Raw genomic sequence first — 72089 nt, forward strand, 5'->3', positions numbered from 1 at the left:
ACATGCGCCACCGGATACCTAGCCCACGGCACCAGTTGTGATCACTTGGATCGTCGGATACCTAGGTAAGCCGCCACATCAAATAACGGAGCCGTCGTGCACACAACCAATGACAACCGACGCTAGGTTAACCCTACAAAGAAGAAACCCACTTTAGCCCGCGTGATCACTTTGTATCACAACGAGCAGCACTCCCAGAACAAGATCTGCGATGGCCTGGACCACCGGAAAGCAAGGTTACCCGCCCCGCTAGGTTAACCACTACGACGAAAACGGCGGCAGTTTGTTTGATGCTGCCGCGAGCGAGACAGATGTGGGGAAACATGATGCGGTACCTGCGAGCGCTGGAGGTTCACGATGGTGCCGCGCGCGCTCTTGGACGAGATCGCCACCATCGATATTCCTACAGAACCTCAACAGAATGATGGAGGAGTTGCGTGAATGATGGAGTTGCGTGATTGATGGATCTGCCGTCGGCAGGTCGTACCTGGTCATGGGGTCGTGTCATCTTTTTTTGGAAGGACACCGTATACATACGTATGGGTTATACGGATTATACGGGGCTTGGATATGGGCAGCGGAGGGTCGGAGAAAAAATATATGGCGGGGGTCAAGGGGGAGCACTCAAGCAAGGCTCCAGTACTGATGGTTTGGTTAACTCTGATGCTTCGAAGGGGGCAGCAGGTGGTGTCGCCCGGTCTCACCTAGCTTCCATTTGCTTGGAGCAAACCACTACCTAGAGTTTCTGATCCTTTTAGTGCAGAGTTGGCAGCTCTTCGAGAAGGTGTTGTTTTTTCCCAGCTTCGAAGCTATTCACATATGATCATGGAGGTCGACTGCATGGAGTTAGTCAACTTACAGAACTCGCGCAGCAATTCGCTTAGTTGCTGCACCTATCTTGAAGGTTAGATGAGCTTGTCCCTAGTTTTGCTTCCTTTTAGGTTACACATGTTGGACGTACTTTAAATGTTCTCGCTCACAAGTGTGCTAAGCTTGATAGTACATTAGATGGGACAGAAAGTAGTCCTGGTCGAAGCCCTGATTTTCTTATCAGTAGCCTTTGGGCGGATTGTTACCTATTTTTGATTAATATATTAGGGTTCCTCTGTCTCGCATGAGTGTCACCTTCAGTCCGCCTCGTCTTCAGTGGCCTTAGGGCCATGGCAGCGTGATGGATCCCGGCCCTTGCTGATGGGAAGGCTTCTCTTTTAGATGTTTCTTTGAGTTTTATTAGAGTTTGTGTCCTACTCAGAAAGAGGAGACGGTGGGGGCTCTTTAAAGATGGAACAAGGTTGATGCGGAGCATCCCTCGACTACCCGCACCGACACTCCATCACCGCCGCAAGCACCAAGAGGACCAATGACAAGAGCACGTGCGCGCAACATCGAGAACGAGGTCACTTCTTTCCTCTCCGAGTTTCGTTCGGTTTCACTTGAGGATGGGATTCTACCTCAAAGAGATACACTATGCGTTCTTAGGTACAAAGAAGATGATCGTGAGGAGGAGAATACGGAGATCCAAGCATACACGGAGGAGGAGAACGAAGAAGGAAGCAAGGAGGAGAAACCCCCCTAGACACCCCGGGTGCCCGGGCTCACCACCTGGGAGCTGCCACGGCCTACCCCGGGTGCCCGGCCCCTTGGCTCCCGGGTGCCCGGGCCCTCCTCTCCCAGCCGTTGGCTGCCCCACCGGGTGCCCGGGCCTGGGACCCCCGGGTGCCCGGCCCCTCCCAGTCGCCCGCCTGGCGCCACCCCGGGTGCCCGGGCTTGGAACCCCGGGTGCCCAGGCCACCTCCAGTCGCGCCCCTGTACGGGCCGGGTACCCGGTCCCCTCGCCTCTGGGTGCCCGGCCGAACCTGTGGATGGCCCCTGGCCGGTCCGGGTGCCCGGGCCCCATGACCCCGGGTGCCCGGACAACTCCGAGAGCCTGCGTGCCTCCTTGGGGCTTTGCCCTTGTATCCCCCCTCCACGCTTATTTCGCCTCAAAACTATAAGTACCCCCCACCTAGCTCATTGGAGAGGTTAGCAAAGTATTAGATAAAACATTGTGAGCTTTGCTCCTTGTATCCCCTCCTCTTTGGAGATCAAGCCCCCACCTAGGGAAGAATCCTTTGGATTGTCAAGGCCTCCTCTTGGAGATGATCATCATCAAGACCTCACCTAGTGGGAAGAACTTACCTAGTGCTATTTTCCTTGAATTGTTCATGTAATCTTGTGGATCTCATGTATGCTACTCTAGTGGATGTGATATTTGGGTTTGTATGAGTGTTTTGTTCCTTGTGTTCTTGAGTGTTCTTCCTCCTTTTCCCCCTCCAAGTGTGAAAAGATCCCCTCTAGGGTTTGACCCTACAACATCTTGTTATCATGAGCAAGGTTGATTCACATCTTGGGGTCCCATCCCCCCATTTGCTAGCTTGATTTTGTTGTTTTTTCGTCCAAATTCAAAAATCCCCACAAAAATAGCCCCAAAAAATTTTCTTGCAATTTGTTGGATCTTGTGAGATTTGGTTGTTTTGGTCCATGGATTTGATGTTTGGCAAGTGGATCTAGCCCCTCCCCAACAATGCCCACCCTTCCCACCACGAAATCCACGGAATCTTGCATTTTCCCCAAAATTTCCGCCCAAATCGACGACCACCGGGTGCCCGCACCTCGAACCACCGGGCACCCGCACCCCCGGGTCATTTCTCCCCTGACCAGCCCGGGCACCCGCACCCCCGGGTCATTTCTCCCCTGACCAGCCCGGGCACCCGCACCCCCCCCCCCCCGAATCAGCCCACTTCCAACACCGTTTTGGCCATAACTTCCACCTCCCAAGTCCGTTTTTCGTGTTCTTTGGCTCGTTTGGAAGCTCTTGACATCCCCCTTCCACACATATCATTACCACCACCATTAACCTCCATCCAAAAAATCATCAAAAATACCCACCTTCCGCATTTGACCGATTTTGAGTTGCGATTTGCGTTTCCTAAGGTGTTTCGGCTACTTAGGAGCGTATGACATCGACATCATCGCCTCGGAGTCATCTTCACCGCTAACCGTAAGAAAGGACGGTAACCTTGATGACACTTACCTTTGCTTTTGCATTGATAGCCCGAGCCTTTTGCATTGCTTAACCATTGAGACTAGCGATTTGAGTATTGTCGGGCCACGCTATTGTGCACCGTAGTGATCTTGTTATCATCTTAGTGCCATAAGTCTCTCCCGTGCATATCTTACATACTTGTCTCATATCATACTTGGCTCAAGCATCAAGCATAGAAAAAAGAGAAAGAAATAAAAGCTTTTAAGCAAAAGAGGAGACACAAAGAGCTTATAAGCAATAGCATTGAGCCATTTTGCATATCATCTTGGTCACCGCATACATAGCATAGTCGGGATTGAAGACGGCACGTTTCTCTTATAGGTTGGTGCACATGCGTATCTCGCCCATTTGAGCAATCGAGCTAGTGTCTCTCTAGCATTCGCACAACCAGAGCATTTTCCGTGGTCACTCCCATTTTGAGCTCACCCCTTGGTTGTGCGGATCCCATCTATCTTCCGTGTGTGTGTTCCTAGTGATACTCTTGGCTTTGATCTATTTGCTTTACTTGCATTTTTGTGAACCTTCTCAACCTTTTCGATATCTTGACTAACATTTGCTTGAAATTTTTGCCACCATCCTAACCAAGCTACTCCATAAGCCTTTTACTTGTAGGTGTGAGAAACAAACCCGGTTCCAATTCTACTATTGTGGCATTACATTGAGTGACACTTGTTACATCCTCAATCCACGGAAAAGGTAACTTTGGTATAGTTCTCTCATTTTCCTACTCACCCCACTTGGTTATGATGGATAGGCCAAGTTCGTCGGCGAACCCGCTTTTCGAGGAGCAAGGTGATGATTCTGGCTACGTCACAAAGAACGACTTCTTCATCGCACAACGACCGCTACATCAAGAGGGTGAAGCATTGGGTGAACGCATGGAGCAACTCGCCTCCGACCTTCATCAATCGATCGACGACAAGTTCACTACACAAATGGAAGAACTACGCATCATGATCGTGCGACGCCCGTCTTCCTCATCCTCTTCATCAAGACGGCGCCACTCAAACCGCCGCTCAAGTAGCCAATCTTTGGAACGCCATCGAGCTCAAGCACTAAAACACCACCAAAACGGCGCTACGGCTACAACAACCACTTCGACATCTTCGCCAAGTGCTATCAAGGCATCTTCGCTTTCGGACGTACGGCATCTTCGCCTACTTCCCACGAGTACGCCTACAACAACTTCCTCAAGTCCAAGGCGACCACCTACGAGCGAGGGTGCCACTTCATCTTAGGAAGCCCCTCAAGGAAGATGCCCGAGCATGGGAAATTCCCTTCGGTCATGGAGACGAGCTACGACGTGCCACATCATAGGGGCCTCCAACAACAAGACGGCGACAAGAAGGTTGAGCATGGGACCATCCCTTCAACCAAGGCGACGATAGGAGTTGAGCATGGAGACATTTGCACCAACATCTCTCCGCCACCCACATATGACGAGACACCCCAATTACCATGTGAGGAGAGCCACCCCACCATGAGTGATATGAGTGACTCCACCATACACGACATTGAGTGCATTTCCTATGAGAGGATGAGTGTGACCACCACTAGCCCCACACATGAGAGAATGCCACACACCCTATGTGAGGTTGAGAGCCATTTGAGTGACTCCATCAACCATACGAGTGAGAGCATCCACGAGGGATTGAGTGAGCCACAACACTTAGTGAGTGAGGTAGTTGAGAGGGCACGTGAGGCCACTATGATTTCTAACAACTTAACCTCTACTCCGAGTGTGTTTTTTTCTTTGGTGCTAGGTCTCCTACATGACGACATGCCTATCCTCGACGAGTCCATACCTCCAATGGAGACAACGATAGCCATGGTGGAAGATGATGCACCCCCCACATGGTTCCATCAAGATGAAGATGACAACGAGTGAATCTTCGACACCTCACCTACAACACATGAGCGACGCTTCAAAGGTAACATAGGTGATGGTGCTTCTCTTGTCCCACTAGTGGACTCTCTTAACATTGATTGCTCCCATGATGATGATCACCTTATGGATTCACCACATACTATGTCTTCTACATGCTTAGATATGCCACCTATTTATGATGAATATGATGATGAGCATGTTCATTTGCCTAGTTGTGATACTATGCTCCATAGGATATCTTGTGAAAATTCTAGCGGTCATGTCATGTTTGACAATCCATTAAACTTGTCATATGCTATGGGTGATATTTCCCATAATTGCTGGCATCATATGCATATCATTCATAACAATGCTCTAGATATCACTAGTGATGCATTCCACAATTTGAGTCTCCATTATGCTATACATAATAACAAACCTCTCATGATGGATGACATGTTTCTATATCACGCATCTCATTTATTTGAGCATTGGCTATTTTGTGCTAACCGACACATGCACGTGTGCATCATAAGGGATGATGTGTACATATACCACGCACACACAATTTTTCCTTTGTCTTTGTTTTGTGTAGGTACTCACGTATACTCGTCAACCTCTCAATCCCAAGAGTTGACAAAACGAGCTCTTGAGAGCAACGATGATTTGGGATCCCGTGGACTATCCTTACCAACGTTAATTTCTCGCAAGGACTACGCTCATCTCTTTTACTTGGCTCTCACACGGCTTTGGGATATATATCACTTGTTACGTTATGCCCATTTTCTCGTGTTCACTTTGCATGCTATGCCTTTGCCATGCAATTATGACCCTTGCTTGCACTTACATATGATTCACCATTATGCTACTTCTATGATTATTTGCATGCTTGGTGGAGATACTTGTTGCTATTTCCATGTTTACCATGTGCTTCATGCTATTGTTGATTCTTGTGTTGGGAGAGTCATGATGTCTCATTGCTATTCACATATGGCCTCTCACCAATCCATTGATGTTATTTTGCTCATATGTTGCTTTCATGCTTGTGCTATGTCATGTGAATTATTCATGCACACTATTTGCACCCATGACATGCTTGCCAAGATTCCTCCTAGTATGTTGCATCTTCGCACTACTAGCTTGCTTGACTTAATCGCTATGATTGCTTGCTATGTTGCATCACCCATGTTCCACTATTACTCACTTTCTTGGGTTGATGACATATATGCCCATGCCTCTCACATGATATATATTGCTCATTGTCACTTGCCTCCATTAGTTGCCTCTCTCATATCCACTTGTATTGAGTGCAATCATACTATGCTTCTTGATCTTGGAGACTTTGACAATTTACTTGTGATGCATGCTTGTTTGTTTGAACCTATTGTATTTGGTTGTTATCGCATCATATTCTTACATACCATGCCAAATTCCCTTGTTCTTTCTTATGATGAGCATGATACATACACTTGTAGGGTATCTTACCACACGAATGATAGGTTTTGCATTTCCGCTAACCTCATTTGTTTTTCCGAGTGTTTGTCATGTTCTTTCGTTTTGAAGGATTCAGAAGGCGGTACCATGGCAAGACAACTTGGTCACGTGAAGGCGTACACGATGTGCGACACCAACATTTTTGACATCCTCATAAAGGTAAACTCCTTCCCTTTGAGCCATCCTCAAATACGCACATTGGACGGGTCACTCTTTTATTGTTGTTTCCTTCTTGTTGTCTACATGATAAATCTCGCAAATGGAGGAGCGACATTGGAGATGGACCCTTTGGACCTTCAAGTTGAGGAGCGCTTGCACTTATTGGATGCACCTTCGGAACTCCACTCATGCGACGACATCGAGCTTTGGTACATCAACACTCCTTTGACTTTTTGTACCACCACCTTCATATTGGTTGATTATGCTTCCACATGTCATGCTCGATGGACATCTCATAATCATCACAAGTTTGCACCCCATGCATGGATCGACTCACATTATGCTTGCCTTGTTGCATCTATTCCCATGTCCTTCATGATATTTCAGCTTGTGCATTTCCTTAGCAAATTTGTTGTGATCTTTCTCGATGGCATATTCATACATCATGATCTTATTGCTTACCATCAATTACATGATAACTTATTCATATCGAGCATCCATTGCCATATTCATGCTATTGATAAACCGTCTCACTATGACATCATTTTGCACCGTGGTTGCATTGATCATATTTACAACACATTTGTGTGCACAATGAATGCTTTTGATCCCATGAACGCTTTGCATCTCATTCTATATAATATTGATAAGCTTCATGCGCTTTGCCACGAACAATCTTGCCGCACGGACTCATTCTTACTTAATGGACACTTTGTATGCGCTAACCATTGTATTTTTGAGTGTCGTTTGTGTTTGCTCTTTTTGCACGTATACTCCTCCGGCGACACCTTGGAGTACTTGGATTCGCCATGACTTCCACCTCGTCCAACTACAAGTCCATCCACGACAACTGTTTCCGTGGTGATGAGGATCACGATCCGAGGTCGGATCTCTCCCAAGGGGGGAGATGATGCGGAGCATCCCTCGACTACCCGCACCGGCACTCCATCACCACCGCAAGCACCAAGAGGACCAATGACAAGAGCATGTGCGCGCAACATCGAGAACGAGGTCACTTCTTTCTTCTCTGAGTTTCGTTCGGTTTCACTTGGGGATGGGATTCTACCTCAAAGAGATACACTATGCGTTCTTAGGTACAAAGAAGATGATCGTGAGGAGGAGAAGACGGAGATCCAAGCATACACGGAGGAGAAGAACGTAGAAGGAAGCAAGGAGGAGAAACCCCCCGGGACACCCCGGGTGCCCGGCATCCCCAACCCCGGGTGCCCGGGCTCACCACCTGGGAGCTGCCACGGCCTACCCCGGGTGCCCGGCCCCTTGGCTCCCGGGTGCCCGGGCCCTCCTCTCCCAGCCGCTGGCCGCCCCACCGGGTGCCCGGGCCTGGGACCCCCGGGTGCCCGGCCCCTCCCAACCGCCCGCCTGGCGCCACCCCGGGTGCCCGGGCCACCTCCAGTCACGCCCCAGTATGGGCCGGGTGCCCGGTCCCCTCGCCTCCAGGTGCCCGGCCGAACCTGTGGATGGCCCCTGGCCGGTCTGGGTGCCCGGCCCCCATGACCCCAGGTGCCCGGACAACTCCGAGAGCCTGTGTGCCTCTTTGGGGCTTTGCCCTTGTATCCCCCCTCCTCTCTTATTTCGCCTCAAAACTATAAGTACCCCCCACCTAGCTCATTGGAGAGGTTAGCAAAGTATTAGATAAAACATTGTGAGCTTTGCTCCTTGTATCCCCTCTTCTTTGGAGATCAAGCCCCCACCTAGGGAAGAATCCTTTGGATTGTCAAGGCCTCCTCTTGGAGAAGATCATCATCAAGACCTCACCTAGTAGGAAGAACTTACCTAGTGCTATTTTCCTTGAATTGTTCATGTAATCTTGTAGATCTCATGTATGCTACTCTAGTGGATGTGATATTTGGGTTTGTTTGAGTGTTTTGTTCCTTGTGTTCTTGAGTGTTCTTCCTCCTTTTCCCCCTCCAAGTGTGAAAAGATCCCCTTTAGGGTTTGACCCTACAACAAAGGTTCTCCTCGCCTAGCCCTCATCCCGGTGGTGCGTCTAGCATCGTCGGTGGGCGTGTATATGTGTGTCTCCGACGGATCTGTCCTTAGTGAATTTGCTCGGATCTGGTCCTTGTTCGTCTACGTTCGTGTGTGTCTTAGGTTGGATCCTTCCAATCTACGCTGCTATTCAACGGCATCGGTTGTTGTTCTGGTGTGCTGGTTCTATGGGGCCTTAGCACGACGACTTCCCAACTGCCTGCTACAACAAGTTTTGCGTTACTCCGACAAGAGAGGGGCGTTAACGACGGCGTGCCTTCGGCTCGTTTCAGTGCTTGTAGTCGTTCCTAGGTGGTATACGGACCTGGATGTAATTTTTATTGTTTTTTGTGTTCGCTATACTGCCATGATTAAAGATGAATAGATTGAAAGTTTTCCTGAAAAAAAAATGGTTGATTAATAAATAAAGCTCTTTGATTCGTTGCAAAAGAAAGTTTAGAGTAGAATTAGGAATTATACTCCCTTGTTTAAATTAGATAGAGATATATTCTTGACACGCAAGTCAATCTCGTTGGAACGTGCAACATGTAATCTCTGCACCTATCATATATATACTAGAAGAAACCACGCGGCCTTCCCAGGGCGTGGTACAATCGCTTACCAAATTCATACAATTATAAGGTCACCGAACCAACCCGGAATCAGCCAAAGCACTGCAATTGCAGATTTGCAATGCCTCGGAGCGGTTCCATCAAGAAGCAGGCGATTGCCGGCGATGCCAACGATGCCCTCCCGCGAGACGTCCTGGCCAGCGTCCTGCTCCGCTTCCCGGCGAGCGACCTCCGGCGCTTCCGCCTCGTCTGCAAGGAGTGGTGCGAGGTCATCTCCGACCCTACCTTCATCGATGCGCACATGGTCCACGGACCACGGGCCCTGACCCACACCATTGTTTTTTTTCGTGGACGTCGGGGAGGCGGAGCTGACGGGGCCATAGAGCCGCGAAGCAGCGACGGCTACCTCTTCGACGAGCAGTGGCGACTGGTGGCCAGGTTCACGGCCGGCGAGTCAGAAGACATGGTGGGCACGTGCAACGGCCTGCTCTGCTTCCTCGACCTCCGCCAGGGGGGCATCAGGGTGGTAGAGCCCTTCACCGGCGAATCGCTTGTCCTGCCGTCGCCGCAGAGGCGGTTGTGGCACGCTCGTGGCGCCTACAGCTTTGGCTTCGACCCCAGCTCGAGGAGATACAAGATTTTGCACCACGAGAAAGATGCTTACATGTACACGATCGGAGGAGGCGAGAAGTGGAGGAGAGCGCATGGGGCCACCGTGTCTTACGGCTGCGTATTCGCTGACGGAGCAGTGTGGTCCGTTGCTACGAATCGGCGTCGGCTCAGAAAGGTCGTGCGCTTCGATCTGGCGACGGAGAAGATCACGTCGGAGCCCATGGAATCGGCTGGCTGGGGTACAGCTCTGTCAACGGTGTCGGACGCGCGGGTGTTCTTGATGGGCTTAGGGGTGGCCGGGGAGTTGGAGGTGTTCTCCATGGGAGACGGCGGCCGGTGGATGCGATATAGCATCGCCGTGAGGGCGCCTCACATGCGGTTTCCCGCGGTGCCGCATCCCCTGCAACGGGGGCACGTGCTGATGCGGGACCGTAACAGGGATTCGCGCGGTGGCGTGTACGCCCATCCGATTGCGCCGGCGAGCAATGATCTGGGCTCGGGGAAGCTGCTGCTTCAGATGCCAAAGGACTGGCCGGGAGCTGACGGGACACCTAGATGCGATAATAAGACGCGATGGCTGTTTGTACCGGTCCCGCGTGAGGAGGAGACGGCGGCCAGAGTAAGACGAGTCCCACAAGAACTGCACCCTCCAAGGGTGTTCTCCTATGCCCCACCAGTGTCTATTTTCAAGAAAGCAAAAAATGCCCCACCGGTGTCTCCTCCTCCCTTGGCACGCTACTTTGGAGGCCTGCGTGAATTATAAAGCCACAAATCGGTGGTTATTTGTATCGGCTTCTACAATTTGATTATCTAACGCTACTTTTATTTCTATATATATATATAGATCGACTAATCTCGCAACAATGTACTACCTTGTGTATTTCGCTGAAGAGCTGGCCACTTTTCGACTTTTCTTCCATTAGCCACATTCTTTCCACTTCATGACCGTGTTGAAAATAGTGTATCATTGTTGGAGTAGCGACTTCACATTGTAATTATGGATCACATTCAAATTATAACGCGCGAAGAACCCCAAGGAGACACATTGTAATTATGGATCACATTCAAATTATAACGCGCGAGAACCCCAAGGAGACTTTGAATACGCTCCTGACCTGCTCCCGCGAGCTGGGGGGGGGGGGGGGGGGGGGGGGGAGGGGAGGAGGGACGACGTACGCGGAGGCGCATGGCGCTTGGCGGGGCGCGGTGGCCGATGAAGGCGTCGTGGACGACTGGTGGGTCCTGCGGGGCCGCGGTTCTTGGCGGCGGGCGTGTGCATGCAGCGGGCGTCATTTTGCTCTAGATCTGGTGCAGATGGGCGGGCTTGGCGGTGCGCGCTCATGGTGTGGTGGTGCAGCGGCGGGGATGGACGGTGGCGCAGCGGCGGGGATGGACGGTGGCGTGGTGGCGGGGATGGCTGGTGGTGGCGCAGCGGCTGCATGTGCCTGTGCCGTGGATCTGGAGCAGGCGGCGGCCATGGTGGCGGGTGGCGCGGGTGCGTGCCCGACGGCTCCGACGCTTGGAGCTCACGGGGCAGCGCGGGTTGGGCAGTGACCTAGTGTGGCTGCTGCTCCGGCCGTGGGTGGCTCCACGGCAGCTTGGCAGGTCGGTTGCGGCGGCGGTTCGCATTTTCGGCGTCGGCTCGTCTGTAGGCGGCTTGTGTTGGCCTTCGTTTCCTTTCCTCGTCGTCCGGACGCTCCTTTTTTTGTAGGGTTGACCCTCTCTCAACTGCTGTCCATCGCTTGTCTCACGCTCGGTGCTACAGGACCAAGCTCGTCTCGCGCCCAGGGGTCTGAAAGGCGGGGCCTTTCCGCTCATCTCTTCGGTTGGGGCAGGGGCGGATCTCGGGTGAGGTGCCAAGGTCTTGGATGCCGGAGCGACGGCCCTGGTGATGTTAGCGCGTTGCTTATGGGCAGAACCCGTGGGTCGGTGCTGCCCAGTGGCCATGGCCGTGTGGGCGGCCATGACAGATGCTTATCACTTTTCGACAAAGCGGCTATTTAAACTGGTCGCCACGATCCTCGCACGGCGAGGTGGGACGCAGAGCCAACACGGATGTATCTACACTAGAAATCTAAGTAAGAACAACCCCGCGGGGCCAACACGGAAGTCATCTACACTAGAAATCTAAGTAACAGCAACCCCGCCGGCCCAACACGGACCATCAGTTGGGGTCATCTACACTAGAATTGACATCCAAATCCAAAATGATCGACGTGCATGTGTTTGTGTGTGTTTGATGTTTTTGAAAATAGGGTACGTTATTATAAAGGTCCGCATGATCACTATCCGCGGGCGCGTCGTTTTAGAGACCAGATTAGGTGTGTGTGCTTGTAGATGCTCTAAGAAAGAATTGACGAAATTAAAATACTCCTGACCAGTTCAGGGAAACAAACTATTCTTAACAATTTTCTTGACCATTTTAAGAAAATAAAAAGTAAACTACTTTCTCATTCCGGAACGGAGCAAAGAAAAGCTCGTGCCTGCTAGCCAGCCAGGTTCTTCGTACCGGCTAATCCCAACATGCATGACACCATGAACGAGCATGCATGCGGGAATGCCAGTAAGTAAAAGCTAGATAAAGAGACTAGACTAACACAAGTTGTTCCCACTAATCGAACTACCGAGAGATCCTCACATGAGGTTTCGTTGGCATTGGACGGTTTTACATAGTGTGTAGTGACAGTGACAGATGCATGCATGCACTCATTACCTAGCTTCCTCGTTTAACTCGTCATGCATGCACCAGAGTATGTTTCTTTAGCATCAACTTTGCCTTTTCCTTCACTTTTGGCAGATTCGCCGCCTCTAATGGATCATGTTTATGCAATGCCAAAACTCCAGTGAGCATTATATGAGTGCCCTACTGCGAAAGTGCTCCGACATTAGTGTAGTTGGGCTTTTAATAAAACAAACATTAGTTGTGGGGCTTATCTAGCATTTGGCGTGGATGTAGCACGTGAGGAAAAAGAGATCGAGGTAACTTCTTTTAATCAGATTCTTACGAGTTTAGACTTAAAGTAGGTTATAATCAGTGATGCGGTGAACAAGATTGAAGTACTTCCTCTGATTTAAATTAATTGTCGCTACTTTAGCACAACTTTGTACTCCCTCCGTAATTTCTTTACCGAGGGAGTACTTACTGGTTTGAATTGTGAAAGAATGAATTGATCGAACTGTTGCTATTCCATTAAGGACCACAGTATATATACAAGCAGAACAGACGCGATTGAAAGGACGTGTCCGTCGTGGGGGCGTGGGAGAACCGCCGCGTCGGTTGGCAGCAATCTGCACATGCGGTTTGAATCCTAACACCACCCCCCCCCCCCCCCCCCACCACCCCTAATCCTCGGTTGTCTTTGAGGCTGGTCACCCTTGAAATATTCTCTGATCATCCTTGAAACATTCATCTCTAAAACCCAATGGAAAAAATGAGAACAAAATATACAGCATGCCATGAAAAACTCCTTCCAAAAACCCAGTAGAAAATAAGGAGAAAAGGGCATACATCGTCCATGCTTGCATTGATATTGCCTCATTAAAAACCTTAAATGAGAAACCATTTGGAAAAACTCACAAAGGAAACGAGTGCAATATTAAAGATCCCATGATCTTAACAGGTTATATCTAGGAAATTTCTCCCCTTGAATTTTGCAAGTCTCGAAGTCGTTTCATACCAATTCCAGTTGCATGTTTATGAAACACAGAACTTGGTAAGGACTTAGTAAACAGATCAGCGAGATTGTCGCATGACTTCGTTTGCAAAATACTTATCTCCCCCTTTTCTTGCAGATCATGGGGATAAAATAATTTAGGAGAAATATGCTTTGTAATATTGCTCTTAATATAACCCGTTTGCATTTGTGCAATACAAGCAGCATTATCTTCATAGATAATAGTGGGTGATTTCAATGAACCAATCCCACTTGAACTTTGGACAAAGTTCATCATTCTGCGAAGCCATACACATTCACGTGTTGCTTCGAACAAAGCAATTATCTCAGAATGATTGGTGGACATTGCCACTAAGGTTTGCTTTGTTGACTTCCAAGAGAAGGCCGTACCTCCGTGTAAGAAGACAAAACCAGTCTGCGATCTGGCATCATGGGGATCTGACAAGTATCCGGCATCGCAATACCCTACCATGGTTCTCTCTTGATTTTTCTGATAGAATAAACCAAGATCTTTGGTGCCCTGAAGATATCTAAAAATATCCGTCACACCAACCCAATGCCTTTTCGTTGGTGATGCGCTGTATCTAGCTAGTAAATTAACTGCAAATGCTATGTCAGGCCTGGTGCAGTTTGCTAAATACAGTAGTGCTCCAATAGCACTGAGGTAAGGAAACTCAGGTCCTAATACCTCTTCATCATCACCCTTAGGTCTAAATGGGTCTTTATCTCTATCAAGAGATCTAACGACCATAGGTGTTTTTGACGGGTATGCTTTATCCATATTGAACTTTTCCAATATCTTTTGGATATAAGCAGACTGATGAACAAGTATTCCTGAAGAAAAATGTTCAAGTTGCAAACCAAGAAAATATTTGGTTTTACCCAAATCTTTCATCTCGTGTTCCGTCTTCAAATGATTACATGCCTCATGTATTTCCCGTGTAGTCCCAATGATGTTCAAGTCATCAACATACACGAAAATTATGCAAAATCCATCAGTGGATTTCTTGATGAACACACTGTTGGAAATATGCCCTAGAGGCAATAATAAATTGGTTATTATTATATTTCCTTGTTCATGATAATCGTTTATTATCCATGCTAGAATTGTATTGATAGGAAACTCAGATACATGTGTGGATACATAGACAACACCATGTCCCTAGTAAGCCTCTAGTTGACTAGCTCGTTGATCAATAGATGGTTACGGTTTCCTGACCATCGACATTGGATGTCGTTGATAACGGGATCACATCATTAGGAGAATGATGTGATGGACGAGACCCAATCCTAAGCCTAGCACAAGATCGTGTAGTTCGTTTGCTCAGAGCTTTTCTAATGTCAAGTATCAGTTCCTTAGACCATGAGATTGTGCAACTCCCGAATACCGTAGGAATGCTTTGGGTGTACCAAACGTCACAACGTAACTGGGTGGCTATAAAGGTGCACTACAGGTATCTCCGAAAGTGTCTGTTGGGTTGGCACGAATCGAGACTGGGATTTGTCACTCCGTGTAAACGGAGAGGTATCTCTGGGCCCACTCGGTAGGACATCATCATAATGTGCACAATGTGACCAAGGAGTTGATCACGGGATGATGTGAGTTACGGAACGAGTAAAGAGACTTGCCGGTAACGAGATTGAACAAGGTATCGGGATACCGACGATCGAATCTCGGGCAAGTACCATACCGGTTGACAAAGGGAATTGGGTACGGGATTGATTGAATCCTCAACATCGTGGTTCATCCGATGAGATCATCGAGGAGCATGTGGGAGCCAACATGGGTATCCAGATCCCGCTGTTGGTTATTGACCGGAGAGTCGTCTCGGTCATGTCTGCATGTCTCCCGAACCCGTAGGGTCTACACACTTAAGGTTCGGTGACGCTAGGGTTATAGAGATATTAGTATGCGGTAACCCGAAAGTTGTTCGGAGTCTCGGATGAGATCCCAGACGTCACGAGGAGTTCCGGAATGGTCCGGAGGTAAAGATTTATATATGGGAAGTCTTATTTTGGTCGCCGGAAAAGTTTCGCACTTTACCGGTATTGTACCGGGAGTGCCGAAAGGGGTCCGGGGGTCCACCAAGGGGGTCCACCAGCCCCGGGGGGCCACATGGGCTGTAGGGGGTGCGCCTTGTCCTGTATGGGCCAAGGGCACCAGCCCTAAGAGGCCCATGCGCCAAGAGATAAGGAAAAGGGAGAGTCCTAAAGGGGGAAGGCACCTCCGAGGTGCCTTGGGGGGGGAGGACTCCTCCCTGGCCGCACCCTTCCTTGGAGGAAGGGCCAAGGCTGCGCCCCCCCCTCTCCCTTGGCCCTATATATAGTGGGGGGAAGGGAGGGCAGCAATACCTAAGCCCTGGCGCCTCCCTCTCCCTCCCGTGACACACCTCCCTCCTCCCGCAGCGCTTGGCGAAGCCCTGTTGGAATCCCGCTACTTCCACCACCACGCCGTCATGCTGCTGGATCTCCATCAACCTCTCCTCCCCCCTTGCTGGATCAAGAAGGAGGAGACATCGCTGCTCCGTACGTGTGTTGAACGCGGAGGTGCCGTCCGTTCGGCGCTAGGATCATCGGTGATTTGGATCACGACGAGTACGACTCCATCAACCCCGTTCTCTTGAACGCTTCTGCTCGCGATCTACAAGGGTATGTAGATGCACTCCCCTTCCCCTCGTTGCTAGATTACTCCATAGATTGATCTTGGTGATGCGTAGAAAATTTTGAATTTCTGCTACGTTCCCCAACACACACATGGGCAATCATTGTTGTTTGAGTAACCCTTCTTTAGAAGGAACTCACTTAGTCGGCTATACCACATTCTACCCGACTGTCTCAAGCCGTATAACGACTTCTGTAGCTTTACGCAATACATGTTGCGGTTAGCTTTCGGATCTGGAATCTTCAGTCTCTCGGGAACTTTCATAGATATCCGTCTTAAGTGACCCATACAAATATGTTGTCACCACATCCATCAATTGGATATACAAATTCATTTCCACTGCCAGTGATATCAAGTATTGGTACGTGATTCCACTCATCACAGGAGAATATGTTTCATCATAATCGATGCCAGGTCTCTGTGTAAACCCTTATGCTACAAGCCTCGCTTCATATCTCGCCACCTCATTGTTTTCGTTCCTTTTATGAACAAAAACCCATTTTGCCCCCACGGGGAAAACATTAGGATGAGTAGGTATTACTGCAGTAAATACCCCTCTCTTGGTAAGCGAGCGCAATTCGTCCTCTATTGCAACCTTCCAGTTGGACCAGTCTGAGCGTTTCATACACCCTGCCATGGACTTAGGTTCACGATCCAATGACAGGTCATCTACAATCTTTGAGGCAAAAAATATGTCAACAATTGCAGTCTTTCTGTTGAATGATTCTCCTGATTCAACATAGTTGATGGAAATCTCATCAATACCTTCCGACTCATCATGATTTCCCACAACTATCAAGTCAAGGTGTACCGATGCCCCACCACCAATATTTGTGTGCCTAGTTGTGCTGGGTTCTGGATAGATATCATCCTTTAGGTGTCTTTCAACACTAGGTTGAATATCAACTTGTGGTTGACCTGCATTTACTATTTGAGGGATCCTCACTTCCCGCGGACGCTTCTGAGAAGCCTTGTCCTTTTTGGCCAGTTTTCTCCCCCTCTTGGGTGGTTGAGTGGTCTTATGAGATATCTCAACTCTCTCTGGAACATTCATAGCGGGAACATGGGATTTAGTGACACCTTTATAATCAGTAAATGCATCTGGCAGATTATTTGCAATATTTTGCAAATTAATAATCTTCTGAACTTCCAGTTCAGATTCATTCGTACGTGGATCTAAGGGCTGAATGCCTTTGACATTCCAATCTATTTCCCGGCATTCTTTGTGGTTCTTTTCTCCCCCTAATGCCGGAAAAATTGTCCTCATCGAAGATACAATCAGCGTACCGGGCTGTAAATAGATCCCCTGTTAGAGGTTCCAGGTACTTTATAATCGACGGAAAATTGTACCCCACATAGATCCCCATTTTTCTATGTGGACCCATCGATGTATGCTGAGGTGGTGAAATCGGTACGTACACAGCGCAACCGAATCTTCGAATATGGGAAATACTTGGTTGATTTCCATGTACTAACTGCAACGGGGAGGCCGTATGATATGCAGTTGGTCGAATTTGTGTCAACTCCGCGGCATGCAATACCGCATGTCCCCAATAAGATGTTGGAATATTACAGTTCTGTAGGAGTGGTCTTGCTATCAACTTGATCCTCTTGATAAGTGATTCCGCAAGAGCATTTTGTGTGGGTACATATGGTACAGAATGCTCCACGGTTATGCCCAAAGCTAGGCAGTAATCATTGAATGCTCGTGAACTAAATTTAGCAGCATTATCCATTCTGATGGATTTTATCCCGTGTTCAGGATGATTTGCCCTCAATTTAATGATTTGAGCGATCAGCTTTGCAAAAGTATGGTTCCTTGTTGATAATAGACACACATTGGACCATCTTGTTGATGCATCTATGAGCACCATAAAATATCTAAATGGTCCCGATAACGGTTGAATTGGACCACATATATCTCCTTGAATGCGTTCAAGAAAATTAAGTGGTTCTTTCTTGATCTTCAAGTATGAAGGTCTTGTGATTAATTTCCCAGTTGCACATGCAGTGCATACGAAATCCGAGGATTTGGGGAAATTAGCAACCGTTATGTTGTGTCGAATTGAACCATCAATAATTTTTCTCATCATCCCCACACCAGGATGACCCAGGCGATCATGCCATATCTTGAACTTGTCAAGATTCTGAAAAATTATTTTGTATGCCAAATGTTGCTCCGACTTGATGTATGTGTAATACAGTCCAGAAGATAGAGCAGGCAGTCTCTCAAGGGTTTCCTTGTCGGATCCCTTCTGCTGAGTTATGAGCAGGCTTTCAACCGCATTGTCTTCGTGAGTTTCAATGTGGTAGCCATTCATGCGGATATCCTTAAAACTCAACAGGGTACGAGTTGAATCCGGATACAATAAAGCCTCCTGGATTTCAAGTTTTATACCATTCGGGAGAGTAAATGTGGCTTGACCAGAACCAACAATTACCGTGTCATGACCACCAATTGTCATAACACTTCCCTTACACTTTTTGAGACTTCGGAAGTATTTAACTTCCCGTAGAATTGTGTTAGAGGCACCACTGTCCACTAAACAAATTTCCTCTCCATTGGATTGTTTCTCGAAGTTTTCTTCTCCTTTCTTCCCTTCTAGTTTGCTTTCTCCGGCAATTGTCGCCGGCGTGATTTGCCTACGTGTGCTCTGGGCAGAGTCGAAGTGCTAATAACGTGTGAAAGAATGAATTGATCGAACTATTGCTATTCCGTTAAGGATCATATTTTATATACAAGCAGAACAGACGTGATTGAAAGGACGCGTCCGCCGTGAGGGCGTGGGAGAACTGCCGCGTCGGTTGGCAGCAATCCGCACGAGCGGTTTGTACAAGGAAGGATTATCCTTAATTATAGAATTAAATTAATCCTAACATGAATGACACGATCCACCTCCATACCGGCTGATAGGTTGGCCCTCCATGTCACAAGAGTGGCATCCGTTGATTGATTAATGTTGAAGTTTCTCCATGCAGCTCTCACTTGCGCTTTTGAAATTTGTGTGGGTAACATATAAATTACGACCCAAAACAATTTCTACTTGCAATTTGACCAAAAATGTGTCAACCCAAAAGACATGAGATCGGTCTGTCAAACATGGTTTACTAGAGTAATTAGCACGCAGGATAATCCTAGCTTATGCACCCAAGAGACTTACGTACAGACGCGAAAGCGTGAAATGTCGCATAGGTTTGGTTGTTGCCATGTCGACTTTGGAGCCGGACGACTGCTGTCCTTTTCTCACGTAGAATGTATGACCGGCGGACTGGTTGTACGTGTCCCCACCTGTCGAGTTAAGAACATTATTATATGATGATTCGGGCAAATCGTCAAGTCAAGACGTCAAGTATGACACACAATGTCATGCCGGGCGCTGATCGAAAACGTTGAGGCTCTTATACTCTACCTAACGGCAACGAGCGGCGTGAGGAGAAGTTTTAGCGTGCTTTCGCTCCGAAAATGTGCAGATTCTTGTTTGAAGTCACGCTTTACCAAACATTGATCCCAACATTTATGCAACTTGCAAAGCCTTATGTATTCCTCCTGTTCTTTTTACTCTGTATATAAAAATTGTCTGAAGTCAAACTTCATAAAGTTTGATCATATTCATATGAAAAAATATTAACATCTACCACGCTAAAGTTATACAATATGGAAATTTAAGTCATGGCATATCTACTGATATTGATTTCATACTGTGAATGTCGATATTTTTTCTATAAAGTTGGTCAAACTTTACGAGGCTTGACTTTAGACAAATCTTATATGCGAACTAAAAAGGACCGGAAAGAGTACGCAGCAGCTAACCAACGTGCGCATGTATTAGCGAGAGGCAAGCCCCATCCTCATTTCCCGATGATACTACACCTACATAACTTTTACGAAGCTTTAAGTAATCCTTCCAACCAATTAATCTCCCCCCACCTCCTCCTCCGTCCGATTTTCAGGGGGGTGGGCCCATCCCTCTCCCGACACCCAATAATAATCCCCCACATTGGACAGCCCGTTAACTTACGTATCTTTTTAACGTATGTCTAGCATTACCCCTCGTTTCCTCGCTTCCTTGTTTAACTCACCATGCATGCACCAGCATATGCATGCTTGTATATTTCTTTAGCATAAACTTTTCTTTACGGCACTTTTGGCAGATTCGCCGCCTCTAATGGATCATGTTTATGCAAAGCCGAAACAGCAATGACCATTATACGAGTGCCCTACTGCGAAAGTACTCCAACATTAGTGTAGTGGGGCTTTTAATAAGCAAAAATTACTTGTGGGGGCTTATCTAGCATTTGGCGTCATGGACGTAGCACGTGACAAAAAAGAGACCGAGGTAACTTCGGCTTTTAACTTTTTTTTTCTTGCGCGTGTTTGGACTTGGTTAAGTAGGTTAATTAGTGATGCGGTGAACAAGCTTGAACTACCAAAATTCCAGTTTGAGCGACCCCTATACCAGCTGATATGTGTCAGCCCATAGACTCGCGAGGAGGGGCCTCCCACACCAAGCCCACTGCCCGTTTTGCGATCAGGGTGAGGAAACCATTAACCACCTTCTGGTCCGGTGTGTGTTCGATAGGGAGATCTGGGACAAGGTATGCCAGGCTCTGGGCACAATTGGTGCAGCTCCAGCGGCGGAGGAAGACCTACTGGCTTGGACTACGAGACTTGTGTTATCCGGGAGACATGCCAAATCTCTACGTGCACTACATCTCCTGATCATGTGGGAGTTGTGGAAGCACAGGAATTCCATTGTGTTTGAGGGGATGACACCGGACGTGCAAGTACTCTTACGGAAAATAGCCTCTGAATGTGCGGTGTGGGCGAAGGCCGGGATCTTTCATAGTGATTTCGAGCCCTGGGCGGCCGAGATAGGTGCGTGGGCAGCTAGGGAGTAGTCCATGTATGTTTTCTTTTCGGGTGGAGTGCGCTTACTTGTGTAACGCGCGTATGTAAACTGTGGATGGGGCTTCTCTTCCCTTTCTCTTCTTCAATAGATGATACGCACACTCGTGCGTATTCGAGAAAGAAAAAGTGATTAGCAAGATAATCCTAGCTTTCTTTTCTTACAGAAGCATGATAATCCTAGCTTATATGCATCCAAGAAACCTAGTAGAATACTTATGTACAGACCCGAAATGTGAACTGTCGCATAGCTAGGTTTGGTTGTTGGCATGTCGAATTTGGAATTGGACGACTGCTGTCTCCTTTTTCACGCAGAATGTGTGACCAACTAATTGTGCGTGTCCTCACGTGTCTAACTAAGTAGTAAGTACTACATTATTATATAATTATCCGCTCCGGCAAATTGTCAAGTCAAGACGTCAAATATGACACACGAACGCTGACCAAAAACGTTGAGGATCTTACTCTACCGAACGAGGAGCGTGTGACGTATATGGTAAGCAATTCAAACTAAATCGAAAGAGGAGTGTGTGAAAGTCACGCTTTCTAAACATTGACCCGAGCGTATGATATGCGAAGCTCAATATACTTTACTCCTTCAGAGTATCTACATCCGGTCACCCCAAACCGGCCTTAAAAGCCCGGGCAGCCCGCCCGGTCACTGACCGATCACGAAAATCTAACTCTAATAGAGGAGTGCTACTATTCGGACGACGTTGTCCAGACGATTCTTGCACGATGGCATGGATCCAACCATGTATGGACATGGGCAAGTGTAGCACATTCGCTGGATTAAGCGTCGGCTGCAAATCGGCCACTAAAGCGTCCGCTGCATGCAGAGTAGTTTCGAACCGACCAACTGGCAACTGACTGTACCTGTCCCCACCTGTCTAATTAAGTACAGTACATTATTACTCGTATGTGAATGTGATTATACGCTCGGGCAAATTGTCAAGTCAAGGCGTCCAAATAGTTTATGGACGACAGAGTCAGCTAAGCCTTTGATCAGATCTGATGCGTGAATTAGCACCTTTAGATCATCGGTCGCGCGAGGAGTGTCTTGCTTAAACTAGTTTGGCGCGCCTAAAACGTGCAGATTTTTCTTGTGTGAAAGTCACGCTGTCCAAAGCATATACAGCATGCAAAGCTCTATGTACTTACTGCTTTACCACGTACCGGACCGGCCACGGCCAGAGAGTTGAGACTTGAGAGCCGTGACATTCGATCGAACACCTTTGCGGCAGCCCAGTCAAACGTGCGCATGTATGAGCGAGGGGCGGCCGGGTCAAAACTCTCAGCTAAGCATTCTTGGAATAGTAATTCAGGCACATGAAACAAGTTGTTTAAATGGGATTTCACCAACCACTTTAATTTCCCGTGCTCCCCACTACGTACGTACGGCCCCTATATATGTCGCCACTGGGACCATCAAACGAGCAAACCGTACAGGCAGCACAAGCATTGCGGCAGCTACCTAGCTAGCAAACTCCTCGTCGCCGATCCGACTTCAGTGCACGGAGCTCGACTGACCTCGCTAGCTAGCAATGGAGGTGAAGGTGCTGAGCTCCAGGCTCGTCAAGCCCGCCTACAAGGCCGGCGCTCCAGCCACGGAGTACATCCCCCTGTCCGTCTTCGACACGGTCACGTACCAGATCCAGATGGCCATCATCTACGCCTTCGCGCCGCCCGCGCCGTCCACCGCCGCCATCGAGAAGGGCCTCGCGGCCGTCCTCGCGCAGTACCGCGCGTTCGCCGGGCAGGTCGGCGAGTCCCCCGACGGCGCGCCGGCCGTGGTCCTGAACGACCGCGGCGCGCGCCTCGTGGAGGCGTCCGTGGACGCCGACCTCGTCGACATGGCGCCGGCCAAGCCCACGCCGGCGCTGCTCAAGCTGCACCCGGACCTGGACGCGGAGCACCAGGAGGTGGTGGTGCTGCAGCTCACGCGGTTCCGCTGCGGCTCCCTCGCCGTCGGGTTCACGTCCAAGCACGTCGTCGCCGACGGCCACGCCACCAGCAACTTCCTCGTCGCGTGGGGCCGCGCCACCAGGGGGCTGCCCATGGGCCTCCCGCCAGTGCACCACCAGAAGGACCTCTTCAAGCCGCGGTCCTCGCCAGCTCGCCCGGAGCACGACCACCGCAGCAGGGAGTACCACCGGCCGTCGTCCGCCGCCGCCGCCGGCGGCCATCATCACGGAGACGACGGCGCCGAAAGCAACATCGTCATCCACAAGGCGCACTTCACCAAGGACTTCATCGCGGGGCTCCGCGCCAGGGCCTCGGAGGGGCGCCGGCGGCCGTTCAGCCGGTTCGAGACCATCCTCGCGCACCTCTGGCGCACCATGACGCGCGCGCGCGACCTGAGCCCCGGCGAGGCCACGTCGATCCGGATATCCGTGGACGGGCGGCACCGGGTGGGCAGGCCGGCGGAGTACTTCGGCAACCTGGTGCTGTGGGCGTTCCCGCGGGCCACGGCGGGCGACCTGCTGAGCCGGCCGCTGAAGCACGCGGCGCAGGCGATCCACGACGAGGTGGCGAGGGTGGACGGCGGCTACTTCCAGTCCTTCGTCGACTTCGCGTCCTCCGGCGCCGCCGAGAAGGAGGGGCTGGCCCCGAGCGCCGTGCTCAAGGACGTGGTGTGCCCGGACGTGGAGGTGGACAGCTGGCTGACGTTCCCGTTCTACGAGCTGGACTTCGGGACGGGGAGCCCCAGCTACTTCATGCCGTCCTACTTCCCCACGGAGGGGATGCTGTTCCTGGCGCCGTCCTACCTCGGCGACGGCAGCGTCGACGCCTTCGTCCCCGTGTTCCGGCACAACCTGCAGGCCTTCAAGGAATGCTGCTACTCCATGGAGTAGAGTCATGCATTAATGGTGCAATGAACAAGAAAGAATGTTACCGTACGTGCGAGAGAGATGGAACAGAACAGCATGCCAAAGCGGCGCGGTTGTTGGGTCGGGTTGGTGAGGGGTGGTCGAAATTTTTTTAGTTGTGAGTGACGACGCACTTTATGGTGGCGTCCTCCGATTGGTCGATCGATTGGTTATTTGTGCCCTGCTCGAAGTTAATAATGTTGATGGATTTTCTTAATCTTCCTTTTGGTTGGCTCCAGTGCACCTTTGAGGCCTCATTCGGTTTTGAAGGATTTTCGTAGGAAAAATAGAAACAAAAATTTTGAAGGAAAATTTTCTATATATGCGATCAGTTTATAGGAAATGCGTATAGGAATTTCGTAGGAATACTACTCATTTTCTGTGTTTTTTGCGGAAACTACACATCCACTCAAAACTCATTTTATGCGTAGGAAGGAGGCAAGTCAATTCCTTAAGATGGCAAGTGCCATCCTATCAAATTCCTATACTACTTCTAATTCCTATGTTTTGATTTCCTTCAAATCGAATGAGCCATGAATGATGGGAACTACTGTAGGAAGCATCTCGCGATCGGACCAGCACATTCTTGTGTTTCGTCGGGTGTTGATCGTAGTTCTGATAGCGATCCCGTACAAGCCGGTGGCTGAACCATGCATGCAGTCAATGTGTGCAGTGTAGACAACGGTAGTATATGTGTCCACTGGACGTAGCGTACCGCATGTTACGTGACCATGCACGACCCAAGACTCGTGTGGACGCATGTCGCGCCACTCACAAGATCCAACCAGCCCCAACCATATCATACTCCTAGATCATCAACGCCTAGCTAGCAGCCAGGAATCTTGCTCTGACCCGTCCTAAAGCCGGCGCCCACATGCAGATGCACATCGGCCAACTGCTGCGTGCATGCCTCCAGAGCAGAGCAGAGCCTCCAGGCCGGACGGTTCACCAACCGCCGCCCTACAGCGAAGGATGGTACCGGCCTTGCCAGTCCGTCTGTTTTGTGTAGCGCCGCCGTGGTTTTGCCCTGCGTCCAGCCCCGCCGATCAAGCTGGACGGGACGGACGAGATGATCGACAGGCGGCGCGCGTCACCACGGCCGTGTGGGCTCTAGCATGGACACGGACGGCAACCGGTTGGGAGCGCTAGCTGTAGACTTGTCTAGTTGTCCTCGGTCGGGCTCGGTGATGAGTTGTTTTTGCGGGTGGGTCTGCTGCCTACAGCCTACTCTACTTCTCAAGTTCTTAACCAATAAGCAGCGACATGAACTTTAAAAAAAAAAAAGCAGCGACATGCTTCGTCTTTTCCGGGACAGGCTGGTGACTTGTTTTGGCTGCCCACAAGTATAGAATGCTTGCCTTTTAGGGACGACAGGTATGCCATCACAACAAGTCAAGACCGTACAGAACTACACATTCATGCAATGATGCAAAGGCTCCTCGTCCGTGAACTGATTATTTTGAAAAATCGTGAGAATAGACTCTACTCCCTACGTCCCATGATGTAAGATGTTTTTGCAAGCTAGAGGGAGTACGTTGCACTTTTTGTATAGACATAATAGACTCTACTCCCTACCTCTAACGTTACCTTTTTTAGAATTTTTAGAACCCTTTTCACCGATAATTCATCCTGGAGCCCGGGCTCAGCTGCTCCCGGTCAGCAAAAAATTCAAAAGAAATACTAGCAAAATTCAAAAAAATCCAATTTTTTTTTGTGTGGTAGATAATTTGATGCGTGAGGTCCGCTCCAAATTTCAACTCATTTGGATATTTGAGTAGGTCTCGGCAAAAAAGACAAATCGGGTCAAAACAGTTCATGAACAGTAAACTTTTTTACAGACCCCGATTTTGTCTTTTTTGCACAGACTTGCTCAAATGTCCAAACGAGTTGAATTTTGCAGCGAACCTCACGCATCTAATTATCTATCACACAAAAAAATTGAAATTTAAAAAAAAGTTGTATTAGTTTTGATTTTTTCCATGAGCGTGGGTGCAGATTCGCCGCACTCCCTTTTCACTTGGTTTTCACCATATATTTTTCTCTCTTCCCACTCCCCACGTGTGAGCGGCGTGAACAACCCGTGTCCCCCACCTCATGCAGGACTCTTCACCGTAGGCACCTCTTTGTACGCCAGCCTTGGTCCGAGCTAGCGACCATCAGCCTCCGTGTATTTGAGCGACATGACCGCGGAGAGAGTGTGGGGATGAGCCGTCCGTAGATTGTTAGATCCACAACCGACTCCCTCACTTTTCTCTCCTTATTACAACTGCATTTCACACACATCGCCTTCAGCCCTTGACTAGAGCGTCGTCTCATCTTCATTTTCATCTTGCGGTGGTTCATTAAGTAGGTTAAGAATTTTAGAAAATTAGTGACAAAGAATTTCAGCAATTTTTGTGGTTACTGCAATTATCTTTTACCTCAAAATTTTGAATTAGATCCAAAAAAATTTCACACTCTGTAAAGATACTTCAATAAGATCTGAAATATTTTTTCTACCAAATATAAACCCACATGAACCCCGGCGGCTTATCGTAAGATGCACGCCAAATGTGATGTGATATTTTCAGAGGAGTTGCAAATAGATCCGCCGGTTCACCGATCATTGATGGTTCGAGAACCGCTAAACTAGTACTCCTACATAGTACATTACATGCAATTGTACCTACAATTACTATCAGAAAATAAAGCTCCAAGGCGTTCAATGCATAACTCTTGCGATATTAGTTAATTATATCTCCCAACTGAAAAAAACTAATTATCTCTCCGTATGATCTTATTTATCTTGCCAAACACACCAGCTGGAATATTTGTCATTTTTTCTTCTAAGGGTAAAGGATCATTTTTCTTTTGTGGGGTAAAGGGTCATTTCACATTCAGGTTACATATATAGAGATACACGGTACATTGCTACCAAGAAAAAAGGACACACAGTATATTGGAGAAAGGCGGTCTATCATAAAGAGCAAATGTAGCACTCCCTCCATTCAATATTATAAGATGTTTTAAATATTTAAATATGAAGTACTCCCTTCGTCTTAAAATTTTTGTCTTAGATTTGTCTAGATACAGATGTATCTAACACTAAAACGTAACAAGATACAGTCGTATTTAGACAAATCTAAGATAAGAATTTTGAGACGGAGGGAGTATATACAAAGAGAAACGAGGAAACAAACACACTAGTAAAAAGTGTCTACGTGCATTCAATTTATAAAAAAATTAAAACATCTTACAATAGTGAGCGGATGGAGTAACTTTTAGCATGTGCGTTGCTCGATATTTATACTGTGCACATGCATCGTGGAATTCCTAACCGTTTGTCTGTATGTACTCAGCAAGCATCATGAATGACACCGGAGGTTCTCAGTTTCTCACCATCTTAAACCGCAACTTGTGCTAGACACATGTCAGCGGTCACCAACCTCTGCCCTAGGCCTGGCCATTGGCAGCCCGGCCCGGACGGCCCGACCCGAAAATCCCGGGCCGGGCTGAGCCTGAGTGTGCCATCGGGCCGGGCTCGGGCCTGCACAAAACGCGTTTTTAGCCGTAATCAAATCGGGCTGTGTTGGGCTTTCTCAGGCTCAGGCCCGATTTTGTAGGCCCGATGGCCGGGCTTGGGCCTGAGTTTTTAGCATCGGGCTTTTTTTGACCGGGCCCAAGATATGCCCAGGTATACTCTGCCCGCTTGAAGCTAAGAAGAAAGAGAGACATTGCACCTACGGATGATTTTCACGGGAGTTGAGTTATGGGAACATTTGTCAAGGTGAGGTGTGATTGAAAATGAAAGGGAGAGGGGGCCACCACTGGAAATCAGGAGGAAAACCAATTTGTGGGGAGTATACCTGGCCATGGGCAGCCCGACCTGACCCGACCCAAAAAAGCTTAGCCCGACCCGGCCCGACGTTGCTCACAAGCTGGGCCTGGGCCTAGATATTGAGCCTGAAGGCCGGGCCAAGCCGGGCCCGGGCCCGTCATATTTGTGAGTTAACGAAGAGACCCGGCCCGAGGCCTAATGGGCTTTTACGTTGACGGGCCAGGCTTGGGCCTGATTTCTAGGCCCGACTCCCGGGCAGGGCCGAGCCTGGGATTTCTGCGTCGGGCTTGGTCAGGCCCAGCCCAAGGGATGGCCAGGTATAGTGGGGAGACAAGTCCGTAGGTGGATTCTGTAGATGGTTTCCATAAGTCTAGTATTTTCAAAGAAAAAAACCTCTGCCCGCTTGTGTGTGCAAGCGCACGCGTTTTTCTTTTTTGCAAAAGTCTGCTCGCCTGTGTTTGAATGGCCACAAGGCTGGTTGCGTGGAGTGGATTAGTGTTTTTTCCCATCGCGATCCGTGGAAATGTTATTTTCTTTCTGCTGGGAGATTGATCTTATGCTTTTAGCCAGTCTAAACATGTGCACAGACAGGGTTTTGACCTATGGGCCCCTGCCGGCCCATCAGACTGTTGTACAAGAACACGTTTAGGTTGTATTTTTCTTTTTCCCATAAAACGGAACTGAAAACGATCTTTCCCCCTCTATGCTGACATGCTGTACAACTTGAGAAACAGTAACTGACATGCTTATGGGTGCCCTATATCGGCCATTTCACAGATATACATAAAGAAGCCAACAGTGTATACACCACAAGGTCTCTTACTCATCCTTCTTTGAGGCAGCCAATCACATCAGATTTGGACTAAGTTACTTACAGTTACAGGTCAGATCCACCGGGCCTTCTTCTCGGTATAAATAACATTATAAACTATCACTGGACTGGACGGTAGGTCAAATATAGTTACTGATCACCAGGTATGTCATCGGTGTCTGGTGCCGTATCCTGGCCAAGATCTTTGTCTTGTTGGTTAGGAGAGCTAACCTCTTGCATATACGACTCCGCAAATTCTAGCATTTCTCGAACTTCCTTCTTTAACTGCAATATTTTAAAACACAATTACCTTAATCACGACATGCAGAGACTAAAGATTGAATTATGAGGGATTTGTATTTGCATCTCGACATGCAAGACTTTTTTTCATCTAAAGTTCTGAACCCATGCTCCTATGTGCTACAACAAGCAAGCAAGCAAAAGCTACATAACCAGCCAGTCAATCTCTGTATTTTTAATGTCAAAATCAATCTGATCATATCCAGATTGCAGTGTATCTGGAGCCAAGAGTTGCTGTCTTATCTATTTCACTAGCATATTACTACTAAGTTTGTGGACAAATTAGATTAAATTCCAACTGGCAGATTATCATCAAAACAGAGGTCAATACTAGATAAACCCATACCTCGTCCACAGCGCCACTCTTTATTTTAGACTGCATTATGCACCATTTCTTGAAATGTGCACCTGAAAAAGGCAAAGTAACCACCATATCCATCAAATTACAAATTTTCATTTGCAGTTTAAACTGAGAACAGACATCGTAACATAAAGTACAATAAGAGAACACGAGTTACACATGGAGATCAGAAGAAAACACTAACCAGCACTTATGTTAACACTGCACGAACTAGAATCGATAGTTTTCACAGACCATCTACAGTGTACCTGAAAAGTAGAACATCGGTTAATCATATTACCACATCATAGTTGCGATTTCATTGCAATGAAAAGAACATATAAATGTATCTGTCACAGAGACTAACTGAACATGAAGTACCTCAAAAAAGGAACCAAATGGAACATCATGTACTTGTTGCACAGTCTCAAATACCTAACAAGTATCCAGTGAGAAATTAGTATTATTTATGATCTGAAGTACTCTGTCCCATAATATAAGAGTACATTGGTTGTAATGACATCTTATATTACGGGACGGATGGAGTAGTATATAACATAATGTAATACTATGATTCAAGAAAGATTTCCCATCATATTGGGTGTTCACTTTTGCACTTAGACATACCAGATCGGTTTTGTTAGCTGAAAGAACCATATGCTGCCACTCTGTCATTGCTGAATATGGAGGGCACATCGGACTGTGGCATATGGATTTACAGTTAAGTTCTCTCACCTGACCATCATACTCGTCTGCAACATGCCACTGGCCCAGCTGCGAAAAGAGACATTTCTAGTCAGCAATAATTCATGACTGAAAGAGCTGGTACTCTGCTGGATACTTACGTTGATATCTTTATCCTGACGAGCTGTCCTATATTCTGTTATGTAACTTGAGTCATCACTTAATAGATTATTAAAAAACTGTTCTGCAGTGCACGGGAATGTTCCCTGCGATGAGATTGAATTAAATAATTAGTTCTGTTATCAACTGCAAAATCATGGAAGATACAGTTAGCCATCATTACATTAAATACAGAGACTAGAACTTCTTCTTTGACAAAAGGTTGTAGTTGCCCTGTTAAATCAGCACAATCTTCTGGAACATTTATCTCCTTGCTGCTATTTTTTCTTGAGCTACTGAGTGCGCGCAATGCAGATTGAGCACGTTCCTATAATCCAAAAACCAAATATATTAAAAACTATCATCAATTCAGACAAGCAGTTTATGGAGATCACAATCATGTAAACCAAAGCCTACCATGAACAGCAAAACAAGCAGAAAGCACGCTTCAAAACTAGTGCACCAACAGTAAGATTGCCGATACACAACAGCAACATGCATCCTATATTTAAATTCTTACTTAAAAATATGTACAAAAAGGGCGGTTTGTCACTACCTGCTTCTCAGCCTCTATCATTGCATGGAAGTTCTTCATAGCTCGTTGCAATGCTCTAAATGTGTGGTTTCTGTTCCAAAACGATGCAAATTTGTACCTAACCCTTCCTGCAAAAATAATATAAGGTGACATAAAGCAAATGACAAAACATCCCATCTTATCTAGATTACCATTTCCAGTCCTTTTGCCAGCCTCCAGAAATTGTGTGAATATTGTAATTTTGGTTATCAGTGCCCTCTTAGTCTGTTTTCTAGCATAAATGCATAATCAATAGCTCCATCCACACTTCTTAAGTTTGCAACTAATTTTGCATCAAGATAAATCTACAGCCCAATTCATGGTGGAATCTTGCAATCTGCACTCACAAAACTAAAATCTACATCAAGTCATGGACTAATAAGTAGTAATACCAACCATGTTGATGCTGCTGAGAAACAGAAGCAGGCATCAAGATCCAAAAGGTGGAACTGGAAGTTCAAGATTGGAAGGGAGCAGAAAACTACGTGTCAAACTGAAAAATAGAGAAAACCACATTATGTATGTAGTATATACCTAGTTTAGCTGGATAGCCATAATGAAATTAGAAGGCATCATGATTTATAGTGCCAGACAATAGGATGAGATTTGACAACTGAGCATTGCAAATCAGTGAAAGGGCTTTAAGTTTGCAGCATTATCCAAAAGGTGGAACTGGAAGTTCAAGATTGGAAGGGAGCAGAAAACTACGTGTCAAACTGAAAAATAGAGAAAACCACATTATGTATGTAGTATATACCTAGTTTAGCTGGATAGCCATAATGAAATTAGAGGCGTCATGATTTATAGTGCCAGACAATAGGATGAGATTTGACAACTGAGCATTGCAAATCAGTGAAAGGGCTTTAAGTTTGCAGCATTATCCATGTTTAGTGCCAGCGGAAGAATCAAGAAAGATGCAAAAGGTTTGTGTGACTAACTGACTATGCAAGATTGTGAGTGTTAAATCCTACCATCAGGGCATCCTAAGGGAGGAACTCCATGTCCTCCAGCTCCCGTTCGAAGGAATATCGTAATTGCTGGATTAATAACTGCATGCTGGCTTCTTCTTATCTGCTTGTAAAAAAAGGGACAGAAGTGATCATTACATTTTTAGCAAGAAAATGGTGCAGTATATTACAAAAAGGAGTAGGGCAAGGCTCACCTCATCAATATCTCTCAAAGGGAGCATAACCTTCATACATAAGAAAAACATGTTATCAGTCACACGATGTACCACAGCCAATGTGACAAAATGGATATGTTTCTAAGACAAGCTTTCTAGCTTAACAAAGCTAAACTTTCTGCAGCTCGTAGGATCGTAAACTTATCCAACCCAATCTAGATGGCATCGGAATACATACAGAAAATGCTATTGTTGACCAGGATTGGTAGCTTCAGTGATTCAGACTTATGAGGCAAACTGGCGTATAGCAGCCAATGGGGAAATTACATTTCTATCAAGCTGGAATTCAACAGATTTTTTTCTACTGATCGTGGTGCTGGCAGCTGTAACAGTCAAATATGGTACTGGATTCCTGCTAGTGTGGCCAGAAATACCACCAAGAACAAGAGACGTAAATCTTGTTCAGCAAGTACACTGGAATCAATTGTTTCTAGAATGATTACTGACAAGTATATGAAACAACAAATTTAGCACCTCAACTATGGAAATACTGGAACAACAAAAGTCATTCAGGTCTTATATCCGAATCATGATTAATTATTAGACGGCATAGCCTATCTTGCGATGGCATTTTATCGGATCATAATCAACAGGACAAGGTCATATAAGTAGTACTCCCTCTGTAAACAAATATAAGACGTTTTAGATCACTATAGTACTCCCTCCGATCCATATTACTAAAGCTGCGACAAGCAATATGGATCGGAGGGAGTACTTTAGTGATCTAAAACGTCTTGTATTTGTTTACAGAGGGATTACCATTTAAGAACCACAGGACAAAAGGATACGATCATCAACATTAGAAGAAAACGACAAGATCAGTATTTCTACATTAACTCTGTTATCCTATTGTTTCCTCATTTACAATGCTATCCAACAAATAATCAACACAGCACTAGAAAATGAATCTTTTCTGAGAAGCATGGAAAATATTAAGTGAACATAACGAACCAAGTAAATCCACCAATCAAAGGATGCAATTGAAAAATACTGAATGTGAGCGTACCTTAATCTGCTTAGAGAAGACGTTTGAATGGAAGCAAATGTGCCATGAAGAAACATACATGCGACCGTGGTATAGAAATGATCTCTCAAGTGCACATGAATAGCTGTGTTCAACAACCTGAATGACAAAGAAAGCAAGAAACAGTTAGCTCTTGCAAGTTGGAAACACTGCTATCAAACCTATGCATTATTTAATTAGCAGTAGCAGCCGTAGGTACTTACCTCATCTGGAGGGAGCCCAAAAATTGTCTGCAAATGACCTGGCTTTTGGTGAACTACAGTAGGGCCTTGTTTGTCTAAGGAAATCCTTCTACGAGCATCAGCCTCGGCAGTGTTGTTTAGAGCCCTAAAACACACCGAAAATGAAATGTCAGAAAATTACTGACAAGACCACGTTATAGTTTTCTTGTGTTGTCCAAAGGGACAAAGTAAAAATAGTGAAGCAAGTGACTGCGACATGCCAAAGCTGTTGAAATATGCAAATTTTCACATCTAAAATAATTTAAAAAAACTTCAGAGCAAATTAATAATAGATGAGATATTTACCTGGAGGAACTCTCATGAACCTTGATCGCCTTAATATGGAGACAAACCTAACAAAACAAAAAAAAATGATGTGATAACTGGAAGAAATAACCATTCTGATAAACCAAGTTGCTCCATAAAAACCAATTACCTGACCTGATGAGCTGTCAAGTGTATACCAAACCGGTCCACTCTGCCCCTCAGACTCGACTGGAACAGTAACAGAACCAAGTGTTGTGCTCTTCCATACAATGTCCCAATCATATATTTTCACCTGTATCTGCGATAGTGTACAGGACAAATGTGTGAGTGTATCTTTGACGAAGTACCATCGATAACACCAATCGAAAAGACTTGTTGTGATCGATATGACTGTTCTTAAGGAGGGTCTCCAAGAAAATATTGCAAGAAATGGATTTCTTAAGGAAAGTGCTGGTAATAACCTTTACAGGAAGAGAGTCAACAACAAAATTGAATTCCTCTCCCCACATTGGGTTTCTTGAGCCAGGAACCATGGAGCTGTAAGGTGTAAGAGATGAAACAAAGGGGATAAGTAGAGTACTACAAAATTACCTACTTGACTCCAAAATTCTATTAAGCAGAATAAAATTATCTAATATTAGAAGCAGTGTTTATTTGAAATTGTTTCCGTCAAACCCCTTCCACGATTGCTTTTCCTACAGAAATATTTTTAGGATGGATGAGTTACATCAGTCTACTTAAGACCCCAACCCCTTTCTCTCCTTCAAGGGATTTCTGGCAATCCTGAGAGCACCCACATTCATTCATCTCCAAATTATCTCATCTGCAATTTAGATCTATAAACTGAACTTCTCCTGCGCCGAATCACTCCTATACACCGATTGGTAGTTGTCTAAACTGAGCCACCTCCCATCTCTCGTCTAATGATCTAGTGAGTAGCAATAATTTATCATTTAACTTGGTTTTACTGTGCCCTTAAAAGGACAGCATTAGCCGCCAACAGAACCTTTTGGGCAACGCGTTCGATTGGTTGTTGGATAAAGCTTGAACCTAGTTTATTCACACATTATCTGTACAGGTCATCAAATGAAATGCTGTTACAATCCTCTCCTCCGTACTTCAATTCAATCAGTTAATGTTTTTCCCTAAAAAAGTGGTTTATTGAGTATTGTGCAGCCTAAATTCCAGGAGACAGGGTCATTTTCCAATGAAAAACCTTTGATGAGTCATATGAGTGTGATGGCCATTGCTAAGTTTTTAGTCAGAAATGTATCAGGAACAGAGTTCTTCCTAAACCAATATAATATAGTCTGATAATGCTGTAACCATAAGTCAAATCATCCAAACTAACTAGAATTGACAGCATTGGAGAAGAGATTGTACATATAAATACTGAACCGAACCTGAAACGCTTCTCTTCGCCGCAGGTGATGAGTGCATAAGGGTCCGAGGTCCCATTCAAGTTCGCCGCGATCAAATTCTTCGCGGCTAGCAGCTCCAGCTGTTACAGGCACGCACCCAAGTCACACGACCGCTCACAGAGTCAATCACAATCAGGGGGGCGCAACAAAATCAGAGACAAGGGGCTGATCAGCCTCACCTTGACCACGTACGCCGACGGCCCCGTGGAGTACTGAGCAGCAATCCCCGCGCGCAGAACAGACAAAGCCAAACCAAAAACGCTAGCAACGTTAGCACGGGTGATCGTTCGTCGGCGCATGCCGTAACCGCCCAAAAATTTCCCCACTGACGGACCCACGCAACCGCCGGTGCTTGCTTACCTTGTCGGCGCCGTCGAGGTCCCGCGCGAGGGCGAGGTCGTCGGCGCCCGCGGGCGGGGGGCGCGGGCCGAGGAGCTCGTAGGCGGCGTAGAGCGCGACGATGAGCATGGCCGCGGCGCAGGTGACCTCGATCTCCCAGCACGTGGGCAGGAGGAACCCGAGCGCCGCCGCCGCCTGCGGCGACATGCTGCCGACCCTCCGCGAGGCCGACGCCGACGCCGAGGGACGGGGGGTCTAGGGTTTCTCGGGGGAGAGGGAAGGGAGGGACAAGCACGCGATGGCCATGGAAGGGGAAGGGGGCAAGGGGCGAGGAGGTGGTGGTTACGGGACGGGAGGGGGCGCGACGTGGCGGAGAAGGTGGAACCGGTCGGGACAGCGTGGCCCTCCAGTGAGATCGGACGGTTGGGGCCGCTTGCGCGTGAGGTGGCGCGGATCTCCATGTGTCGGGGAAATGCCGGATGGGACGCTGGTCGGGCGGGCCCACCCGACGGTCGCGCTCCGGCACCAAGTCAAAACCGCTTTTCCTCTTGGAATTTGCCATTCTTCTTTGTTTTTCCTTCGGACATAGGGATTTTTCCTTTTTCCGAAAATGTTAACTGTGACCGTCAGCGACCCCGATTTTCACCGTTACACGAATCTCGGTGCAAGGCCACTGCCACATCAGATTTTCTAAGTAGGTCGCTATAGACAAAAAACAGCGAATGTTTCCTTTTTCAAACACAAAAAAAACACTACCGCACTGGCTAGAATTTTTATTTTTAACATGGCAGTTTATTCGTTTTTGAAGTATGTCACATGGCAGTTTTATATTTAAGAGATGGCTTTTTTTTGCGAATCAACCTGTGGTTGAGTTGGTTAGGTGGACAGTGGTATCCCCAACCCACCAGGGTTCAAATCCTGGTGCTCGCATTATTCCTGGATTTATTTCAGAATTTTCGGCGATGTGCTTTCAATGGGAAGAGACGTTCCCGTCGACGACGAGACGTCTACGGTGACTTCGTAAATCTCAAGATGATATGCCGGCTCAGTCTTTCGGAGGTGCTCATAAGGGTAGGATATGCGTGTGTACGTTCATATGGGTGAGTGTATGCGCGTGTATATGAGCGCTTGTGTCTGTACTGATGCTCAAAAAAAAAGATGGCAGTTTTTTTGGGGTAAAAAATATGGCAGTTTTTTATTAAGAGATGGCATTTTTTAATTGAGAGATGCATTTTTATTTTCAAGGGATGGAATTTCTTAAATATAAAAGAGATGCCATCTTTTAGGTACGTGGCATTTTTCTAATATCATGGCATTTTTCTAATATCATGGCATTTTTTACTCTGTTTTCACTGTCCATGGTATTTAAAATAAAAATAAAATAATAATTTGGCCTATGGGCCGATGGGGGCTTCACCCTGGCATCTTTCCAAACATCTTTACAAGGTACGTACTTCTTCCGTTTCAAAATAGATGACTCAACTTTGTACTAATTTTATACAAAGTTGAGTCACCTATTTTGAAACGGAGGAAGTATAAATTATGTATATAAGCGATAAATGACCGTGTGTCATCCTTTCAGGGGACTTCGTGTGTCCCTAGTTTCAGATGGCCACTTCGGTATTAGGTGGTGGGAGCATGGTATGTTGTTCGGAGCCTCTATTGTTAGGTACCTTGAAGAAATGAGGTTCATCGGTCATTTTTTGTATGGACCGTTTGATCTTCATCCAACCTCTCAAAATAGATCTAGTATTGTTTATCTTCTTCCTCCTGCACGCTCTCATCTTGCTCCACTCCAACCGCCGGCCTCCACCACCCGCTGCCGGCGAGCGCTTTCGCACACCGCTCCGCCACCCCACCTTCCCCTCAACCTCTCCCCACCGCCGTTGTTATACCCGCCACCCAAGTCATCCCTCTAAGCCCCACACCGGTGAATAACTCTGGCGCCCCCTGTACCCCGCACACCTATAGTGGGGTTGCTGCTTTCCGGAGAACCTACAACCCCACATCCCTAAGATAGATAGTGGGGTTACTTCTCCAACGAGGTCCGACCTTCCATCTCGCTCGCTAGAGAAGAAGGAAAAAGTAATTGACGCCAACAAAAATTCTAGGCACCTGAAGTTTAGCAAAACCGTATATTGTTTGTTCCTCAAATTGTTTTTGTATTTCAAGCAGCGATGTCATGGGAGTGGACAAGTCGCTATGAAAACTAGATGATACTCCCCATATTGTTGTGGGAACGTTTGCAATATATTTGAACGGGATTTTGTCGTAAGTACTAATACAATAATCAAAACTGAAAATACGATTTGTTGCTTTGCTTATTATTTAGTTGTAAAAACCAGTTTTCCTCTTGGAATTTTCCATTCTTTTTTGTTTTCCTTCGGACACAAGGGGATTTTCTTTGTTCAGTAAACTTGAAGGGACTTTTACATTTGTGTCCCTAACTCGGACGCACTACTCATATTTCCCTCTAATTTTGAAGAGTGCTCAAATTTACCCCTCTGTCGTTAGATTCTCTTATAGAAATGCCCTTCTGTGTCGTTACCGTCCAGTCAAAGGGCTTTGACTATGAACGGGGGCGTTTGCTGGACATTTTACTGTTGGGAAACGTAGCATGCAATATAAAAAAAAAATCTACGCTCACCCAAGATTTATCTAGGAGATGCATAGCAACGAGAGGGGGAGAGTGTGTCCACGTACCCTCGTAGACCGAAAGCGGAAGTGTTTGACAACGCGGTTGATGTAGTCGAACTTCTTCTCGTTCCGACCTATCAAGCACCGAACGTACGGCACCTCCGAGTTCTGCACACGTTCAGCTCGATGACGTCCCTCGAACTCTTGATCCAGCAAAGTGTCGAGGGAGAGTTCCGTTAGCACGCGGTGTGGTGACGGTGATGGTGAAGTGATCCGCGCAGGGCTTCGCCTAAGCACTACGAAGATATGACGGGAGGTGTAATCTGTGGAGGGAGGCGCCGCACACGGCTAACAGATGTTGTTGTGTGTTCTAGTGGTGCCCCACCCCCCACATATATATAGGTTGGAGGGGAGGAGAGGCAGCCAAGGGGGCGCCCCAAGTAGGAGGAATCCTACTTGGGCACCTCCCAATTCGGCCTCCTCCCTTACATATCTTCCGGAGGGGGAAGGAAGGAGGAGGGAGGAGGGAAGGAAGGGGGAGGCCGAATCCCTCCCCTTCCTTTCCCTCTTCCCCTCTTTCCTTCCCCTCCCATTTCAGCCTACATGGGGCACACCAGCCCCTTAGGGGCTGGTCTGTCCCCTTCTTGGCCCATTAGGCCCATGTAGTTGCCGGGGGGATGCCCGGAACCCCTTTCAGTGACACGATATGTACCTGGTACCCCTAGAACACTTCCGGTGTCTGAATATCATCGTCCTATATATGAATCTTTACCTCTCGACCATTTTGAGACTCCTCATCATGTTCGTGATCTCATCCGGGACTCCGAACAAAATCCAGTCACCAAATCACATAACTCATATAATACAAAATCGTCATCGAACGTTAAGCGTGCGGACCCTACGGGTCCGAGAACTATGTAGACATGACTGAGACACCTCTCCGGTCAATAACCAACAGCGGAACCAGGATGCTCATATTGGTTCCTACATATTCTACGAAGATCTTTATCAGACGTACCGTAATGACAACATACGTTATTCCCTTTGTCATCGGTATGTTACTTGCTCGAGATTTGATTGTCGGTATCTTCATACCTAGTTCAATCTCGTTACCGGCAAGTCTCTTTACTTGTTCCGTAATGCATCATCCTGCAACTAACTCATTAGTCACATTGCTTGCAAGGCTTATTACGATGTGCATTACCGAGAGGGCCCAGAGATACCTCTCCGATACTCAGAGTGAAAAATCCTAATCTCAATCTATGACAACCCAACAAACACCTTCAGAGATACCTGTAGAGCATCTTTATAATTACCCAGTTATGTTGTGACGTTTGATAGCACACAAGGTATTCCTCCGGTATCTGGGAGTTGCATAATCTCATAGTCGAAGGAATATGTATTTGACATGAAGAAAGCAATAGCAATAAACTGAACGATCAATATGCTAAGCTAATGGATGGGTCTTGTCCATCACATCATTCTCCTAATGATGTGATCCCGTTCATCAAATGACAACACTTGTCTATGGTTAGGAAACTTAACCATCTTTGATTAACGAGCTAGTCTAGTAGAGGCTTACTAGGGACACAGTGTTTTGTCTATGTATTCACACATGTATCAAGTTTCCAGTTAATACAGTTCTAGCATGAATAATAAACATTTATCATGATATAAGGAAATATAAAAGAACAACTTTATTTTTGCCTCTATGGCATATTTCCTCTAGTCTCCCACTTGCACTAGAGTCAATAATCTAGTTCGCAGCGCCATGTGATTTAACACCAATAGTCCACATCTTTATGTGATTAACACCCATATTTCACATCGCCATGTGACTAACACCCAAAGGGTTTACTAGAGTCAATAATCTAGTTCACATCGCTATGTGATTAACACCCAAAGAGTACTAAGGTGTGATCATGTTTTGCTTGTGAGAGAAATTTAGTCAACGGGTCTGCCACATTCAGATCCGTATGTATTTTGCAAGTTTCTATGTCTACAATGCTCTGCATGGAGCTACTCTAGCTAATTGCTCCCACATTCAATACGTATCTAGATTGAGACTTAGAGTCATCCAGAGCAGTGTCAAAACTTGCATCGACGTAACTCTTTACGATGAACTCTTTGTCATCTCCATAACCAAGAAGCATTTCCTTAGTCCTCTTTAGGTACCTAAGGATAATTTTTTACCACTATCCAGTGATCTACTCCTGGATCACTATTGTACCCCCTTGCCAAACTCATGACAAGGTACACAATAGGTATGGTACACAGCATGGCATACTTTATAGAACCTATGGCTGAGGCATAGGGAATGACTTTCATTCCCTCTCTATCTTCTGCCGTGATCGGGTTTTGAGTCTTACTCAACTTTATACCTTGCAAAACAGGCAAGAACCCTTTCTTTAACTGATCCATTTTGAAATCTTGTCAAGGTATTGATACGTATCCAACGTATCTACTTTTCCAAACACTTTTGCCCTTGTTTTGGACTCTAACTTGCATGATTTGAATGGAACTAACCCGGACTGACGCTGTTTTCAGCAGAATTGCGATGGTGTTATTTTTGTGCAGAAATAAAAGTTCTCGGAATGACCTGAAAATCCACGGAGACACGTTTTGGAATTAATAAAAAATATTGGCGAAAGAATCAGCATCAGGGGGCCCACACCCTGTCCACGAGGGTGCAAGGCGCCCCCTAGGGCGCGCCCCCTGCCTCATGGACCCCCTGGGACTCCACCGACCTCAACTCCAACTCTATATATTCACGTTCGGGGAGAAAAAAATCAAAGAGAAGGATTCATCGCGTTTTACGATACGGAGCCGCCGCCAAGCCCTAATCTCTATCGGGAGGGCTGACCTGGAGTCCGTTCGGGGCTCCGGAGAGGGGAATCCGTCGTCGTCGTCATCATCAACCATCCTCCATCACCAATTTCATGATGCTCACCGCCGTGCGTGAGTAATACCATCATAGGCTTGCCGGACGGTGATGGGTTGGATGAGATTTACCATGTAATCGAGTTAGTTTTGTTAGGGTTTGATCCCTAGTATCCATTATGTTCTGAGATTGATGTTGCTATGACTTTGCTATGCTTAATGCTTGTCACTAGGGCCCGAGTGCCATGATTTCAGATCTGAACCTATTATGTTTTCATGAATATATGTGAGTTCTTGATCCTATCTTGCAAGTCAATAGTTACCTACTATGTGTTATGATCCGACAACCCTGAAGTGACAATAATCAGGACCACTCCCGGTGATGATCGTAGTTTGAGGAGTTCATGTATTCACTAAGTGTTAATGCTTTGGTCCGGTACTCTATTAAAAGGAGGCCTTAATATCCCTTAGTTTCCAATAGGACCCCGCTGCCATGGGAGGGTAGGACAAAAGATTTCATGCATGTTCTTTTCCATAAGCACGTATGACTATATTCGGAATACATGTCTACATTACATTGATGAACTGGAGCTAGTTCTGTGTCACCCTATGTTATAACTGTTGCATGAGGAATCACATCTGACATAATTATCCATCATTGATCCATTGCCTACGAGCTTTTCACATATTGATCCTTGCTTAGTTACTTTTTCGTTGCCACTATTACGATTACTACAAAAACTGCTACTGTTACTTTTGCCACCGTTACCGTTACTTCCATACTACTTTGCTACTAAATACTTTGGTGCAGGTATTAAGTCTTTCAAGTGTGGTTGAATTGACAACTCAACTGCTAATACTTGAGAATATTCTTTGGCTCCCCTTGTGTCGAATCAATAAATTTGGGTTGAATACTCTACCCTCGAAAACTGTTGCGATCCCCTACACTTGTGGGTTATCAAGACTATTTCTGGCGCCGTTGCCGGTGAGCATAGCTCTATTCTTTGAGTCACTTGGGATTTATATCTGTTTATCACTATGAGGAACTTGAAAGATGAAAGAACCAAGATTTATCCCTCAACTACGAGGGGAGGTAAGGAACTGCCATCTAGCTCTGCACTTGATTCACCTTCTGTTTTGAGTAAACTTGCGACACCTACTCCTGCTATTGATTCTGATATGTCGCATGTTATTGATGATGCCACTTCTGCTATGCATGATGCTTATGATGAAACTACTTCTATGCTTGATAATACTGTGCCATTAGGTGAATTTCTTGATGAACAACTTGCTAGGGTTAGAGAGAATGAAATTATTGAAACTGATAATATTGATGAAGATTCTCCCCCTAGATATGAATTGCCTGATGTGCCTGAGGGTTATGTTATGGATGAAGAAACTGCTAGAGACCTTTTTGCTTGCAAAGATAGACATGATCTTAAGAAACTGTTAGCTAAGCTGAAAGAAAAGTCTTTGAATGCTAGAATGAAATATGACCCTGCTTTTGCTACTTCACCTATCTGTATTTCTGATAAGGATTATGATTTCTCTGTCAATCCTGAATTAATTACTTTGGTTGAATCTAATCCTTTTTATGGCTATGAATCTGAAACTGCTGTAGCACATCTTACTAAATTAAATGATATAGCCACCCTATTCACTCATGGTGAAAAAATTCGTTACTACTATATCCCTAAGTTATTTCCATTCTCATTAAAGGGTGATGCTAAAACATGGTTTAATTCTCTTGCTCCTGGTTGTGTGCGTAGTCCCCAGGATATGATTTATTACTTCTCTGCTAAATATTTCCCCGCTCATAAGAAACAAGCTGCCTTAAGGGAAATATATAATTTTGTGCAAATTGAAGAAGAGAGTCTCCCACAAGCTTGGGGGAGGCTTCTCTGATTACTTAATGCTTTGCGTGATCATCCTCTCAAGAAAAATGAAATACTTGATATCTTTTATAATGGACTAACCGATGCTTCCAGAGATCACCTGGATAGTTGTGCTGGTTGTGCTTTCAGGGAAAGAACCGTCCAACAAGCTCAATTTCTAATGAATAATATATTGAGTAATGATAACGATTGGTCACTTCCTGAACCAACTCCTAAGCCAACTCCGAAGAAAAGGGGTATTCTATTTCTCAGTCCTGAAGATATGCAAGAGGCAAAGAAATCTATGAAAGAAAAGGGTATTAAAGCTGAAGATGTTAAGAATTTACCACCTATTGAAGAAATACATGGTATTAATAACCCGACACAGGTAGTAAAGGTAAATTCTCTCTATAGATTTGATGAAGGTGATATTCCTCGTAATAAGTCTGCTAGCCAATGCTTGGATGAGTTTGATAATTTTATTGTTAAACAAGAAAACTTCAATGCTTATGTTAGTAGACAATTGAAACGTAATGCTTATATGGTTGAACACTTGAGTGATTATATGTCTAGAGTTAAAGCTGACCTTAAACTTATTAGTAAACATGCTTCTATGGTTACCACTCAGGTAGAACAAGTGCTTAAAGCTCAAGATGATTTGCTCAATGAATTAAATAATAAGAAAAATGATAATGCTGTTAGAGTTGTGACTAGAGGGGGTAGAATGACTCAGGAACCTTTGTATCCTGTGGGCCACCCTAAGAGAGTTGAGCAAGATTCTCAGAGAACTAATGTTGATACATCTAGTCCTTCTAAGAAGAAGAAAAAGAAAAATGATAGGACTTTGCATGCTTCTAGTGAACCTGTTGTTGACACACCTGAGAATCCCAATGATATTTCTATTTCTGATACTGAAACACAATCTGGTAATGAACATGAACCTAGTAATAATGATGATGTTCATGTTGATGCTCAACCTAGCAATAACAATGATGTAGAGATTGAACCTGTTGTTGATCTTGATAACCCACAATCAAAGAATCAACGTTATGATAAGAGAGGCTTCGTTGCTAGGAAGCACGGTAAAGAAAGAGAACCATGGGTTCAGAAACCTATGCCTTTTCCTCCTAAACCATCCAAGAAAAAGGATGATGAGGATTTTGAGTGCTTTGCTGAAATGATTAGACCTATCTTTTTGCGTATGCGTTTGACTGATATGCTTGAAATGAATCCTTATGCTAACTATATGAAAGATATTGTTACAAATAAAAGAAAGATACCGGAAGCTGAAATTTCTACCATGCTTGCCAATTATACTTTTAAAGGTGGAATACCTAAGAAACTAGGAGATCCAGGAGTACCGACTATACCATGCTCCATTAAAAGAAACTATGTTAAAACTGCTTTATGTGATCTTGGAGCCGGTGTTAGTGTTATGCCTCTCTCTTTATATCGTAGACTTGATTTGAATAAGTTGACGCCTACTGAAATATCTTTCCAAATGGCCGATAAATCAACTGCTATACCTGTCGGTATTTGTGAGGATGTGCCTGTTGTGGTTGCAAACGTTACTATTTTAACGGACTTTGCTATTCTTGATATTCCCGAGGACGACAGTATGTCTATTATCCTTGGTAGACCCTTTTTGAATACTACAGGGGCTATTATTGATTGCAACAAAGGCAATGTCACTTTTCATGTTAATGGTAATGAGCATACGATACATTTTCCGAGGAAACAACCTCAAGTCCACAATATCAATTCTATTGGAAAAACTTCAACGATTATTATTGGAGGTTTTGAATTCCCTCTTCCTGCTGTCAAGAAGAAATATGATATTCTTATTGTTGGGGACATGCATATCCCTTTTAAGGTAACCTAGTGTTGTTTGAAAATTCTCCAGTTTCATGCAATACGGAAAGAATTTGTTAACAAGACTTGATCAACCTTGTTAGTGGATTCATTTTGATGAGCACGAGATGGATGAAGTTAGAAAGCACAACTCTCTGTACCCTCCTTTTACTTTCTGTTATTTAGATTAAATAAAGCAAAAATAGTATTTTCTGTCTGTTTTCTGAATTATCCTTGCAATAAAAAATACCCTGAAAATAAAAGTTCTCCAAACGTCCTGAAAATGAAATATGATTTTTTGTAGAATATTTAAGAATTACTGGCACTGAGAACACACCAGGGGCCCCCACCATTTGGCCACGAGGGCCTAAGGCGTGCCCACCCCCTAGGGCGTGCCCCCTGCCTCGTGGGCCCCATGTGGACCCCCTCCACTTATTCCTGCATCCAGTCACTTCGTCTTCCTCCAGAAAAAATCCTCCCAAAGCTCAAACCCGTGTTCTAGCTCATCTTGCTGCCATTTTCGATCTCTTTGCTCAAAGCTCCATTCACAAAACTGTTTGGGGTGATTGTTCTTCGGTATGTAACTCCTCCAATGGTCCAATTAGTTTTTGTTCTAGTGCTTTATTTATTGCAATTTTTTGCTGCTAAGGTGACCCTGTTCTTGAGCTTGCATGTCAAATTTATATGGTCCAAAGTGGTTTTAATGCATGATATAGCCTCTAGGCACTTGTGGGAGTAGTTGCTATCAATCTTGTTGAGTTTGGTTCACTTTTATTTTGAGTCACTAAAATTTCAGAAATTTTTCAGAGAAAGAAAAATGTTTAGGAAAATGTACCAAGGTGGTTTCTCAAGGAAGCAAGGACCAATGCTCGCGATACGTGAGCCGGACGATGAACCACCGAGGGAAGCTCAAGTGCGGCCTTGTGAATGGCCGTCAGAGGAGTTTATGATCCAAGCAGGCATCAAGGATGAATTTGACGCGTATGTGTGCAACGCTGATCTTGAGGGCTTCATGTCAGATAAGTGCCTACAATACCGCTACCTAACTGATTCCTTTGTGAGGAGGTTTAAATTTACATCCTCGCGCAATTCTCACACTGTTTTATTTGATCTTTATGATAAATCATATACCTTGGACTTAGAAGATTTTAATTCTGCTTGTAGACTCCCGAAGTGGGGCAATGTTAGTGAACCTCGCAAATCTGAATATAAAGACTTTCTTGCTAGTATTACTGTGGGGGAATCTAGAGAAATCACACAAGCCACCATAGGGAGCATTCATTTCCCTTCCATACATTATTTTGCTCTCTTTATAGGTAGATGCATTAACGGTAAAGATGAGGCTTGTCACATGTACGTTCCAGATCTTAGTGTCCTCAAGAGTGCGATATTAGGTGATAAACAATATAACTTGGGGGCCACTGTTGCACGAAGGTTGCATCGTAACGGTACAAGTGGAGATTTGTTTGGTGGAATTTATGCAACTCGTGTAGCTAATTATCTTGATGTACCCATACATGGAACTGATATGGAATTGCCTCATGCTTATCTAGATTATAGTGCTATGGTTCGCCATCAGTTTGTTGAGAGGAATGAATAGTTCCTCCAGTACCGACTAATCTTTGACAGACGGCGCACTGTCCATGTTGCCCTCCCTGCTCCTACTTTCTTTGACTTTCAGGCAAAAAGGAGATATGTTATAACCAGGGAGGAGGCGGACGAGTATGAAAGGAGGACGGAGGCAGCTCGCCTCCAAGCTGCAGCTCGTCAGGCAGTAGCTGCTGCATCTCAGTATGACCCTAGTTACGACTTTGGGTATCCGCTAGGCCAGCAGTGGCCATAGATCAACTTAGGCCAAAAGCCTAAGCTTGGGGGAGTACGTATCTCTCACCGACATTACATTCATGTTCACACACTCATGCCAGTTGTCGGTGCTCATACTTTTTCATTGTATTATCCATGCTAGTTTATTTTCTTTTCTAAGCCTTCTTCCTGTGTGTCTGAAAAACCTTAAAAACAAAAAAATCGTTGTAGCTTTTAGCTAGTCTACTTTTCATTCCTGTAGTAGTAGTAATTTAAAAGAAAACCCAAAAAGATTTCTCGTTCTTCTTTTGCTTGTTGGGAGCTTTCCCGTGTAAATAGTTTTATTTCTTTTCTTTACTTTGGGGGCCGAGAGAAGAAGACCATGATGAAAATGTTGAGTGGCTCTCATATGCATTATTGTTGATTTAACCAAGAGCCCATATTACCTTGTCTTCTCCCTTGTATTAAATGCTTGCAGATTCCACCTTAGTCCAATGCACGTGCACTATTATTATTATCCACACCCGTCGGCGTTCTGGGAACGGGGGTCCCCAGACTTGCCTGCCTGCGGCCTGCAGCGTGGCTCACCAGCGGCCCAGTACGGCCCGTCTTCATCAACCCAAGCTCAAGACCCTCACGAGGGGCCAAGCCTTGCGGGGCGGACGACACAAGGCCTCCCCAGGGGTGGCCTCACCAGGCAGGCTCGCGAGGAGGCGGAGAGATCAAGGTGAGGGGTACCTCGCGAGGTTCCCGTGACGCAAGCCATGACGATCAAGACCAGGCGGGCGCCAGCCTGCGCAGTGTCCTCGTTTCCTCTTTGGTGCAAAGGGGGCAAGGGCAGGCGCGGAGTACCGAGGCATCAAGCAAAGGTTTCCTTATCGGTGCAACGAGACCAAGACCAGCAGAGCGATAGGACGGAGGTCACCGTGGAGCCCAAGACGGCGTCATCGCCAGTGCTTTTGGCAGCCGAAGACCACCTTTAGTCAGGATAGCTTGTACTAGCTGTCCCCTTTCAAAATGGCCGTTGTTGGCTTCCTTCCTGCTCAATATTTGGGAAGAGGACCAGGGCCTCTATAAATAGGGCTAGCCACCACCTTAGCAAGGGACGATTCATTCAGATCATCCTCAACCACACAAGCTCACCAAGCTCAAGAACACCTCTCGCGAGGTTGTTCTTCCTCTGTACTGTTCATCATCAGCCCAAGAGGCAATCCACCACACCACACACTGGAGTAGGGTATTACACCACAACGGTGGCCCGAACCAGTATAAACCTCGTGTCTCTTGTGTTGTTCATTGTGCTAGCTTAGATTCGCGGCGAGGTTGCGAGCGCAGTTTGGCAGGGAGTAGATCTTCGTGCGCACCCCGGTGTTCGAACCTTAAGGGTTTTGCCAGAACCCCACATCCGACATTTGGCGCGCCAGGTAGGGGTGCGCCGAAATCTTTTCCGCTGGTCTGCGTCCCGTCACTTCATCGCATCCATGGCAGACGCTCGCCGAGCTCGCGCCGAGCGCCGGGCTGCTCTCGCCGCCCGCGTCGCCCAGACGGCTCCCGTCGGTGGGCCTCCTCGTCGTTCTCTGTTGCCTGCCGCCACTGGCCCGACGGGGAAAGAGCAGCAAGCATCTTCGCTGCACCCCTCGGTGCGGCGCGAGGGCCGCACCGCCACTCCGTCGCCGACCCCAGCCGGTTCGTCGTCCCACGCTCGTCGCGCTCCCACGGATGCACAGGCCGCGTTGCTCCTGGCACGTGAGCTCTTGCACTACCGCCCTGTACCTCTACGAAGAATGGCTCGCTTGCATCACCGAGCTCGTCAGCGCCGCAGGGGGCTCTCCCGCGCCGTCCCTCTCGCTGCCTCGCCCTCCGTCATGCATGGGCGACGCAGCTCAGGGAGCGCCTTCGCCACCTCCTCCTCAAGAAGGCGCCCTGGCTCCAAGGCGCGCGACCCCCGGACGCGACCCGCCGCGCCCGGTGCCCGCCCACCAAGAAAGAAGCTGCCAAGAAATCCCTCGGCCTCGAGAAGGAGCTCACGTGCTCCCTGCACCAGCGCGACAAGACCGCGCCCCTGCACCGGCGCGTCAATACCCGGTACTGCCCCTGGCGGCGGCACGTGGGAACCACCAGGAGCAAACTCTGCACCAACAAAGGGTTCTGGCAACCAAAGCAGGTTGCCGCGCCTTCACCACCGAGCTGCGTAGCGTCGCCTGGCCCGGCAAGTTCAAGCCGGACCTGCCTCCTCGCTACGACGGCACTGCCGACCCCGCGGAGTTCCTGCAGCTCTATGAGCTGGGCATCGAGGCGGCCGACGGGGACGAAAAGGTCATGCCGAACTGGTTTCCCATGGCGCTCTAGGATGGTGCCCGCACCTGGCTCCTAAACCTGCCTCCCGGCTCGATCTCCTCTTGGGACGAGATGCGCGGCCGCTTCATCGCCAACTTCCAGGGCACTCGCGACCGCCCCCCGGCCGCAGGCGACCTGCACCGCATCAAGCAGCAGCCTGGAGAAACCCTGCAGAAGTATATCCAACGCTTTAACGGCGCTCGCCTCAAGATCCCCAAGGTGACGGACGAGGCCGTCATCTCAGCATTCTCCGATGGCGTCCGCGACATCAAGATGAAGGAGGAGCTCGCCATCCACGAGGATCTGTGCACATCCTTGGAGCTGTTCAACCTGGCGACCAAGTGCGCAAGTGCTGAGGAAGGACGCCTCTCCCTCCTCGAGCTTCCAGCTGCTGACCCAGAAGAGAAGAAGGCCAAGGCCAAGGACGTGAAGCGCAAAGGAGCAGCCGTGCTCGCAGCGGAACCAGACATGAAGCACGGCAGGGACCAGCCGGAGTCGTCCAAGGGCAACCGATTCTGCGCCTACCACAACCTCTACACCCACAACACCAACGAATGCCAGGAGCTCAGGGCCGTTCGAGAAGGACGCATCGGTCGATGCCCCGAGCGCAACGACCGGGGCTACGGCTGAGGAGGAGGACGATGGGACGACCGAGGCCCTCGCCAGGAGTGGCGTGACAGACCTCGCGAGGATAACTGGCAGGATCAGCCTCGTGAGGGAGCCTGGAGGGATCAGCCTCGCGAGGACCGCCCGCAAGGCAACGCAGGCCTACCTCCACTGCCGCCATCGCCAAGAAGGAATGACAACCACCATCAAGACGAGGGGGCTGGGGGCTTCCAGGAACCGCGAGCTATCGCCTGCATCCTGGGCGGCGCCCAGGCCCCGGCTTCTCAGCGCATCTTCAAGCAGTTTGCTCGTGAGGTGAACGCAGTCCTCCCCAAGCTCGAGGCCACGCGCCCTCTCAGGTGGTCCAAGTACGCCATCACGTTTAGCTCAGCAGACCAACTCAAGTGTGCGGCTACCGCTGGCGTCCTCCCGATGCTTTGCTCCCCAGTCATCAGCAACGTGCAAGTTACCAAGACCCTCATCGATGGCGGCGCAGGGCTTAACGTTCTGTCCGTCGAGATGTTCAACAACCTTCAAGTGCCATATGATCAACTTCAGCCTACCAAGCCTTTCTCCGGAGTCACTAACAGCTCCACCACCCCGATAGGGCAGGTCCGCCTCCCTGTCACGTTCGGGCAGCGCGACAACTACCACACCGAGCTCATCGACACAACGCCATCCTCGAGTATCCAGCCCTAGCCAAGTTCATGGCAGTGACCCACCATGGCTACAACGTCCTCAAGATGCCAGGAAGTGGTGGAATCATCATGATCCCCTGCGAAGAGAGAGATGCGGTGTGCTCCCTTGAGCGCGCCTTCCAAGCTGCATCAATCGAGGACCCGGACAGCCGGGGCAAGAACCCTCCTGAGGTGGTCCCCAAGAAGAAGAAGACATCGCCCAGCTCAAGGCCTCAGGAGGTTGGCATCTCAGGCGGTGGCACGTCAGGACCGGCGCCCGTGCAAGGGGCGCCTCCCTCCGTCGCATAGGAAGGCGCGCCTGGCGCCCTCCTCGGGCAGGGCTCGGGGGATCTCTTGTGGAGGGCTTGAGACTTTGCCGAGATCACGAGGGAGGTGGTCGGGCACCACCTGGAGGCGTGCTTCGCAGCACGTTTCCCTCAGGAAGTCTCAGGGCGTGGAAGGCCCAACCCTCAGGAGTTCATCACCAAGACCACTTAGGAGCTCCAGGAAGCAAGAGCCATGCGGCGACGATCGCCGCTTGCCCGGCGTAGCTCCCCATCCAGGCGAGGATGGCGGGCTGCGCGTCTGCATCGACTACCAAGGGCTCAACCGAGCCGCGTCCCAGGAGCGCTTCTGGCCTTCGCACGCGGGGCGTTGCGAGGGTCCGCCACACAGCTATGTCCGCATGCTTTTTGGCCTGCCGAACGCGGCTGCTACTCGCCAGCGCCGTCTGCAGAGCATTCTGACGGCTCAGGAGGCCAGGCGTCACGCGGTCCTGGCGGAGATGGAGACGGTCCTTGAGGAACCGCCTGGGCCCCCAGGGCCTCTTGAGGCTCACGACTCCGGTGGCTCGGGAGGGTCGGCCTCTTCACTGCGCGTCTTCAGCTACTTCGACACCCCCTCTACAACGGTACCAGGTGACATCTCTCGAGTTCATTTCAGCTGGGAGCGCCCTCAGGGCAGCATCATTCCCAGGCCGCGTGGGTCCGTCCCTGTGGTATTTATCCCTTTTGCTTATGTCTACGATTTACCTTGCTGGGGGCGCCCCTCGGGCTGCATCATCCCCAAGCCGCTCGGGCCTGACCCACTAGCATGTATCCTTTCTGCGTTTATCTGAGCTGATTTGTCCTTCATGCTTAACCACCTATGATTATCTTCTGCCGCCTACCATGGGCCCTTATGCAAATCGCTTGCGCGTTGAAAGGGGGGCTCCTGAGCATCACGACTCAGGAGCTCTTACTGGCTCTCCAGCCCTCACCCCCTGGCCTTGTCCACGATATCGCGACCTGGCATACCAGCGGCTGCTGAGCTCGCTCGAGGGCCGGGACCCGAGGACGTAGAGCGTTTGCACCTAACCATCTTGCAGGAACACACAACCGTCCAAGGCTCAAGACCAGGCGCAACCCGCCTTGAGGTAGGGCCTCGTGAGTCCCGCGTTGGCTCACGAGTGCCCAAATACACCTCGTGCCCAGCCGTCCAAGGCTCAAGACCAGGCGCAACCCGCCTTGAGGTAGGGCCTCGTGAGTCCCGCGCTGGCTCACGAGTTCCCAGATACACCTTGTGCCCTGTCGTGCAAGCCATGTGTCAGGGTGGGGTTGTACACGCCCCTGGGCTCCTCCTGGAGGGTCCCCCCTCCCATGCACCAGTGGAAGCACCATGCTCCGTGCTGGCTAACGACACTGCCGAGGAGCGGCTATGCCCGTGCACATACGGAAGCGCTATGCTCCGCGCTGGTGATAAACAACTGAGGGTGGCCCATGGCCGTATCAACCTCAGGGAGCCCAGAGCTCAGTGTGTGTCCTCATCGCAACCCCTCCCCTCGGGAGCGTCATGCGAGGGGGCTGGACACGGGGGGTGCGCTCGGGTCACGCCCAAGCACACGCCACCCAGCCAGGTCCCACGGACCTGGTCATCACGCGCCCCTCCCCGAGCGGAGCCAAGGTATGAAGATCGTTTGAACGTCAAGGGGGACTACTGAGCATCATCACTCAGGAGCCTAACTGGTCACGTAGCCCCTCACTCCTTAGTTCCGCAAGGCTAACGGCGGTTGAGGTATGCACGCGCCCGGGCCCTGCCGACGTAGAACGCCAGATCCACTCCTACACTCCCTCCCTATTTGCTGTTCGCGCGTCAAGGGGGACTCCTGAGCATCCCGACTCAGGAGGCTAACTTGTCACGTAGCCCCTCACTCCTTGGTCCCGTCCTGGTGATCCGGTCGGGGCTAACGGCGGTTGAGGTATGCGCGGGGCCGGGCTCTGCCGACGTAGAACATAAAGCAAATAGGAAGGAAACCGCAAGATTTCGAAGCAAATCCAGAAGCAAATATTACAGACCATAATTGTCTTCACAATACCAAATGCAAGTTTAAATGCCTCCATGAGGCACGGTGCATATTGCAGGAGTTAAAACAGGAAAGAAGCCGCAAGAAGATCACCCTTGGGCAACACCGTCGTTCGCCAGGAGCCCCGCCTCCGCGGTAGTGTCGCCTCCACCAGCTCCACCTCCCGAGACTGCGGAATCAGCAGCGTCTGCCCTGGGCACAGTGGCAAAGGCGCGGAACTTTGCCAGCAGGCCTTCCACCTGGCCCTTCACGGCTTCAGTAGTGGCGGCGAAGCGCTCGTCGTCTACGGGCTCTAGCAGCTCGTCGAGGTTGGCGCCGGGGTCACGAAGGTAGATGTGGCTGAAGACACGCGTCAGCGCCGCAGAAGAGAGGACACGAGCTTCAACTTCGGCCATGGGACCGACGCCGGTCACAACTTCCTCGAGCGCTTCGACCAGGAAGGGAAGCAGCTGGGCAGGGCCCTCCTCGGCGCCAGCCAGCGGCGTCTCCAAGCCGCCCTCGTAGTGTGTCTTCAGCGCCTTGCGAGACCTCTCCTCAAGATCCGTGAAGGCCGCGCGGTCCTCGGCCAGGACCTTCACCTTGACATCCAGCTCGGCCTTCTCCGTCTTCAGCTTCTGCTCCAGCGTTCCCAGCAGGCCGCGTTCAGCGGTCAACTCCGCATCGCAGTCCCCAATGGCGTCCTCCCGAGCCTTCATCTCCTCCTCCTTCGCCTGGCGGCCGCGGACTTCCTTGGCGAGCTCATCGCGCAAGCCTTGCAGCTCGGCCTCCAGCGCCTTGCAGCGGTCCTGGGCGACCGTGGCCTCCTTCAGTGCCGTATCACGGGCGGCCGTGGCCTGGATCGCGGTTTGCTTCTCCCCCTCAGAACCTTCTGCGGCCCGCTCCAGCGCCGCGCGGACAGAAGCGTCGGAGTCAACCCAGCCAGAGATCAGCTCCAGGCGCCCGGCTACCAGGTGGGAGTCGGTGCCCTGGAGATCCTTTCGCAGCTGACCTAGCCCGGAAAAGGCACGGTCCAAGACGGCAGAGGAGGCAGAAGGACCCGGGACCAACGGAGAAGGAGGAGAAGGCGGCAGTGTAACCATGGCTCGGGAGACTGGGGGGCTCCTGAGCCTTGGCCACCTCAGCAGCAGCATCGGGCGCCGGCACCTCTGGAGCCAGCGGGGCCATGGGGGCTGGCACCCCGCCAGAGCGCTCCTCCGGGCCTCGCGAGGAAGATCGGGCAGGGGAAGTGCGAACTTCACCGCCTCCCCTTCTCACAGACGAAGACGCGGCCACGACAGATGAACCTGCCCCAGGCAGGGCCACCGAGTCTTCCTTCTTCTTCTTTGCCGCGAGCGGCGGCCTAACCAAGTGATGAAGAGCGTCAAGCCCCGGCAGCGAAAATAAGGACAAGACGGAGATGGAGCACTTACTGGTCAATCGCGGCATGGGCCATCAACCTCTTGCCAAGCTTGAAGCCCGACAGCCTCTTGGTCCGGGGAGCAGCCTCGAGAGGACTAGGAGCAGAGGAGGGCACAACGGAGGGGCTGGAAACGGCCTTTGGCGAAGCATGGGCAGAAGTGGCCCCTTGGGAGATCAGCGCCAACCTGTCCTTCTTCGGGATCGCGGGCGGCTTCTCTTCCTCTTGTATGGCATCAGCCTCGTCGTCATCCGACAGGGTGTGGAGGATGCTGGCCCTGTGCCAGGGGGAAGTCTCCCCTGTCCCCTCAGCGGTCGCCTCCGAGTCGTGCTCCTCTTCTTCTTCGCCTTCCTCTCCTCCCTCGCGGGAATCACCAGAAGACACGTCCACCGGCGCCGACGTCCCCTGAGCCATAGGAGGCTCCGCCGGCACCAGGCCACGCCCATCAAAGGTGGGCATGGCATCCACGACCTGCTTCCAGTCCTGCTGGAGGAACAGGGGGGCAGGAGCACCCTCCAGGCCTTCCAGGTCGTCTCCAACCAAGAGGCGGAGAGCCGCGACCAGATCCTCGTCGGCCAAGGCCGCCGGGTTCAGGCGAAGTTTGTCGTCCGCGCCCCAAGCATCCACAACGGGCGCGAGTGCACCTGAAGTGGAGCCACCCGCTGCGTCAGGAACTCCCTCAGGAGCGTGGCCCCTGTCAGCTTCGCCGCTTTCACGTTGCCCGGCCTCAGATCGGCGTTCATCTTCTCCAGCACCGACTTCGCCCGTCTGTCCTCAAGCTTCACGCGAGACCACGCCTCGTCAGGCTAGGGCGGTGCTGTTGGCAGCGCCAGCTGGGGGTGGATGCACCGGGCGTTCATCATGACCCACTTGCTCCCGAAGCCGTCGACCCTCTTCCCGGTCTTCGAGATCGCGTTGGCCTTGGAGTACGCGACGAAGCCGGCGCACGCCGAGGTATGGTCGCCGTTGATTCGGAGGGAGAAGAAGTGGCGCAGCAAAGCCACAGACGGCATCACCCCAACATGCGCCTCGCAGTAGTAGGCGAAAATCGACAAAAGGAGAATAGAGTTGGGGTGGAGATGAAGGGCCTGCAACCTGTAATGGCGGAGGACGGCGTAGAAGAACTCACAGAATGGAGGAACCAGGCCGGCGACGACGTCATTCATGAAGAAGGGGTAGAAGGTGCTCCCCTTAGCTTCCGGCTCGGCAGAGCCGGCCCGGAGTTCGGTCACCCCCATCTCGCTGCCCTCCGCCGCCGTCATCAGGCGCGTAGCGGTGAGATTCTTCTCTGACATATTGGGGGCATCCAGTGCCGGCGAGTACCAAGCCGGCTCGGCGTCGGCCTTAGCCTTGCGCGGCGGCATGGCTCACCAGAGGGGAAGGAATGGAGCAGATCTGGGGATTTCGGAAGCAAGGGAGCAAGGAAGGGGATCTGGAGCAAGGCGAAGGAGAGCAATGAGGGCAAGCCTTACCCAAACCAGCCTTTTGTCAGTCGGGCAGTTGCCGAGGCAGCGTGGGGAAGTGGAGACGCCCACGTCCAGTCAAGTCGCCACGCGTCGACCGAGACCGCAGGCTGTGGGGGGCCCGCGGTGCCCCGCACTTGCCCTTTGGCTTCGCTGCTAAGCCAAGTCCGAGCGCGCCTTGGGCCCAGGGGCTACTGTCGGTGTTCTGGGAATGGGAGTCCCCAGACTTGCCTGCCTGTGGCCTGCAGCGTGGCTCACCAGCGGCCCAGTACGGCCTGTCTTCATCAACCCAAGCTCAAGACCCTCGCGAGGGGCCAAGCCTCGCGGGGCAGACGACACAAGGCCTCCCCAGGGGTGGCCTCACCAGGCAGGCTCGCGAGGAGGCAGAGAGATCAAGGCGAGGGGTACCTCGCGAGGTGCCCGTGATGCAAGCCATGACGATCAAGACCAGGCAGGCGCCAGGCGGGCGCCAGCCTGCGCAGTGTCCTCGTTTCCTCTTTGGTGCAAAGGGGGCAAGGGCAGGCGCGGAGTACCGAGGCATCAAGCAAAGGATTCCTTATCGGTGCAACGAGACCAAGACCAGCAGAACGGTAGGACGGAGGTCACTGTGGAGCCCAAGACGGCGTCATCGCCAGTGCTTTTGGCACCCGAAGACCACCTTTAGTCAGGATAGCTTGTACTAGCTGCCCCCTTTCAAAATGGCCGTTGTTGGCTCCATTCTCGCTCAATATTTGGGAAGAGGACCAGGGCCTCTATAAATAGGGCTAGCCACCACCTTAGCAAGGGACGATTCATTCAGATCATCCTCAACCACACAAGCTCACCAAGCTCAAGAACACTTCTCATGAGGCTGTTCTTCCTCTGTACTGTTCATCATCAGCCTAAGAGGCAATCCACCACACCACACACTGGAGTAGGGTATTACACCACAACGGTGGCCCGAACCAGTATAAACCTCGTGTCTCTTGTGTTTTTCATCGTGCTAGCTTAGATTCGCGGCGAGGTTGCGAGCGCAGTTCGGCAGGGAGTAGATCTTCGTGCGCACCCCAGTGTTCGAACCTTAAGGGTTTTGCCGGAACCCCACATCCGACAACACCGTTCGGTCGTGCGAGTGAAAGGCAATAATGACGATATATGATGGACTGATTGAGATGAGAGAAGCTGGTATGAACTCGACCTATCTTGTTTTTGTAAATATGATTAGTTCGTCGTTCCTAATTCAGCCTATTATGAATGAAACATGTTTGCAATGACAATTAGAGATTATAGTTGCTCATGCCATGCTTAATTTGCTAGGAGTTTATAGTGGTTTACCTTGCGTGCCAACATGCTATTAAAATGGTTGTGATGTGGTATGATAGGGTGGTATCCTCCTTTGAACGATTCGAGTGGCTTGACTTGGCACATGTTCACGCATGTAGTTGAAACAAAATCAACATAGCCTCCACGATATTTATGTTCGTGATGATTTATATCCTACTCATGCTTGCACTCATTGTTGATTAATCTTAATGCATGTTCATGACTGTTGTCGCTCTCTAGTTGGTCGCTTCCCAGTCTCTTTCTAGCCTTCACTTGTATTAAGCGGGAATACTGCTTGTGCATCCACTTCCATAAACCCCAAAGTTATTCCATATGAGTCCACCAAACCTTCCTATATGCGGTATTTACCTGCCGTTCCAAGTAAATTTATATGTGCCAAACTCTAAACCTTCAAATGAAATTCTGTTTTGTATGCTCGAATAGCTCATGTATCAACTAGGGCTGTCTATATCTTCCATGCTAGGTGGGTTATTCTCACGATGAGTGGACTCCGCTCATCATTCATGAGAAAATGGCCGGTAACCGGGATGCCCAGTCCCATGCTCAAATCAAAATAATTGCAAACAAAACTCCCCCAGGATTGTTGTTAGTTGGAGGCACCTGTTGTTTCGGGCAAGCCATGGATTGATGCTTGTTGGTGGTGGGGGAGTATAAACTTTACCATTTTGTTTGGGAACCGCCTATAATGTGTGTAGCATGGAAGATATCGAGATCTCTTGGTTGTTATGTTGACAATGAAAGTATGCCACTCAAAATATTATCAATCTCTATTTCAAAACTCGAGCTCTGGCACCTCTGCAAATCCCTGCTTCCCTCTGCGAAGGGCCTATCTATTTACTTTTATGTTGATTCATCATCCTCTTATTAAAAAACACCAGTTGGAGAGCACCGATGTCGTGCACATGCATTGCTATTAATACATTGAGTATGACTGTGACTGGATCTCTTTTACCAGGAATTACAATGTCTAGTCAGTCCTTGATCTTCAGGGGTGCTCTACATTTATGTTTTGCGGTCTCAGAAAGGGCTAGCGAGATACCATCTTGTTATATCATGTTATGATTGTTTTGAGAAAGTGTTGTCATCCGAGATTTATTATTATTGCTCGCTAGTTGATTATGCCATTGATATGAGTAAACATGAGACCTAAATGTTATTGTGAATATGGTTAGTTCATAATCTTTGCTGAAAACTTGAATGCTGGCTTTACATATTTGCAACAACAAGATCAAACAGTGTTTGTAAAAGTTTTTCTTTATCACTTTCAGTTTGCCAACTGAATTGCTTGAGGACAAGCAAAGGTTTAAGCTTGGGGGAGTTGATACGTCTCCAACGTATCTACTTTTCCAAACACTTTTGCTCTTGTTTTGGACTCTAACTTGCATGATTTGAATGGAACTAACCCGGACTGACGCTGTTTTCAGTAGAATTGCCATGGTGTTATTTTTGTGCAGGAATAACAGTTCTCGGAATGACCTGAAAATCCACGGAGACACGTTTTGGAATTAATAAAAAATATTGGCAAAAGAATCAGCATCAGGGGGCCCACACCCTATCCACGAGGGTGCAGGGTGCCCCCCGGGGCGCGCCCCTGCCTCGTGGGCCCTCTAGGACTCCACCGACCTCAACTCCAACTCTATATATTCACGTTCGGGGAGAAAAAAAATCAGAGAGAAGGATTCATCGTGTTTTACGATACGGAGCCGCCGCCAAGCCCTAATCTCTCTCGGGAGGGCTGATCTGGAGTCCGTTCGGGGCTCCAGAGAGGGGAATCCGTCGCCGTCGTCATCATCAACCGTCCTCCATCACCAATTTCATGATGCTCATCACCGTGTGTGAGTAATACCATCATAGGCTTGCTGGACGGTGATGGGTTGGATGAGATTTACCATGTAATCGAGTTAGTTTTGTTAGGGTTTGATCCCCAGTATCCATTATGTTCTGAGATTGATGTTGCTATGACTTTGCTATGCTTAATGCTTGTCACTAGGGCCCGAGTGCCATGATTTCAGATATGAACCTATTATGTTTTCATGAATATATGTGAGTTCTTGATCCTATCTTGCAAGTCAATAGTCACCTACTATGTGTTATGATCCGGCAACCCCGAAGTGACAATAATCAGGACCACTCCCGGTGATGACCGTAGTTTGAGGACACTACAGGAATCAGGCACTTTGCCGTCAGCCATGGCTGAAGGCATGGATGGCGGACGGCAAAGACCTTTGCTGCCAGCCAGAAGACGGCAACATGTCCGGCTAAATAGGCTACGACAAAGGCCTCTTTGCCGTCCGCTAGCTGACGGCAAAGTAGCAAAGGTCTTTGCTGTCTGCTGACCGGTAAAGATCCTGGACGGCACACGTGGCAGTTCAGGTCTGTTAAGTGGTTAAGGGCGTGCTTTGCCGTCCACTGACCGTCGGTAAAGAGGCTGGACGGCACACGTGGCAGTTTAGGTCCGTTAAGTGGTTAACAGCGTGCTTTGCCGTGCCAGCTGACGACAAAGATGCAAAGGCCTTTGCCGTTCGCTAGCTGATGGCAAATCTGCCAAATAGGCCAGCCCCCACACCCCAGGTTGCACAGGTAGCTGGCACGTGGCCACATTGCCGTCCTCCAGCGGACGGAAAAGTGGCTATATAGCCCCTGTTTTTCCTAATTTCATTCAATTTGACAGAATTTCACACACACACACACACACATATATATATATCCACATTTCAACATAATTTCAACAATCATACCAACAATACGTTTCCAACAACACATACACGTTTCCAACAACATGAACATATATATACAAGTTTACAACAACATGAACATATATGTATACAAGTTCCCAACAACATTTCCAACAAGTTTCCATAAATAAAAGGGAAGCACAAGCACAAGTAAAAGTTTGCAACAAGTTTCCATCAATGCTAGCTGCTTCCTCATCTCAAGCAAATCTGCAAATTAGGAAAGATGAAAGTTAGAAGAAGAAGAAGAATAAGGTAGGTAAAAATGCCATTTTTTAGCTAAGGTAGGAAAATAAACTAATTATATGATAGTTTGGAGCTAAACCAAGGTTATTATGCCATTTTTTTACCTAAGTGCGCTATTTATGTTAAAAATGAAGTAGCTAACCTAATTATAGATCATTATTGAGCTATCCTAGGTTGTTATGCCTTTTTTTTATCTAAGTGCGCTATTTATGTCAAAAATAAAGTAGCTAAGCTAATATAGATCATTATTGAGCTATCCTAGGTTGTTATGCCATTTTTGACCTAAGTGCGCTAATTATGTCATAAATGAAGTAGCTAAACTAATTATAGATCATTATTGAGCTATCTTAGGTTGTTATGCCATTTTTGACCTAAGTGCGCTAATTATGTCATAAATGAAGTACTTAAGCTAATTATAGATCATTATTGAGCTATCCTAGGTTGTTATGCCATTTTTGACCTAAGTGCGCTAATTATGTCATAAATGAAGTAGCTAAGCTAATTATAGATCATTATTGAGCTATCCTAGGTTGTTATGCCATTTTTACCTAAATGAGCTAATTATGTCATAAATGAACTAGCTAAGCTAGCTATAGATCATTATTGAGCTATCCTAGGTTGTTATGCCATTTTCTAGCTAACAAAGCATTTGTTAAGCAAAACACTTGGGAAAACTTACCATAATCTGGGAGGTGAAGGACCGGTCGGGGTTGCGCCACCGCGAGACGGAGAAGGATCGGTCGATCCTTTGTGGGAGGCGTGCTGCACGAAAGATCATTTGCAATGTTTAGTTAGCATGATGCAACTGAAATGTGAATACTAGTAACTATTGACCATTCAAATGAAACTCACCGTGTCCGCTGTAGCAATCTAGGGCATCGACAGAGGGGTCTGGCCGGTTTTCTCGCACACGGACTGCACATTTTGTTTTCACAAGTCAGTCATATTAGTTAGTAATGAAACAAACATCACATGCATGATTTGGCTAGTATGCGGGAGAAACCTACCACGAGGAGCTCATATAGGGCCCGATGACCCGCGTCGTTCCGGTTCCTCTCCACCTCCAACAGAATAGCCATCCTCTCCTCCATCTCCCTCACCTTCTCCTCCACTTGCCTGCTTGCCTCTGCCATAAGCTCCTTGGCCCTAGCCTCGATAGCGAGCTCCATTAGCCGTGGTCGAGGCCTCATCTTGGGAAGAGACTTCGTCTGGCGCTTCTTGAAATCCGGGAGACTTCTAGGACAACGTATGAGTCCATCCCCAATGGCTATTGAGCCATGTCTCCTCCCATCACCAGATAGCATCACGAGCTCAGGATCAAAAGGACTCTGGCTCGGGTTGAACTCCTCACCTTTCATCTTCTTCCCCCAGTCTCTGTACCTCACAAGCTTGTCATGGGAGGAGATGTTGGTGAAGCTCTCTGGATGATCGAGGTCATCCTCCGAGAATGCCTTAGCCTTCTTGTACGGGGCACTATGGGCCATGGCATAGAGGTCGTACATCGGCGGCACCTCCTTCTTGTTGTGTCGTGCCTGAAAGAGAGGAACATGGTAAATTAGTAATTAAAGCTAGCATGAAGAATGAAATTGCATGAATCGTTAAGGGCTCGAACCACATACCCAGTGATCCCCGTACTCAAACAGGTTGGAGCTCCCTTGATGGCGCGCCACACCTTGCATCTGGCACGCTTGTCCCTGTTCTTGTTGTGGACAGCTAGCCATTGGGGAGAGCACCACTCATCCACCAACCTCTCCCAACAGTCCATCTTATCCGCACACCATCTCGGGGGCGCCTAAGTTAGACAAAGAGAAATTTCAGCGCTACGCCTACGAATCAAATCAAGGAAACTAGTACAAGGCCTTAAGAATAGGTAATTACCTTCATGTACTTGTCCTTACTCAGATACTTGGCGCGGCACTTCTTCTTCTCCCTCCTGATGTTAGTCGAGGCGTAGTAGTCTCGAACACGCTGCACCCGAGCCTCGTGCCGTAGGTTCTGAAGTAGCACTAGTCAAAAAAGACACATCCGTGACATTTTGGGCCGAACGAATTTTTTTTCTGTCATACATATGACACTTCTATCATGATAATTGTGACAAAACCCGGTATCATCATAGATGTGGTGGGCTCCTACTTCTATGACAAAATATCATGATAGAAAATGGGATTTTCGTCCTGGGCGGGCCGGAGACGCAGTTGCATGACATTCTTTGGGCCGTCCATGACGGAAAAAACCGTGGTAGAAGCAAGGGGGAGGAAAATTTCGGGGAGTTCCCGGTTACGGTGGGAGGTCGGGGGCCGAGCGATGCGCGTTTCTCTCGTACACGTACGCGTGTGTGTGCGAGGCGTTGGCTCTAACTGAACCCGAGCGAGGCGTTGGGCTCTAACTGAACTCGAGCGATTGCATTGCAGGCTACGCGTTACTGAACCCGAGCGATCGATCGATGGCTGTTAACTGAACCCGATCGAGCGATTCCTTCGCTACTACTGCTAACTGAAGCCGATCGATTGGATGAACAGTGAGCGTTGCGGGGGGAGGGTTGGATGAACAGTGAGCGGTGGCGTTGCCTCTGGATAAACAGGACCCCGTGGTGTGGAGGGCTGGATGAACAGTAGACGGTGGAGGGGTGCCCGTGGAGGGGTGGTTGAATAGGACCCCATGGTGTGGAGGGCTGGATGAACAGTAGACGGTGGAGGGGTGCCCGTGGAGGGGTGGTTGAACAGTAGCCGGTGGAGTAGCGCGCGGTGGAGGCTTGATGAACAGGAGCCCGTGGAGGCTGGAGGGGGTCGACGGTAGCCCGTGGAGGCTGGAGGAGGTCGACGGTGGAGATGAACAATATCCCGTGGAGTCCCGTTTTGCGGTACGCCACACCCCTCCTGATGAACAGGACCCCCGTTTCGACCGTAGGAGGTCCGTTTCGTCCGTTTTGCGGTACGCCACACCCCTCCCGATCAACAGGACCCCCGTTTCGACCGTAGGAGGTCCATTTCATCCGTTTTGCGGTACGCCACACCCCTCCCGATCAACAGGACCCCCGTTTTGATCGTAGGAGGTCCGTTTCCTCCGTTTTGCGGTACGCCAGACCCCTCCCGATCAACAGGACCCCGTTCCGAACGTAGGAGGTCCGTTTCCTCTGTTGTGCGGTACGCCAGGCCTCGTTTCCATCGCTTGTTCCGTCCAAGCCCTCCCGATGAACACGACCACGCATTCCATTCCGACCCAGCCGGTTGGCTCCCACGCGTTCCGTTGCCTCCCGATGAACACGACGCATTCCGTTGCCTCCCCATTAACATGACGCATTCCGTTGCCTCCCCATGAACACGACAATGACGCTGTTTCTCCGTTCCGACCAGTCATGTACACGAGCCCTGGCCGTACGTATGCGCGAGTAGGCGTTCGAGACCCCGCCCGTATGTACACATACGTGGCCGTATTTTCTTTCTTGCACCCTGGCCGCTGTACGTACGTGTACATGCTACGTGCGCGCCTCTACTACGACACGTGCGCGCCTCTACATCCACCAGTATATATGTACGGACACGTTCACGACCAGAATGACAACGCTATGTACGCTTCGACCAGGTGGGTCCCGACTGTCAGGCACTTCCTTGCATGCAAAGATGTAGCTGGTGGGTCCCAACAGTCAGGGGGGCGAATCGTTTTTTTTGCCCGGACGCACTTCCTTGTGTGCGAAGATGTAGCTGCTGGGTCCCAGCAGTTAGGGGGAGAATCGGTTTTTTTGCTCGGACGCACTTCCTTGCGTGCGAAGATGTAGCTGGTGGGTCCCAGCAGTCAGGGGGAAATGTTTTTTTCATGAAATACGGTGGCCCGTCCGGTGGGTCCCCGCTGTCAGGTGGAGGAATCATTATTTTGCACGTAATAAGGAGGCACTTCCTTGCTGCGGCCGTGGACCCAGCTATCAGCCTCTCCACGTACAGTCCACGTCCGATGGAAGTCGTTCCTTGACCACGTTGACCACGCCGCGCCGAGAGCACCACGGCGGTGGACGACGGTGAGGACTAGGAAGGGGACGACTCGGAGCCGGGGAAGACGCAGCAGTGGATGCCCACGCGAAGAGGAGTACGAGGGTTCACTAGTTCGGCTGCGGTGTGAGGCTGCTGTCGCCGCAGAATAATAGGGGGTGTGGGTGAGTAGAGGGATGGCCTGGCCAGCGGTGGGAGTAGTAGGGGGCGGTGAGGCCTCCGCGGCATCACAGCCGGCCACGGGAGGCAGGAGCACGCGGCACGACCGACGCTGGTTTGTGTAGGGGAACGCGATAGAAAACGAAATTTTTTGGTATAGCGAGCATGCCCAGGACCACTATGGAGACTGCATACAAGGTTTGATCTGATCCGTACCGACTCGAAGCGCAGCGGAAGAAGAGTCGGTGTAGATCGTTGGTGCAGATCCCCGCAGCTAGGATTTACAACCTCCCAACCGCGAGGATGTACTCCCTCTCCGGACAGCCCTTCGAGAGGCGGTCGGACAGTCCCCCGGACAATGTCGCGGACAGCCCTTTGGGAGGACCCTCGAAACTCGGACCGAGACTCGGACAGCCCTTCGGGAGGACACTCGAACAACCCCTCGTGTAAAAGATCGAAACTACAATCTCTCTACGGGGTTGCACACATACGGTGTCAGCTACCCGGCAGGGCTTCGCCGTCCAGAACTAGTTCCTGCCGGAACCCAGACAGCCTTACAGCTCTACGAAACTCTTTTCGTGGGAGGGAGAGAAGAAGCCAGATAATGCATGGCATGTGTATGAGAGCAAGGGATGAGCTTTTGGGCTGCCCACTCCTCCTCTATTTATAGGAAAGCCAAGGGGTAGGGATGGCTCACAAAAACCCAAAATGCCCATGCAAATGTCACACATGAAGGGCATAATGGGGAGGAAGGGGAGCTCCATGGAGCCCCACACATGTGGCCGGCCAACCCCCTTGGGGGGCCCCCATGAGGAGCATGCTTGGCCCCCAAGCCCTTCTAGATGCCTTTTGGAAATATCCCAAAAGGTGACTCACCACAAAATATCCCAAAAAGCACTTTCACTATTCACGACGACATTTTCAGCGTCCGTTCGAACTGAAAATATTTATGTGGGCTTAGAACATTTCCAGTACCCACCATAATAATTTTCAACGCGTTCCGAAACAATTCCGGTTTTAGTGATTTTCATCTGCGAAACGCATCTGAAGTGGCTCCGGCAGCTCCGGAACATTTCCGGTTTTTATCTCAGAAAATTCCAAAAAGCTTCCAGAATGATTCTGGCACCCTCCAAGAATTATCAGGCATTTGCCGAAACCAATCTGACTTAATGGTATATCCCGAAACAACTTTTCGGTACCATCGAAACTTATCCGATGACCTCTCTCTGCGGTATGATTCCGCTGTCCGAAACTTTTTCGGTGATTTTCTCTCATACTCCCTGTCTAGTATTCAGCAGATAGATGACCCTTAAGCGTGTGACCCTATAGGTTCGGTGAAGTATAGACATGACCCGGAACCCCTTCTGATCAATGATCAACATCGGAGCCGTGGACACCCATATTGACCCCTATACCCACACGAATGAATATTCGAGTGAACCTCCAGTTGTAGTGAGCTATTCCTATTGCTTCACGATATGTCACAAACACCCGAGGTGAGATTTATTGCATCCCCGTGGACGAACAATTTGTCCACCATGCAAGTTACCTCGTTACCTGTTCTTTTCTCTTTTCTCGTTTCCGTGTTCCGGCATCCCAGTGATCAAATCACAAGGTGTCTGGCCAGACGATTATGGATACCGTAACAGCGAGAGGGCCCGAGAATATCTCTCCATCGTCGGAGGAGCAAATCCCAATCTTGAGCTATCTCGTTACTTGCCATACTTTTCCGTGAACCCGTAAGCCGCCGTAATAGCCACCCAGTTACGGATGATGTTTAACAAACCCCAAAGTTCACAAAGCAAGTACGAAGGAACTCGATACTCTCATGGTCTAAGGAATTATGCAAACATTAACTATCTCTGTGTTATTAACCATAAACCTGTGACGAAAAGAATCTCATAGCATAACATCAATTTGGGTCGATTCAACACAAGTGTTCTACCAACATCGCGCCCTCAGAATTGCCAGCATAGACATGCCCATGATCAGGAAAACAGGATCATCATGCAATACATGAGCCAGTCTTAGAGGCAAGACTAGGAATACATTTTGCTGTTTAGTATACCACACGTGCACATGAGTTTCCCTCCGAGCCTCGTGGATATTGCAGACTCGGGAATCATTGCAGTTATAGCATGCAAGCTAAACACTCATTACAAACTTTTGAGATACAAAATAACTGTTATTACTGCCTCTAGGGCATATCTCCTACAGACTCCCACTTGCACTAGAGTCATAATCCAGTTACATGGCTTCCCTAACACCAATGGCTATCCGGTGCTGCTCATGCTTTGCTCGGGGTAGAGGCTTTGTCATCGGGTCTGACACGTTCAGATCCGTGTGAACTTTGCGTACTTTCACTAAACCCTCTTCGACATGATGTGGAATGAGTTTATATTTGCGTTGAATATGTCTTGTCTTATGGTGCGAACTTGGCTCCCTTGCCTGAGCCACGGCGCCACTATTATCACAATAGATTTCCACCGGGTCCAGAGCACTTGGAAGCACACCAAGGTCTTCAAGAAATTGCTTGATCCATACCGCCTCCTTGGAGGCTTCTGAAGCGGCAACATACTCCGCCTCCATCGTAGAATCTGCCACAGTCTTTTGTTTGGAAATTTTCCAATCAACTGCGCCGTCGTTCAATATGAAAACATAGTCTGATTGAGATTTGAAGTCATCTGGGTCAGTCATGAAGCCTGCATCAGTGTAACCACTTACAATGAGCTCTTCATCACCTCCGTACACAAGGAGTAAATCCTTGGTCCTTCTAAGGTACTTAAGAATACCCTTGACTGCGGCCCAGTGTTCCAACCCTGGATCACTTTGGTACCGGCTGCTAACACTTAGCGCATAGGAAACATCTGGTCTTGTACATAGCATGGCATACATAATAGAACCAACTGCCGAGGCATATGGAACATCATTCATTTGTACTCGCTCATCCAGAGTCCGAGGACTCTGATTTTTGCAAAGCATTGTGCCAGGTGACATGGGGAGTAGGCCTTTCTTGGAGTTCTCCATGTTGAACCTTTTCAACACCTTGTCAATGTACGTGCTTTGGCTAAGCGCTATCAGCCGTTTTGATCTATCTCTATAGATTCTGATGCCCAATACATATGCTGCTTCGCCTAAGTCTTTCAGTGAAAAACTTTTCTTCAATGAGTCTTTTATTTCGCTAAGAAAATTCACGTCATTTCCAATCAATAATATGTCATCCACATACAAGATTAGAAATGCTTTTGCGCTCCCACTAAACTTCTTGTAAACACAAGATTCTTCGTCATTCCTGATGAAGCCAAATTCTTTGACCACTTCATCAAAACGAATGTTCCAGCTCCTTGACGCTTGCTTCAGACCATAAATGGCTTTCTGAAGTTTGCATACCTTTCCAGCATCCTTATGAACGACAAAACCTTCTGGCTGTATCATGTACACATCCTCTTTGAGGTTTCCATTTAGGAAAGCCGTTTTGACATCCATCTGCCATATTTCATAATCAAAATAAGCAGCAATTGCTAGTAATATCCGAACAGACCTAAGCATAGCTACCGGCGAGAAAGTCTCGTCGTAGTCCACTCCTGGAACTTGTGTGAACCCTTTCGTGACAAGTCTAGCTTTGTGGATAGTAATGTTACCATCCGCGTCTGTCTTCCTTTTCAAAATCCATTTACAACCAATCGGCTTTACGCCTTCAGGAAGTTCTTCCAAGTTCCAAACTTGGTTTTCGTACATGGATTCCATTTCGGATTTCATGGCCTTGTGCCATTCCTTTGAGCTGGGCCCCGCCATCGCTTCCTTGTAGTGCGCAGGTTCATCGTCTTCAAGAATGAAGATTTCATTATGAAACCACTCAGGTGGCTGGATAGCCCTACCTGATCTGCGTGGTTCAGTTACAACATTGTCTGAAGTCTCCGCATCATATGCGACAACTTCAGGCTCAGTTGCAGGGATAATTAGCGGAATTTCTTCCGGTTCCTTAGCCATATCAACTGTTGCCGAAGAATCACTAATCTCATCAAGTTGTACTGTCCTCCCACTTAATTCTTTGGCGAGAAACTCTTTCTCAAGAAATTGTCCATTTCTAGCAACAAACACTTTGTTATCGGACGGGTGGTAGAAGAAATACCCAATTGTTTCCTTGGGATAACCTACAAAGCAACATTTGTCTGATCTGGGATCTAGTTTGGTAGGTTGTAAACATTTTACGTATACCTCACAACCCCAAATCCTGAGATGCGACAAACCGGGTTTCTTCCCGTTCCATAACTCGTATGGTGTCGTCTCAACTGATTTAGACGGTGCTCTGTTAAGTGTGTGAGCAGCAGTTTCCAGTGCGTGACCCCAAAAAGATATCGGAAGATTTGTAAGAGACATCATTGACCTTACCATGTCCAACAAGGTTCGGTTACGTCATTTCGATACTCCATTTCTCTGTGGAGTTCCGGGAGGCGTAAGCTGTGAAATGATTCCACGATCACTCAGATGTTGGCCAAACTCATGACTAAGATATTCGCCTCCGCGATCAGACCGCAGAAACTTAATCTTTTTGTTACGATGATTTTCTACCTCATTCTGAAATTCTTTGAACTTTTCAAAGGTTTGCGATTTATGCTTCATTAAGTAGATATAGCCATACCTACTCAAATCATCAGTAAAAGTCACGAAGTAAAAATATCCACCCCGTGCGCCTGTGTTCATTGGACCACATACATCACTATGTATTATTTCCAATAATTCACCCGCCTGTTCAGGATGACCCGTGAACGGTGTCTTGGTCATTTTCCCCATCAGGCAAGCTTCACATGTGTCAAATGATTCAAAATCAAGGGACGGTAAAACTCCATCTTTATGGAGTCTTTGCATGCGTTTCTTACCGATGTGGCCAAGGCGACAGTGCCACATGAAAGTGGTGGTGGTATCAGCCTTCTTAAGGCGTTTAGCATTCACGTTAAAGACATCATTTCCACATTCAAGATTTAGTATGAAAAGGCCCCCAACAATGGGTGCAAATCCATAAAACATATCCTTACAATAAAGTGAACAACCATTGTTCTCAGACTTGTACGAATACCCATCGTGTACCAAACATGATCCGGAGATAATGTTTCTACACAACAGTGGAACAAAATAATAGTTACTTAGTTCTAAGATAAATCCTGAAGGGAGACGTAGAGGCATAATGCCGACGGCTTGAGCGGCGATCCCAGCGCCGTTCCCGACGCGCATCACGACTTCATTCTTTGCTAGCTTGCGCACCTTCTGAAGTCCCTATATCGAGTTGCAAATGTGAGCAACCGATCCGGTATCAAATACCCAAGACTTAGAGTTTTCGCTAGCAAGCAAAACGTCAATGACATTAACTTGTATAACAATTATACCTTTTCCGGTTTTCCCGGTCTTCTTATCTTCCAGATACTTCTTGTAGTTTCTCTTCCAGTGTCCTGTGCCCTTGCAGTAGAAGCACTCAGTTTCATTCTTGGCTCCGCCCTTAGAGTTGCTTTGGGAGCCGGTCTTACCGGTGCCCTTGCCCTTCTTTGGCTTGCCTTTCTTCTTTTTGAAACTGGCGGTTTTATTCACAAGCAACACTTGCTTGCGATTTTCCGCAGTCCTCCTTCTATAGTTTTCAGCATGGCGAGCACCTCTTCTGGAGTCTTCTCCATCCCTGTCATGTTGTAGTTCATGACAAAACCGTCGTAAGACGGGGGGAGTGAAGAAAGCAACATGTCCATCATATGGCCAGGTGGAAGTGGAAATTCTAGGGCTTTAAGCCTTTCAGAATAGCCAATCATTTTGATCACGTGTTCGCCAACTGAACTACCCTCTGCCATCTTGCAATCCATCAAAGCCTTCATGATATCATATCGTTCAGACTTTGCGGTTTCCTTGTATAGAGCATCCAATTCCCGGATCATATCACGGGCTTTATGGAATTCAAAACGTTTTTGAAGCCCTGGACTCATGCAAGCTAGCATGAGGCACTGCACTAAGTTGTGATCATCATCCTTAGTGGCCCAGACATTTTGTTCATCTACCGGTGCATCTGCCGCCGGTTTAGCTGGAAGAGCAGTTTCAAGCACGTACAATTTCTTAGCGCTCCTGAGGACAATCCTCAGGTTACGGACCCAGTCCGCATAGTTGTTTCCAGTCATAGCTAACTTCTCTTTCTCTAACATCGGGCCTAAGTTGAACGCGGAGTTGCGAGCCATTTGATCTACAACGAAAACACAAGTTTCACTTAGACTTTGTTTATAATGAAATTTGCACTAGTGAATAAACATTTTTATTCTAAAGTGCGCTCCCACTCAAATCAATATCTCTCATAATTGATTTAGGGTGATTCAAGATCCATATTTCTATTCGATGTCATTGACGGGTTCATCACTGATGACACGAATTTCAATCGGTAGGCTAACTTGCCGATCACATCTCTATGTGATTCTTGTTCACCTTTCGATGGGTGTGTTCCGAGCTCAGGACTCTCCTGCCTGAACGTCAAAGACAACCAAGTGATCTTGCTGCGAGGTCTGACCTCACCCGCCTCATTCCTCTCGATTCGTTCGTGCTCATGTGTACATGGCGCACCCCGAAAAGATACGAATTTCAGACGGTGCTACACTTGGGTGAACACTAAATACTTTGATATTTTAAGTTTGAGAGATCACCCTAATAAAAGCGACTACCGCGCAATCAAGAAGGGTGCATCATAGGGGATAAACATCTCAGGCAATTCATAATTAGCATGATATGGTATAGCCCTTTCTGACGGAGAAGTCTTTCAATTCTTCGTCTTCGGCATTTGCGTCGGTGTTCACCTTCGCAAAGATTGCCACCACCTTGTCGATGCACCAGATAATCTTGCTATCCCTATAGCTAATAAAATAAGTGCATTACTTAAGGTTGACACGCAGGTCATTAAAGTGCAATCATATGGCTCCAGCCATCATGCAGAATCATGACACGCAGGTCATGTTAGTTACATCATATAGTCATCTCATACATAATCAAATTGAATATGAGCATTGCTATACCACATCACATGCACATCCTGCAAAACCAAGTTAGACGCCTCTAATCGGTTTATGCAAAATTTTATTTTACGTGGCTTCTAAGGTTTTGACTTAAACCGCAGCTACCAACGTTTTATCATCAAGTATGATTATTCAAGTTGCTAGATTAACATCTCGGGGTGTATGAAACACGAGATATTTAAATCTCGAGCCCCATACTAAACTTCGTCATACGCATGACCCCCATGCAGATCATATCTGCAATGCCCTTTCATCTGCGAATTTCATCTTTCTTTTGACTATGGCAGAACCCAAAGAACTGATAGCACTTCCATGATCAATCAGGATCACGGATTGCCAGAACTTTGTCAAATTCCACCATGCTGTCTCGAGATTGAGCAAACGCAAATTCTAGGGAAGCAACAAGAACGTCGGGTAACAGATTTCATCTGTCACCCGCATAAATAATTTTCAGCAATAGATCTCATCTACTCCAAAATTATATTATGCAATACCCATACATATCCATGTATTCTAGATCGTAACCTGCATCTATGCATAGCACGGCTCTGATACCACTGTAGGGGAACGCGATAGAAAACAAAAATTTTCGGTATAGCGAGCACGCCCAGGACCACTATGGAGACTGCATACAAGGTTTGATCTGATCCGTACCGACTCGAAGCGCAGCAGAAGAAGAGTCGGTGTAGATCGTTGGTGCAGATCCCCGCAGCTAGGATTTACAACCTCCCAACCGCGAGGATGTACTCCCTCTCCGGACAGCCCTTCGGGAGGCGGTTGGACAGTCCCCCGGACAATGTCACGGACAGCCCTTCGGGAGGACCCTCGAAACTCGGACGGAGACTCGGACAGCCCTTCGGGAGGACACTCGAACAGCCCCTCGGGCAAAAGATCGAAATTACAATCTCTCTACGGGGTTGCACACATACGGTGTCAGCTATCCGGCAGGGCTTCGCCGTCCAGAACTAGTTCCTGCCGGAACCCAGATAGCCTTACGGCTCTACGAAACTCTTTTCGTGGGAGGGAGAGAAGAAGCCAGATAATGCATGGCATGTGTATGAGAGCAAGGGATGAGCTTTGGGCTGCCCACTCCTCCTCTATTTATAGGAAAGCCAAGGGGTAGGGATGGCTCACAAAAACCCAAAATGCCCATGCAAATGTCACACATGAAGGGCATAATGGGGAGGAAGTGGATCTCCATGGAGCCCCACACATGTGGCCGGCCAACCCCCTTGGGGGGCCCCCATGAGGAGCATGCTTGGCCCCCAAGCCCTTCTAGAAGCCTTTTGGAAATATCCCAAAAGGTGACTCACCATAAAATATCCCAAAAAGCACTTTCACTATTCACGACGACATTTTTCAGCGTCCGTTCGAACTGAAAATATTTATGTGGGCTTAGAACATTTCCAGTACCCACCATAATAATTTTCAACGCGTTCCGAAACAATTCCGGTTTTAGTGATTATCATCTGCGAAACGCATCTGAAGTGGCTCCGGCAGCTCCGGAACATTTCTGGTTTTTATCTCAGAAAATTCCAAAAAGCTTCCAGAATGATTCTGGCACCCTCCAAGAATTATCAGGCATTTGCCGAAACCAATCTGACTTAATGGTATATCCCGAAACAACTTTTCGGTACCATCGAAACTTATCTGGTGACCTCTCTCTGCGGTATGATTCCGCTGTCCGAAACCTTTCCGGTGTCCGAAACTTTTTCGG

At 48.3% G+C, this 72089-nt stretch overlaps 3 protein-coding genes across 3 annotated transcripts; 2 read left to right on the plus strand and 1 right to left on the minus strand.

Annotated features, from left to right (window-relative positions):
* The first annotated feature begins 9287 nt into the window (after window positions 1–9287).
* On the plus strand, window positions 9288–10541 carry LOC109746865 (F-box/kelch-repeat protein At3g06240-like). The gene has a single exon (XM_020305966.1). The coding sequence runs from the start codon at window positions 9288–9290 to the stop codon at window positions 10539–10541; it is 1254 nt and encodes a 417-aa protein (XP_020161555.1).
* An 11796-nt stretch (window positions 10542–22337) lies between these two features.
* Window positions 22338–24107, plus strand: LOC109746862 (putrescine hydroxycinnamoyltransferase 3-like). The gene has a single exon (XM_020305963.2). It carries the CDS (start codon window positions 22565–22567, stop codon window positions 23873–23875), a length of 1311 nt encoding a protein of 436 aa, XP_020161552.1. The 5' UTR covers window positions 22338–22564; the 3' UTR covers window positions 23876–24107.
* Window positions 24108–28430: 4323 nt separating this feature from the next.
* On the minus strand, window positions 28431–35425 carry LOC109746859 (BAG-associated GRAM protein 1). The gene is made up of 18 exons (XM_020305961.4): window positions 35052–35425; window positions 34871–34903; window positions 34674–34771; window positions 33732–33807; window positions 33440–33568; window positions 33310–33356; window positions 32986–33109; window positions 32765–32881; window positions 31738–31767; window positions 31547–31646; window positions 30558–30664; window positions 30186–30329; window positions 30004–30108; window positions 29786–29932; window positions 29540–29593; window positions 29364–29427; window positions 29165–29226; window positions 28431–28803 (listed from the first exon to the last, which is right to left on the minus strand). The coding sequence occupies exons 1-18, from the start codon at window positions 35235–35237 to the stop codon at window positions 28669–28671; spliced, it is 1758 nt and encodes a 585-aa protein (XP_020161550.1). The 5' UTR covers window positions 35238–35425; the 3' UTR covers window positions 28431–28668.
* Window positions 35426–72089: the final 36664 nt, after the last annotated feature.

The sequence above is a fragment of the Aegilops tauschii genome, chromosome 5 (assembly GCF_002575655.3).
Source record: "Aegilops tauschii subsp. strangulata cultivar AL8/78 chromosome 5, Aet v6.0, whole genome shotgun sequence".
Lineage (NCBI taxonomy): Eukaryota > Viridiplantae > Streptophyta > Magnoliopsida > Poales > Poaceae > Aegilops > Aegilops tauschii.

Bases quoted from the DNA above. Each gene is read 5' to 3' on its own strand.
- LOC109746865 (XM_020305966.1), top strand. From the start codon at position 9,288: ATGCCTCGGAGCGGTTCCATCAAGAAGCAGGCGATTGCCGGCGATGCC.
- LOC109746862 (XM_020305963.2), top strand. From the start codon at position 22,565: ATGGAGGTGAAGGTGCTGAGCTCCAGGCTCGTCAAGCCCGCCTACAAG.
- LOC109746859 (XM_020305961.4), bottom strand. From the start codon at position 35,237: ATGTCGCCGCAGGCGGCGGCGGCGCTCGGGTTCCTCCTGCCCACGTGC. The intron at 33,357-33,439 runs GTAATTGGTTTT...TTGTTTTGTTAG, and splicing joins TTGACAGCTCATCAGGTCAG to GTTTGTCTCCATATTAAGGC. The intron at 30,330-30,557 runs GTAGTGACAAAC...TTTGGATTATAG, and splicing joins TGATAGAGGCTGAGAAGCAG to GAACGTGCTCAATCTGCATT.